Below are 67,929 nucleotides of genomic sequence, written 5' to 3'. Positions count from 1 at the left end.
CTTTCTCTGACTAATTTCACTTAGCTAATTTCACTAATAATACCCTCCAGTTCCATCCACGTAGCTGCAAATGGCAAGATTTCATTCTTTTTGATTGCCAAGTAATACTCCATTGCATATATATATCTATATCTATCTGTCTCTCTCTATATATATATACACCACGTCTCCTTAATCCATTCATCATCCATCGAGGGACATTTGGGCTCTTTCCATCCTTTGGCTGTTGTCGACAGTGCTGCTGTAAACGTGGGGGTGCATGTGTCCCTTTGAAACAGCCCACCTGTATCCTGTGGAGAAATGCCTAGCAGTGCAATTGCTGGGTCGTGGGGTAGTTCTATTTTTAGTTTTTTGAGGAACCTCCATGCTGTTTTCCAGAGTGGCTGCACCAGCTTGCATTCCCAACCCAAATCTATTCTTTTTTTTTTATTATTATTTTTTAATGTTTATTTATTTTTGACAGAGAGAGAGACAGAGCCTGAGCAGGGGAGGGGCAGAGAGAGAGGGAGACACAGAATCGAAAGCAGGCTCCAGGCTCTGAGCCGTCAGCACAGAGCTTGACGCGGGGCTCGAACCCACAGACTGCGGGATCATGACCCGAGCCGAAGTCAGACGCTCAACCGACTGAGCCACCCAGGCGCCCCCCAAATCTATTCTTAAATTACTCTAGAGTGAAGGTAAAATTGGGACTTGTTCTGATAGGTAGGGTCTCGAAAGATGTATGGCCCACACCCGTGTTCTCAAAGAGCCATAAAGTGGGGCGGAGTGCCTGGGTGACTCAGCATTCGACTCTTGAGTTCGGCTCAGGTTATGATCTTGTGGTTTGTGAGTTCGAGCCCTGCTCTGGGCTCTGTGCTGACGGTGCAGAGCCACCTTGGGATTCTCTCTCTCTAACCCTTCCCCCACCTCAAAAAACAAAAAACTATGGAGGGATGTGCTCCAATAGAATGGACCAGAGCCCTCCCACCGCTGGGGAATGTCCGTGCAACGGCCAGTCCCAGATGGAGCAGGAGTGAGACTCCAGGGTGATGGCCTATGAAGAAAAATGGAGACCAGGGTGGAGAGAGGCTGTGAGTCGGGGGTGTGGGAGACCTTAGCCAGGGATTTAAGCAAACTCAAGTGAATGGAGAAAGAGAAAAAAGTAATAGTTAATTCCTGGAGAAGGTTGTGTAAGAACAAAAGTAATCATAACATGACTTCTAAAAATCTTGAAACGTTTTTCTTTTCATAGTCACCCAGCGATGGGAGCGCTGGAGGGCTGGCGAAAGCAAGACGACCAGGTTTAATCAATTTACATAAAACAACCTTATCGGAGCATTAAGTACACAAAGTACATAGGTGCATTAATTGAAGCATTATTTACACGGAATCAAATGAACCCGTTTCAGGTGTACTGTTAGTTGGGTCGACGGTGGTGCATGTGGAACATTCTGGGTCTGCAGAAGGCTCTCCTGTCCCCCTTTGTGGCCCCAGGCCACCACTCGCCTGCTTCCTGTCACTTTCGGTGAGGTTCATCTGTCGTAGGGTTTCGTGTGCATGGGGTCCTGCCGTGTGCACGCTTCGTGGCTGGCGTCTCTCTCAGAATGCGCCTGAGATCCCTCCGGGTGCTTCCAGGACATTCTGCCCTCTGGACGTGCCGCCATCTTCGCACATCCCCCCAGATTCAAGGCGGCCCTGTGGGTTCGAGTCGGGGCCCGAGTCCAGGCAGGAAGACCCGTCTCAGGAGGTCCAGCGCTGGTCCTGACGTGCCGAGCGCGTCCCCAGCTCTGGCCCCGTGTCTGTGGGGTTTGCTCTCTCACTTCATTCAGGACTGTGACCCCTGTCCCCCGGGGCGCTCTTTGTCCCCCTCCTTGCCCTACGCTCAGCGGACATAATACCCCCTGTGTACTTACTGTACCTACTGAACTGTGGGCTTCATGGCCGGGCACATGCCTCATCCGCGTTTGCGGGGTGCCTCGTGTGGGGTCCCCGAGAGCAAGCAAGGTCCGGGGTCTTTTATCTCTGTTGCTATGTACCTGCTCACAGCAGACATGCGAGGTGTGGTGCGTGGGTGACAGGGCTTGGGGGTCACCGCCGTAGGTGTGAATTTCCACCAGGATGTGCCCATCAGCTCCCCGGATGCAAACAGGGTCCCCAGGAAGAGACGGCACAGAGTGACCAGCACTGGCCCAGTGTGTGGCCCCGTGGGGACGTGGAGGCCGCAGAGAGGCCTCTGCTGTTCGGAGGGTTATGTGAGGCCGCACCCCTGCACGTGCCGGTGTGAGCGCTTCTCCCTGGGGTGTGTCCGGAGACGGGTTGGACGCCCCTCCAGCCCAGAGCTGTGGTCGCTGACCTTTGTGTCCTGCGTCTTCTGTCCCACGGCTCAGACTCGCCGGCTTAAGTCGGGGGCAGGCGACAGCTCCCAGGGCACTCGAGCAGCTGGTGGAAACGCCCAGAACAAAGGGAAGACTGTTGGCGGCTGTCGAGGAGTCTGGGCGTGAGGGTCACTGTGCTTGTGGTGAATTGAAGTGGGCCCCTTCTGTCTCAGGAATACACCCCGAGGCGCTGAGGGTTGTTGGGGTGACGTGCCTGGTCTGGCGGCCGGATGATAATTGTGGATTTTCTCCTGAAGTGTAATTTCACCACCTGTCAAGATGGGATTGTTGTATTTCTCTCTTAAACTATTGGGGAATAATAATTAGACCAAGAATGGCTTTACATGTTTCTATGTTAACGATTCTCAGTTTGGAGTCACTGCCGGTAATTGGCTCTTGGGAGCTGAGGAGATTCTAAGAAGGCGCCTCCCGGGCTTGGCTGGGGGGCCTGGTCTCGCTGCTCCGCGTCAGCGGTTGGTCTCGTGGAGCGCAGGCTCTGCGGGCCTCGTTCCGGCTGCTTTGCCGCGGGAAGCTGTTGTGTTACAGCAGCAGGTGCGACTTGCCGAGGCCCCCATCCCGCACTGGTACCCAGCCTGCCGGCACGGGCCCGTCCGCTCTGGGGCCGGGACTGAGACGATGCCAGCCCGCTAAACCCTCACGTCGGTTCAGGTGAGCTTCACGCTGCGCAAGAGGGAACCCGGCCCCAGGTCCCTTCCGTCCCTTCCGTCCCTTCCGTCTGTGTGTGTGCCGAGCAGACCGTGTTCTCGGCTGCGGGGCCACCTCAAATATGACCCAGGTTCTCGCCATGCTTGTGGGCTTGCGGGAAGGGACCGACAGTCAACCAGTAAGTAAATAGGAAAATGCCAGACAGAAATAAAGTGAGGCGCTGTGATGAAGGGGGGTCACTTCTTTAGATGACGCTGAGGGAGGCGCCTTTGCCGAGGTCTAGATGACAGGTCAGAGCCTAGCGTGTGAAGACCAGGGGAAGAACATTCCAGAACACTCCAGACAGAGGGAGCATGTGCAGATGCCGCAGTGTGTGACTTGGCAGGGGTGAGGGGAGAGCGGGCACAGGGGAGGCATGTGGGAAGGAGGGTCAGATCATGGCCTCCTGAGTCACAGTGGAGACTCTGGGTTTTATTTGTGAGCACAGCGGGGCATTGTTGGAAGGTTTTGATCCGGAGTAATGGAATCTGAGCTCCGTGTGTGAGGGGCCGAGTAGTCTGCGGGGCAGCCGCCGCGATGGGTGCCGCTGCTGGGGTCCTGGGGGGGGCGGGCAGAGGGGGTCTGCGAGCTCTGTGTGCTCTGGAGCAATTGCTGGCTTGGCTTGCCGATGGATTTGACTTCCGGAGCTGGGGAGAGAGGGGAGTCTGGCCTGGGCCAGTAGGTGGGTGGTGACACATTTCCTGACATTGACAGGCTGAGCGTCGTCCCGTGTGGCGGTCACCTCCACGTCCGAGCAGAGTCCCCGACGGTGACTCGGGTCGGACACCCGGACGCGGGGTCTGAGGTGTATTTGCTGCATCAGAGGTCGAGTGGGGCGTGTTGTGAGTTTGAGGACAGGGGAGTGGGTGAGGGGTGTCCGTCTGGAGAGAAGGAATAAACGTCTGCTGGGATTGTGGCATTGTGGCCGTTCGGGACGGTGGCCGTTTGCGTTCTCTGGCAGCGGTCCGCTCGTGGGCTTGCCTGGGGCCGGAGACGCCGGCGCGGCTTGGGGGGCGCGGGGCTGCGGTGAGAGGAGGGGCGCCCGGCCTCTCTCTGCACCGGCTGGCCTCCAGCGTGACCCTCTCCCTCCGCGGTCCCGGATCCTGTGACCCTGGTGGAGCCCTCCGGCCGCTGCCCTCCCCACCTCCCCGTGTCTGGATGTCCTTCCTTGGGTCGGCTCAGGGTCCTAGCATGCACGAATGTGGGGGAGCCCCAAAGTCGGATGCCATCGATGCCTTCTGTCTCCAGGTCTGCCCGGAGGGAAACAAACACTGACCAGTACGTTTTCTCTTTGTAGGTTTTGGACAAAGCTTCTGCTCGAGGACTGGCCAGGACCTCCCGGGAGATCCCAGCTGCCCTCTGTGCCCAGGATATGTCTTTGCAGCTCCCGACCTCCCCACCCCAGCAGCCCCCCCCCCCCCAGCTTGTGCCAGTGTAGGAGGAATCCCTTCCAATCCCCTTGGGTGCTTTCTGGGTTGCGGAGACCCATCCAGAGGGGGACGCACGCGGCTGAGGGTCCGGAGGCTGAGGTGTGGAAAGAGCACTTCCACCCCCCACGTCATCCCGCCTCCGAGGGCAGGGCCGGCGTCTGAGGGGGGCAGGGGTGCGGTGGTCGAGCGACGGTCCTGGGGCCTGCGGGACTCCACCGTCTGCTTTCCAGCTTGTACCCAGCTCACTCGTAAGGCTCCTCGTGGCCCCTGTGCGACCGAGACCTGAGGGGCAGCCTTGTACGCGGCTCCCGTGGAGATGAGGTACGCCGAGATGCGGCGCCACCCCCAGGGAAATGTGACCGGACGTCACTTGGCCCCTGGCAGGTGGGGCAGGGGTGGGGGCCGTTTCCAGGAACTCTGCCAGCAGATCCGGGCTCTGAGGCCGTCCCCCGCTCTGTGCGGTGGTGGCCTGTGGCCGGCGTGGTGGGTGTGGGTCCCCGGGCGGGGACGCCAGAGTGTGACCGGAAACGCTGTGGGATGAGTGGTTGGCGGGCTTTTCAAAGCTTGCTGAGCACGTGTGGCTGAGGCGGTGGTTGGCGGAGTGGCGGGAGGTTTGGGGTGCGCCTGAACACGGGGGGCAGTGCCTGGGGGCGAGGACTGTGTCCTGGGTCACGGGGAGTCGCCGTGGCCCTCTGCGTCGCCCGGCCTGGCGTGCCCCCAGCACGGCGCTGTCTTGCTCGGCGTCGGGCGCTTGTCTGTCGTGCGGGGGGGGGGGGGGGGGGCTCCTGCTGGCGGAGACCCCACCCTCCCGCCCTTTACTCCGGCTCTTGCCCCAGAGGCTCCTTCCTTCCTCGCCCTGCTGCCGAGGGGATGCTTCTGGGACCGGGGCTGGCCGGCCACCATCGCCACGTCGGAGGGGAGGGGAGGTGGGGCTGCTGGTGACCCGTATCGTCCCTCGGACCCCCTTCGGCTGGGCTTGCTGGCCGCCCCCTCGGGCTGCGGGGCCTCGCCGGGGAGGGCGTGCTGCCGGTTCTCCCTGCTCGCCCTCGGTCGCGCAGGGCAGATGAGCCGCGCTGGCGGAGGGGTGGCGTCCACACACGCGTGTGTCCCTCGTGCGGCCTGCGGGTCCAGCGCCTGAACATGCAGACGCCGTTCCACGCGCTGGCCCTGCCTGCCTGACTCCGCCGTGCGGCCCAGCGCCACCTCGGGGGCTCGGGGCGGCCCGGGACAGGTGTGAGCCAGGCAGGGTCGGGCGAGCGCCCTGGGGCTCCTTCCTCCTCCCTGGACTCTGGCTTCTCCACTGCCGTGTCCTCTCGAGGTCCCTCTGCTGACACGCTTCGAGGCTGGGGAAGGTGCTCCTGGCCCTGACCTCCAGCCGCCCCGTCGAGGGCCGCCGTGGTGGCTGAACACTGTCCCCTCGCCCGTCCCTCCCTCGGCCAGGTGCTGGGTGCTGGACGGGGCGGGCGCCTGGGCTGTGGTCATGTTCGTCGACCTCGGCCGGTCGGCCACCCTCCCCGTGCGGTCCCTGTGCGGCCTGGACAGTGACAACTTCAGGGCCATCCCCCCTCTGACTCAGCCATTCATGCTGGACAAAGGTGAACTGCCCTCCACCCTCCTGAGATGCAAGGGGCCTCAGCAGGACGGCCGGGGAGGGGGCGGCCGGAGGGCGGCCAGGGGGCAACCAGGGGACATCTGAGGGGTGGCCGGGGGCGACCAGGGGTGAGACCAGGGGGCAGCTGAGGGGAGGCCAGGGGGCAGCTGAGGGGAGCTGGGGGGTGACCAGGAGACCAGGGGGCAGCTGAGGGGGGTTGCGGGGTGACCAGAGGGGTGACCAGGGGGCAGCTGAGGGGGGCCGGGGCCTCTGGGTGCCTTTCGGGGTGTCTTCTGTGATCTCACCCCAATTTCCGGATCTGCCCCTGGCGTATTTGCTGGGTGCCTGAGAGGGACCGCAGGGCCTGCTTGTGGGCACAGGGCCCCCCCGCCCAAACTTTTGCCAGAGCTGCTCGGCTTTTGTCTGGTTCATGTGTGTTGATTTCCCTGGGAAAGGGTTCTGTTCAGAGGAAAAGTAGAATCTGAAAGCTACGGTAGATGAGCACCGGACACGGGGTCTCCTGACGCGTGGTTTCTTTAGGGCCAGACACCTGTCGGGCCTCGGTTTCCACACCCTCGGGATGGAGACGCCTCTTCTCGGCCTTTGTTCTTCTGTCGAGGTCGGGGTCGGGGTCGAGTTAGATGGAAGTGTGAACGGGGGAAGAATGCTGGGGGGGGTGCGGTTCAGGAGGGGAAGCGGCGGTGAAGAAGGCCGGGAAGGAGGATGGAGAGGTGCTCCCCCAAGAGCAGCGGCCAGGGGGCCTCGGACGGCTGCGCCCCCGGGGCGTGGGCTCCACCCAGAGGTCGTCTCGGGTCACTGCATGCACAGGCCCCCTGCTGCCCAGGCTGGGGAGTCACGGGCCCAGGACGGCAGGTGTACGATGTCCCCCTTTAAGGATGAGGAGAATAAGGCTCAGAAAGGTGAAAGGAACTTCCTCACTTTCATAAAAACGAAACAGCACAGCTGGGGACAGACCCAAGGTCCCCTCCGTGAGGCCAGTTTACACACACAGGAGGCCCGGCGTTGGGCGCGGGTGGGCGGGCTCTGAGTGGGGGAAGGGCTCCCAGAGGGTGGGTTTCCGGCAAGCGCCCTCGCTCGCCCGCCCCGCTTGGTGAAGGCTTCCCTGCCTTCCAGCGTCCACCCTGGTGCCAGAACCCCGAGAGCAGAGTTGAACAAACACGGCCTTCTGTCCCCAGGATTTCCCACCGGACGATGTAAAATCCCAGATCCCGGCAATAATTTTAGCGACGATAATAGACCTATTTTTACATGCTCTTTCTTTATGGTCCCCCCCGCCCCCAGCAATCTTCTCCGGGCCCTGTAGCAGGAGCCCCCCCCCCCAATGTCCTCGCAGCCACCGCAGCCTCCCCTTCCTTCTCCGTGACCCGACCTGGTGCCACTAAGGTGCCCTTGTTGTGTTCCGCAGGCATTTTGAGTTCGGACCAGGCGATCCGTCACTGGTGTTTTGAACTTGGAGGTACCTGCCCCGTGTCAGTCTGTGCACCCTCCCGTGCCGCACCGTCACCTGGCATTTCCCCTAAAGAAACAAACTGAACTTCTCCAGGGGTTGGGTGGACGGGCCGGGCGGTCCTTCCTTTCCACGAAGACCGACTCTCTCTCTTCCAGTCGGGCATCCTGATGTTCGGAGAGTTTAAATGACACGGCCACCGTGCGCCCTCCCCGTCCCAGTCTGCCTGCCCCGTCCTCAGACGCGTTGCACTCTCGAGACCTTGGGACGAAGAGGGCCCGGCACCCACAGCTGCTGCCACTCGCACGTGGCCTGGCCCCCAGCTCACCCCTGAGAAGAGTCAGACGTCTCCGTGTGTCCTGTGTCTGGAGGCTCCGTGAGGTTGAAGCCTGAGGCAGCCGGCGGGCCCTCCCCACGCCTCCTCTGTGCACCCAGAGCATGACAGGACGGGCGTTGTTGCCCTGTGGTTCTGAGGAACGGAGGGGCCCGGCGTCGGGTCTTCCCGGCCTTCCCGGGTGGGATTGGGGAGCACTTAAGCGCCGAGCGGTCACCTCGAATAAATGCCGGCACGTTTCGTGAATCTGGGTGTTGATCCTTCTGTGTGGCCACCGTCCCCGGCCCTGCCCTGTGAGACCAGAGCCGCTGTGGTGTGCCTGCCCCCCGCGGCCCCCCGGAACCCCGCCGTCCCGAGCAGCTCGTTTGTCCTGGTGCAGAGAAGAGCCCTGGGCGTTCCATGCTCAGGACGGTACAGCCTCGTTTCTCTTCTGTGCTTTGCAGCTTCAAGAGAGCCCTCGACTCAAGGTCGGGAAGGGGGAGTGGAGTTTGAGCGGAAAGGTGGAGGGCTCCCTTCGAGTTGGTCTCTGCTCACCAGAGCTGGCGCTCCCCCTCATGTCAGGGAACATGGACCCCTCTGTTTCTTTATTTTTATTTTTAAAAGATCTTAAGCAGGTTCCATGCCCAGCGTGGAGCTCGGTGCAGGGCTTGAACTCATGACCCTGAGGTCCAGACCTGAGCTGAGATCAAGAGTTGGACGCTCAACCGACTGAGCCACCTAGGCGCCCCTGCGCTGTTCAAGTAATTTCATTAGTGAGGCGCCTGGGTGGCTCAGTCCGTTAAGCATCTGGCTCTTGATTTCTGCCCAGGTCACAAGGTCACGGTTTGTGGGTTTGAGCCCCGTGTCGATTCTTTTTTGTTGACAGCATGGAGCCTGCTTGGGATTCTCTGTCTGCCCCTTCCCTGCTTGTGCTTACACTCTTTCTCCTAAAATAAACAGACTTAGATAAATAATTGTATTAGTGGGGCCCGTGGCTGGTGGAGCACGTGACTCTTGATCCTAGGGTTGTGACTTCCAGCCCCAGGTTGGGTGCAGACATTGTTTAAATAAATATTTACAAATAAAAAAGCAATTAAATAGTTTTATTAGACCCAAACTAAATAATTTTGTTTCATCCTTTGGTAGGTGAGAAAAATACAAAATTCATTATACAGAGGACAGCTCACAGCACACATTACTAAAAACACAGTCTACACCCCGCTCAGGGCTGGTGTAAGTTCCCCCGCTCTCTGGCGGGTCTCTCCCCGCCCCCCTCCCACCCCGGGGGGCCCCTCTGCGTCTGTCAGCACCCAGATCAGGTGGGCGTGGGCAGTCGGCACAGCCCCGGGCGGAGTGGGCAGCTGTCCAGCCGCGGCGGGACTTCAAATCCGTGCGAGGAAACGGAGACCGGCCGGGTTCCCCACGCGACAGAGCGGGGTGCTGGCAGGCTGCAGGTTCGCAGGTGGCATCCTGGGCCCGGGCTTCCTAACACTAGCGGCTGCGCTAGCCTCGCCTGGCCCGGCACCCAGTCTGCAGGCAGAGGGGTCCGCAGAGGCCGCCGCAGCCCCGAGGCTGAGGGCCCAGAGGCAGGCCTCCCCCCCACCCCACGCCCCGGACCAGCAGTGTCCAGAGCCCGGGTGGGAACCTGGGTACAGAGCGAGCCCCCGAAGCTAACCCTTCCAGCAGGACCCGTTAGGCGAGCGGCTTCAGAGAACCCGGATTCTCCCGGCCAGACGACGTGCTTCCGGGCTGAGCCCAGATGAGGCGGGAGTCCGGAGCGAGAGGGCATCCGCAGTCACTGGGAGCTGGTCGAAGCCACCTTCCCCAGGGAGGGCCTCGTCCCCCACCCCCTCGATTCATGTAGAAGCAATTCTCTGAAGCGGCCTCTAAAATCTATCTTTTTCTTAGAAATTTGGAAACATCTGCGACTAGGGAAAAAAAGTCCTAAGAATCAAGGTCATCGTTGCGGCTGGCTCCGCTGTGGTTTAGCAGCTATGCTAGGCTTCGCGTTTCACGGGGCGGGGGGGGGGGGGCAAGTGCTGGTGGCCGCGGGGAGAGACCTGGGGGCGAGCCCAGTGCTCCAGCCTCTCCCCTAGCCGGCTGGGCCCTGCCCCTCCCCCACTGCCGGGGAGGCACGGGGCGGGGCGGGGGTGGGGGGGGGGGCAGGAGGCGGGAAGAAAAAGAGGAGTCAAGACCAGCATCTTCAAATTAACAAACTGTAATTGTTTTCCCAAAGATACATTTTTTTCATACACATCCATCATACACTGTAACCAAAAAAAGCAGTGTACATGAAATAAGAGAAAATAAATTAAAAATCCATAGCATAGGTAAGGAGGCTCTAGTCTGGAGCACAGCTGAGTTTCCAGCAATATAAGGAGGCTCGAAAGTTTCTTTTATAAGAGTGCCTGCTAGCAGGGGTTCCAGCCAGGTGGTTGGTTGGTCTGTAAGTCAGTCTTGAGTACTTGACAGTTCTGTTTTCCCTTAGCGCCTACAATAGCCGTCTTTGTCCCGCGAGAGGCAGAGCTATGTCACGTCCGGGAAAAGTGAGGGAGGGACCACGGAGGCGGCGTGAGATCCGAACACAGCATTCAAAGGTAATTGGTCCAGTGGCGCCTGGGGAGGAGGAGGGCGGCTCCCCGGGCTTAGCCATCTTCCTTCGGGGGTGTGTACCAGCCTGCAGAGGAAGTGAGGGGACAGTCACCGGGTGGAGGCCCCAGCCGCCCCTCCTGGCCCCAATACCGAGGGAGGGCACCTCCGGGGTCATCGGGACGCAGGTGGTGTCGGGGAGCTGGGAAACTGCCCGCCGGAGGCCACGAAGACGGGGAGAACGAGGCGCCCGACCTGAGATGACCCAGTGAGATGAGCATTCTGGAAGGGTGGTCAGGAGGGCCTGCACCCGTGCGCCGGGCGGGCGGTGCTTCTCCGGGGCAGGGGTGTGGACGCTACCCCCTCGGGCCCTTCTCCGGAGAACGGGGGCGAGGGAGAATGGGGGGAATGGGGGGGAACAGCGGGACGGGGGCAGGCGCCGTGTGACGGGCGGTAAAGGCTTAGAAACCCAAGGAAGGGGTCCTCGCTGTGGCGGGAAGTGTGACCCCCGGGCCCGGGCCTCACCATTCTTCTCGTGGATCTGCACCAGGGACTTGTAGGACTGCTGTGCTCTCGTCAGGCTGTACTGGGACTGGGACAGGACGCCACCGTCAGCACGGCCGGCCGCGGCCCGCCGGCCGCCACCTTCCACAGCTGCCCCCAGAGACCCCGGCTCCCGCCCCAGGACCCTCTGCCTGGGGACCCCGGCCCCACCGCCCTCCCCGCCGGCCAGCCGGAGGCCTCCGGCCCTCGGCCCTCGGCCCTCGGCGCGAGCGGCCGCTTACTTTGTTGGCTCCGAACTGCACCCGCGCCTTGCCCTTCACCAGCGTGGCACTGATCTGCATGATCACAGACTCTATGGAGTAGGCGCTGCTCCAGCCCTGGGGACGGGGGTGCCGGAGCGCGCGGGTCAGGAGGGTGTCCGGAGGGCCCCGACGCCTGACACCGCCCCCCCTCCACCGGCGGGGGCACCTCGGGGCCAGCCCTCGGCTGTCCGTGTGGGTCGCGGGCGCGAGCCCTGCCTGTCACCCGAGCGTCAAGCGTGCGCTGCGGTCAGCGCAGCCCCTCCTGGGCCACCGCGGGACGCAGGCTCACCTGCTTGGTGAGAAGTTCCATGCAGATGGCGCCTCCGCCCAGAACGTACCTGCAGGAGGGAGGTGAGTCGGCGGCTTGCCCGTCAAGAGCTCCGCACCCCTTCCCCACCCCCCGCCCCTGCCGAGCAGCCACTCACCCTCCGGAGAGGACCGGGGACACGACCCTGACAAATGGCGGGTCAAAGGGGAAGTTGTCCTGAGAGGAAAGAGAGAAATCAGAGGGGCCAGTGCCTGCAGGACCGCCCTCTGCGGGGCAGGGAAGGAGCCTGGCTCGGGGGGAGCCGCACAAACAGAAGCCTTACTTTGAAAGAAAAGTTAAGGAGAATGAAGTCGGCTCCTTCTTTCTCTTTGAGGATCTGGAGATCATTGTGCAAAGCGCTGTCCTGGTCGACTCTGAGGCAACAAGCCTGGGCTCAGACCCCTGGTCCCGGCTCCCGCTCTCCCGGCCAACCGCTGGCAGCTCAGGGATGAGCCCCTCCGCACCCCAGAGATGCCCACGCCACCCCCCGCCCCCACCACTGGCTGCCCAGCCCCCACGCACTTGAGGAGTTTGACGTTCCAATCGTACAGACTGTCATTCACGAGTTCAACTGCATAGTTTCCTGGAAGGAGGGAAGACGACAGGTGCGGTTAGGATGGTTGGGGGACGGTCCCCGATGCAGAGCCCCCTCCCGGGCCGACAGAACACAGATCAAAGACTCCAGGTTCACCCCGATGGACAAACACCCAGTCTAAGCCAATGGCTTGAGAAGCTGCATTCTTGGGACTGAAAAGTTCATAAATGTTCACGTATCCCAGGACTTTTCTAAGTTTATTTATTTTGAGAGGGAGAAAGAGTAAGTACCCATACACGAGTCGGAGAAGAGCAGAGAGAGAGAGAGAGAGAGAGAGAGAGAGAGAGAGAGAGAGAGAGGGGGAATCCCAAGCAGGCTCCACACTGTCAGCGCAGAGCCCCACGTGGGGCTCAAACCCACAAACCATGAGGTGGTGACCTGAGCTGAAATCAAGACTCAGACGCCCCCCGGCACCCTGCACTCACCGCCTTTGAAACTCTGTGACCGGTAGATATCCCTGAGCTCCTTCATCAGCCGGTCAGTGGCCTGCACCGAGCCAGACACCGCCCCCTGTGAGGAACAGGACACAAACATCCGCGCTCCTGAGTTGGGGGCGCGTGCGACAGGGTGGTGGCCCGGCAGGCACCCTGGATCAGCCCACCCGCAGAAGGGGCCTGCTCCCGACACGGATGCCCCGCAGCCGCCCCCCCTCCCGGCCAGGACCCTCCATCCCTCGGCCCGGCCTCTCCTGGCCAGGACCCTCCAACCCCTCGGCCCGGCCTCTCCCCGCACCCCCCTCCTGGCCAGGACCCTCCAACCCCTCGGCCCGGCCTCTCCCCGCACCCCCCTCCTGGCCAGGACCCTCCAACCCCTCGGGCTGGCCTATCCCGGCCAGGACCCTCTAACCCCTCGGCCCGGCCTCTCCTGGCCAGGACCCTCTAACCCCTCGTCCCGGCCTCTCCCGGCCAGGACCCTCCAACCCCTTGGCCCGGCCTCTCCCCGCACCCCCCTCCCGGCCAGGACCCTCTAACCCCTCGGCCCGGCCTCTCCTGGCCAGGACCCTCTAACCCCTCGGCCCGGCCTCTCCTGGCCAGGACCCTCCAACCCCTCGGCCCGGCCTCTCCCCGCACCCCCCTCCCGGCCAGGACCCTCCAACCCCTCGGCCCGGCCTCTCCTGGCCAGGACCCTCCAACCCCTTGGCCCGGCCTCTCCCCGCCCCCCGTCCCGGCCAGGACCTTCCAACCCCTCGGGCTGGCCTATCCTGGCCAGGACCCTCTAACCCCTCGGCCCGGCCTCTCCTGGCCAGGACCCTCTAACCCCTCGGCCTGGCCTCTCCCCACCCCCCGTCCCGGCCAGGACCCTCCAACCCCTCGGGCTGGCCTATCCTGGCCAGGACCCTCTAACCCCTCGGCCCGGCCTCTCCTGGCCAGGACCCTCTAACCCCTCGGCCTGGCCTCTCCCCACCCCCCGTCCCGGCCAGGACCCTCCAACCCCTCGGCCTGGCCTCTCCCGGCCAGGACCCTCTAACCCCTCGGCCCGGCCTCTCCTGGCCAGGACCCTCTAACCCCTCGGCCCGGCCTCTCCTGGCCAGGACCCTCCAACTCCTCGGCCCGGCCTCTCCCCGCACCCCCCTCCCGGCCAGGACCCTCCAACCCCTCGGCCCGGCCTCTCCCCGCCCCCCCCTCCCGGCCAGGACCCTCCAACCCCTCGGCCCGGCCTCTCCTGGCCAGGACCCTCCAACCCCTTGGCCCGGCCTCTCCCCGCCCCCCGTCCCGGCCAGGACCCTCCAACCCCTCGGGCTGGCCTATCCCGGCCAGGACCCTCTAACCCCTCGGCCCGGCCTCTCCTGGCCAGGACCCTCTAACCCCTCGGCCCGGCCTCTCCTGGCCAGGACCCTCCAACCCCTCGGCCCGGCCTCTCCCCGCACCCCCCTCCCGGCCAGGACCCTCCAACCCCTCGGCCCGGCCTCTCCCCGCACCCCCCTCCCGGCCAGGACCCTCCAACCCCTCGGCCCGGCCTCTCCCCGGGAGCCACGTACGTTCAGGTAATCTTGCCTCTGGTTCTTTTTGATCTTCTCTAGTATGGCCAAGTTTTCCTTTCCGATGCCGTCGTCTTCGGGTTTCTTGCCCTCAGCCGGCTCCTCCTCTTTCATCTCATAGTGGTCTAGGTCTTCCGTGTCCTGGGGGGGCACGGGACGGGGGGTGGGTGGGGAGGAAAGAACCAACAGTTTATGCAGAAGGGCCACTGCCTTCCCGGTCCCACCTGGCCGGGGTCAAAGGGTACAGGACAACAGTCGGTCCAGCAGGCCGACGGATGGACACAGCCAGCTCCGGGTCCAGAGTGCCCCGGCCCCACGCCCACCAAGAAAATCTCCTGGTCGGTCTCAGGCGGCAGGACCCCGCCAGGACCCAGGAAGGCAAGTGGGGACTCGGCCATCTTGTCACCGAGACCGACCCCGCTCCAGCTGTCCCGGACACTCTCCCTTGATAGCAGCGGCCCCTCTGTAGTCCTGGAATGACGCTGGCCTGACACCGTGGCTCAGAACTCACTTCTCACCGGGTCGCTACGATTCCCAGGAGTAGTGAAGACGGGGGCACAAGTCTCCCGCCCTCCCCGTGGGTGCGGGGCCCGGGTCAGGTCTGCGGAGGCGCCTATGCCAAGGGGAACGAGGCGGAGGAGGTCAAGAAGAGGACTAGGCCCTCCTCCACCCCAACCCGGGTGGGCAGGGAGCTCGCTGTGCGTGGGGCGGCGCAGAGGCCGGTGGCCGAGAGATGTGTGACGGCCCTTCGTGCGTCTAAGGTCCCAGCAGAGCTACTCAGGAGCAGAAGTGTCACCGGAGCGGCGTCCTCACCCTGGCACAATGCGGCTACCGCTAACCTCCTAATTCCGGCGCTAGCCGCGGACATCCACGAACGCCTGTCCCGTGCCGGGTGCCGTAGCGGACCCCACACGCCCCGGCTGACATCCCGCCATCGCTGTGCTGCTGCTCCGCCGTTACTCCCGTTTTGCAGAGGAGCAAGCTAAGGCCTGCTGAGGCTTATCATCACGCCCAAAGCCGCACGACCCTCGGCGGAGCTAAGATGCGAGTCGAGCTCCACGTGGCTCTGAAGCTCGGGTTCTTAACTATTACGTTACTTTCTGTGAAAGCGCCTACGTTTTTGGAGAACGGACCAAAGTTACTCAGTGTTCATCAGAGACCACGTAGGACGTTTTAGACGCGGCGCCGCATTTCACCCTCACGGCGCTCATACGTACCAGGTGTCACAAGCTGCCTCGGAAACGAGGAAACCGCAGCCAGGGGAGTCACTTCCCCAGCTGGGCACAGGATGGGAGCCCAGGCCTGACTCCAAGGGCCCCTAAAGTGACCTCGTGGACTACTTGGCTTAAAGACCTCAGCACTTGGCTGTCCTCGGTGCTTGCGGGGGGCCTGTCTCCCACTACACTGGCCGCTCCTCTAGGCCAGTAAACCTGTCCTCAGTCCTTTCTCTCCCCGGTCTACATTGGAACGCTGTACACAGCGGGTGCTCAGTGCTGCCGACAAAGAGCTTCCCGCCACTGCCGCCCCGGGGCGCAACCCTACCTCAGGCATCTCCTCGTCTTCGTCTTCCGAAGACACGTCCTCCTGGGTGCACTGCGGCCGGGAGGGAAAGACAGCGATCAGAGCCTCAGCACGTGGCCTCTGACCTCCGCCCTGGAGCCCGGGGTCTGGCGGCTGTGTCCCTGCCTCGTGCCGCCGGCCGGTCAGGATGGAGCCACAGCCCAGGGAGTGACCTCACTACCGGCCCGTCCTTCTCCGACCACGTGCACACGTTAAGAGGACAGGGGCCGCACGACCCACCTCCCGCGTCCCCGTCCGAGGAGCCTCTCCTTGACTCGATCGTCTCTAGACTCACACCAGCCGTCGGTTCCCCCAGCAGCCTGGGTCCCCAAAGGCCACCAACTGCTACCGCCAGTGGTAAGAACTCCCCCTCCTCTCGACACGGAGCTCGCTGCCCCCGGGGAAGTTCTGGGGGCACCAGTGCCCATCTAGCTACATCCCCACCTGAAGGACAAGGGCCAAGAGTCGCGACCCGTGCAGGTGTCTGGAGTGGCTGGAAGTGCGGAGGAATTACCGCAGGCACGTCTCCGCGAACAGGTATCCACCGGGCCCAGAGCCCCGACTGCTCACCTGCTCGGCCGGCAGGGGCTGGTCCAGCATCTCCACATCTGGGTGCTGAGGGAGGTTGTACAGCTTACACAGGTCGGAGATGATCTTCTTCAGATGCTGCAGGAGCTGGGAAAGGGGACGGCGGTGACGTCAGACACCTCATCCCCACCCCAGTATGGACCCGTGTGGGGACAAGCTCCTAAACCCCGATCCGGTACCTGGTTCTCTGGATCTCCCGGACCACGTGTGTGGGAGTTTCCTAGACCAAGGCTGGGTTTGGTGCAAGGCTCTCCCTCTGGCTTTAGTAAGCTGCCCCCCTGCCCCCGGAGTCTGCCCCCAGGGATTGGACGTACTGTACCGCCCCCCTCCCGAACACATCTCCTTCCACGAGGCGTCTCCATGATGTGGGCCTCATAAGAGGAGAGGGCAGCCTCGGCCCGGCAGCCTGGCCCCTCACCAGAGTATTCCCTTTCTTTATGTCCACCAGCCTCTCCAAGACAGCGGCCAAGTTTGGGTCATCGGACTCCACTGACCAGATGGGGGGCACAGCAGGGTAGGACTCCTGAGGGAAAAGAGCAGAGAGAGTGGTCAGCACGGGCAGCCCTGGGAAGAGCAGACCTTGCCTGCCTCCCGTCCCCCAAGATCTCTGGTCCCTCTGCTCCTCCGCCCCCAACAAAAGCCCAGCTCAGCAGGTCGGCATCCCACCAGCTTCCCAACAAATCCCAGAGCAGAGCCAGTCCCCGAGAGAACCCTTTCCAAACAGCCTGAACACCCTTTCTCTTCTCAGGAGCGAGCCAGGGGAGCGCCGCCGCGCCACCGGCGGGGAGGGAGGCTTCCCACGCACGGCGCTGCGGGCGGCCTGTCCCACACCCGGCAGTGAGCCCTCCAGCCCTCCGCTCCTCGAGTTCCACGGTGATTTCAGGAAGGGACCCCTTGTCACAATCACGCCGACGGGGAAACAACGAAGGCTGCCGGTCACTGTCGGTTCGGCTGGAGAAGGAAAGCCACACGCTAGGCTGAGTCTCCAGAACCCAACAGAAAAGGAGCGCAGGAAGACGCCTCCGACCCGGTCACTCCCCACAGAACCGCTGACGGGCCAGCTCCCCCGTCTCTCCCTCGAGCAGGCGCGGGCTGCAGGGCCCCACGAGGCAGGCTGGGGGGAGGAAGCCCACGCTGCTGACATTCCCAGGCTTCCTGAGACCAGACTCCCCCCTCTGCCCAAAACTGGGGGCATAGTTCTCGCCAAGTCTGCTTTATGGGGGCCACAAGGAATTGGACTGAGAGCCTCGCAGCCTAGCTTCCTTCTGGGGACAAAGACGGTGCAGGCACTCTGCATGCAACCAGATGGGCAGCTAGAAGAAAAGGGGGCATTCCTGCCTTTCGGGAACAGAATCAACTCAGGGGGGTCCCCCCACCCGCTTCTGCTGGGGTCTTAGCTCTGTCACAGCGCTAATCCTCAAACGCTGGAGGGAAGCAATCATGGAAGATACTCAAGTCTTCACCTGACTCAACCACACCCAGTTCTCCAATCTCAACTTCTTAGTAGGAAAAAGGTGGGGGGAAAAAAAAACAGGAAAAAAGGGGACACATGTGCTTTGGGGGAGCACCGTCCAGCCCAGGCTGAGGCTCACCGCACCTTGACCTGGTTCAATGGAGGAAAAGGGATAGGAAACCAGGCCCCCAAGTACCACCCGATTCACAGGTCAGTGTTTCCCCTGACTACTCCCTCCAGGGTGCAGACAGCCTGCTGGGTAAAGTGCTGGCCCCCCTGCTGCCTAACTACTGTCCCAGCAGGTAAGTGCCAGGCCATGCAGCACTGAGCACTCCCAGTCCTCAGGCGCTGCCCCCCTTCAGGGGAGGTCTGAGGACACATGGGGCAGGAGGCCTGCAGGATGTCTCCTGGCTTAGCCTCGTGTGCAATGGTGTTCACTGGGCACAGAAGGGACTGTAGCCGCTCAGGATCGAGGGCGCCGTCCTCAATCATCACCATCGTTGCTGGGAAAGGCACCCACCCATGGCAAGGGGAGATTTCCGAGGGAACAGGAGAGAGGAGGTCTGCTACCAGTTGGGGCAAAAGGAGAGTTCGAGGTTACATCAGAATAAAAGGGAGACCGAAACAGAGAAGAGTCCGTGACCTGCGAACGGCTCCTTAGTAAAAATTCAGGGAGCAAAGGGGGGCTTCGGGAGAGGTGCCTGGGCAGCCATCCCACAGGTGGCAACGTCCTAAGTCAAAGGCACTGCCGACAAGGAGGTATCACGGAAACGTGGAGTTCCAGGCCAGGTGGGTCCCCGCGGCTGAGCTCAGGGCACAGGCCTGGAACCCAAAAGTGACAGCAGGGGAAGGAAGGGGCCTCCGCAGGTGGCCAGGTAAAGCCGCGCGGGGCCAAATCACGGCCCACGGGATGTGGGCCGGTGGAAAGGGCCAGTCGAGGCGCCATATGTCGGGGTGCGCGGCGGACGCCGGGTGCACAACCTCCAGCGGCGGCGGCGAGTGTGACCCGCTCGGAGCAGGCGCCGGGCCCCGACGGGGGGGGGGGGGGGGAACTCGGCCTGCCCGGTCCTCGGAGAGCAAAGAGCCGTGCGGTGTGGGGCGATCCCGGGTGCCTGACAGGGGGCCGCGCAGGGGCGCGCGGAGGGGTCCTCACCGTGATGTTGCAGTGGATGCGGACGGGATCCCCGGGCACCGACCCCCGCGGGGGCAGATGCGGTCCGGGCGCGGCCCCCGCCCCGGCCCCTCCGGCCCCGGCCAGCAGGAACTCGCAGCTCAGCTCGTCCAGGCAGGCGCTGGCAATGCGGAAGCGCTCGTGGCCGCGGTGGAAGATGGACTCGAGCAGCTTCAGCTCCCGCCTCAGGCAGGGCCCCGGCCCCGGGCCCCCCCCCGGGCCGCCCCCGGCCCCCGGCGCCGCCCCCTGGCCCCCCAGCTGCTGCCCCGGCCCCGGCTGCTGCTGCCCCTGCGGCTGCGGCTGCTGCATCCTCCGCTCCGCTCCGCTCCGGGGCCGGCGGGCCGGGAGCCTCCGGCCTCCGCTCGGGCTCCGCCGCCGCCGCCGCCGCCGCCGCCGCCGCCGCGGTCCGCACTTCCTGATCCCCCCTTCGCCAAGATGGCGCCGCCGCCGCCTCCGGGACGGGGCCCCCCCGCTCGCCGGCCCCCAGCCGCCGGAAGCCGCGCGCCCCTCCCCCTCCGCTCCGGCGGCCCGCCCCGCCCCTCACGTGACCGCGCGACGCCGGCCTCCCTCACGTGACCTCTCTCGCACGCCCCCCCCCCCCCCCCCCCCGGTGCTCGCCTGCTGCCCTGCACACGTGACCCGGGGCTTTGGGCCCGGCTCCGTCGGCGCCTCCGCGCGCGCTGACGCTCGCCGTGCGCGCGCCCGTGCGTCGGCCCGGCAGGCGCTCCCCTGTCACGTGCCCCGGCGCCGCGTGCTTCCCAGGGGGCCCCTCGCGCGGGATTCGCTTCCTGTCCGGGTCCCTGAGCCGCGGCGGCGTGGGGAGAGAGTGAGGGGCTCGCGCCTCCGCGCCCCCGGGGGCTCACGGCGAATGCGGCGGCTCCCGGGGTTTGCAGGCTCGTGCCCGCCCCGCCACCAGCTGGTCGTGTGACCTTGGGTTCGCCAGCGCCCCTGTGAGCCTCAGTTTCCTCGTCCGTACGGTGACCCCGGGCGGGGCAGTGCGTACAGGGCCTGCGCCAAAGGACGGAGGGAGACACCGTGCGGTGCTTGGCCCCTTAAGGCCGCGCGGCCGGTACCTGACCCTTCGCCTCGTGAGTCCCCGCGGGCGGAGACGAGGCTGCGGGGCTGCGTGGGCTTCCCTCGCGGGCCGGGCACCGGGCAGCGCCGGTGTGGCCCGCGGGCCTGAGGCCGGCCGACCACGGCCCTTGGCCCAGCCGTGGTGGGCGCCGCCTGCCGCGGTGGCCCTGGCCCTCGCTAGGTGGCACTGTCGCCAAGGATCAAGCAGCGCGGGGGCGGGGTGGTGGCCCGGGCTGGCTTCCGCCGAGGGCCAACCCCGCGCCTGGGCCCCTGGCCACCTTCCTCCTCCCCCCCACCCCCCACCCCCCACCCCCCACCCCGGACTAGAAAGAGAGTCCTTGGGAGCGGGCTGTGCGCCCCGGTGCTGGGTGCCGGGCGCCTCGTTTCCCGAATCTGTGGCGGTTGACTCTGGGTGTTTAACGGTGATCGGGACGAGTTCTGCCCTTCCTGGGGCCGGTGACTTCCTTTGGGGAGCCTGAAGGGTTAGCTGCACGTTCCCTTTTTGTCTGTGTGTTCAAGCTGGTAGCATAAAAGGCTGGGGTAAGAACTCCCACTTCCTGAGGGTGTCTTGGAGGCATTTCTAGTACCCCCAGCAGCTTTGCGAGTAGGGGAGAGGCGTGGCTGCCCGAGGACACACAGTAAGCAGAGTGCTTGGCCTGTCCCACTCTGCCTTTCTCTGACGCCTTCTCAGGAGATTGTCACACCACTTGACTCCGATCCTTCCCCCAAAATACCCACAGCTGCGGCCATTTGGAAAACCCTGAGTTCCATATTTCACTTTCATTAAAAAAAACTTGAAAACTGTTTATTCTGACAGCAGGGGAGGGGCAAAGACGGAGAGAGAGAGAATCCCAAGCGGGCTCCGTGCCGTCAGCGCTGGATGCAGGGCTCGATCTCATGAACTTGAGGTCATGACCCGGACTGAGATCAAGAGTCAGAAGCTTAACCTGCGGAGCCACCCAGGTGCCCCTTGAGTTCCGTATTTTTAAAAGGGTTTTAATTAGAAGGAAATAAGATGACAAGACAGTCGCACAGTGTTGCACAGACTCCAGTGAGGGAATAAGAGTCGTGGTCAATGAGGTGAGGTCTGTGTGTTCTGTCTCTAGTACTCTGCTCCTCATCTCTGCTCTCGCTGGGGGCGCCCTTGGGGAGAAGTCCTGTCCGGTGTGCTGACGTGGGGAGGGCCCGGGCATTAAGGAATGGAAGGAAGTGATGGCTGCATTGATTTAGTGAACGTTTGGGTGCTGGGGAAACGGGAGTGAATAAAAGGAAACGCCCTGCTCTCGAGCCTACTTTCTGTTGGAGGAAACAGATATGGTAAAGGTGGAATCTGAAGCTAGCTGACTCACTAGATGGAGAGAGGATTGATAAGTATTTACCGGCCACCCACGATGTGTGAGGCACCGGGATGCAGCATTGAATGGGACAGACCCAGCCCTCACCTTTTCCATGCATTCAGCCCGGTGGGAGGTCTGACACTTCCGTGAATGTTACACAGCCAGTCGTGAAATTGCAGTTCTGGTAAGTGCCTCAAAGAACAAGCTTGGAGAGGTGCATCTCTGACAAGTGGCGCACTCGATTCTGAAGGATGGGTAGGATTGTGTAAGGGAGGAGAGGACTGGGCACTGTCCCAGGCAGGAGGGGTGGCCTGTGCAAAGGTTTTGAGGTAGGTCTGTGGCAAGTTGGAGGAGGGGAAGGAAGGCTTTGTCTAGAGCGATACAAGGTAGGCACGGACAATTCTTGGCACGTATTGACAACCACGTTTAGGAACTTGGGCTTTAATTTAAGATCAGGAAGGACCTTAACCAGGCAAGTCCGTTAGCCTCTCTGCTCCGGCTTCTGTTCCTGTAGCACGGAGATCGGAGGTGGTGACGGCTCCTCATGACGCTGTCGGGAGACCTAGTGACCTGACGTGTGAGAAGTGTTTAGGAAGGCGCACGTGGTAAAGAACTTCTAAGGTTTTTGAGGAGTGAAGGATCAACGTACCTTGAGTCTAGTGGGAGGAGAGAGGGTAGGAAACGAGGCCAGGGTCAGAAGCAGGGACTGCATCGTGGAGGCCACCGGAAGTGCATGGGTTTTACTCGGCGCAGCGGGAAACCGTGGAAGACCGTAAGCTAGGAGGGGCACGATCTGACTTAAAATGTTAAAATTTTGATCCCTCTGGCTGCTCTTTGAAAAACGAATTGTAGAGACTTTTGTTTTTCCTCCAAAAGGGCTCGTGTTATCAGCGTGAGCAGACGCACCTGTTTGGTGCAGAACCCACGGCTTCTGCTTTGAGCCCCAGAAGCGTAGCATTCGGTCACAGACTCGACAAATGTGTCTGCCAGGAACTGTAGGGGCACCGGGGGGTGCAGTGAGTCCTGGCACCGAGGGAGGCCCCTTCCATGGCGGCTGTCACGCGTTTGACGATGTTTTGGGGCATGTCTCCGCCCTGAGGAACGCGAGGTATCGGGCAAACCGGAGGCAGATGCAGCAGCCGATGCAGTGTGATGAACACAGTGGTAGGGTTCAAGAAGGGTAAGGGCCTTGAAGGGTGACATTAGTCAGGATCAACTCCCAAGAAGGAGTGTGAAGGGCAAGTTCTTTAGGGGGAATAGGAGACGTTCAGAAAGAACTGGGTCCCAAACTGGAAGGAGGTCGAGGAGAAAGGCAAGGGAGAAGAGGGGAGAGGACGAGGAGGGGGCGTAGGCAACTCTAGAGGTGTTGGCCATTGGAGCTTTGGCCTGGGGCCCCGGGGCAACCCTGAGAGTCTCAAGCCTACTGGAGGCCAGTTTACCATGTATAATTAATCGGCAAACTTAAAAATTTTTGATCCAGCAATGTGACTTGGAAATTGTTAAAGAAATGTGCAAAAATTTGCCTGCAATGGAATATGTGCAGCTGTTAAAAACAGTTGCCACAAGGTATTTGAGAAAGAGTAAACGAAAAAGGAAGGGGACAAGTCTCGATTTACAGTGTGTTCCTTTTTAAAAAAGTGCAAGTGACGTATGTGATTTACTTATGACCCCAACAGACGTGCCTATTTTCGTACAGCAAAAACGTGAACAAGAATGCTCATGCCTGGGGCGCCTGGGTGGCGCAGTCGGCTAAGCGTCCGACTTCAGCCAGGTCACGATCTCGCGGTCCGTGAGTTCCAGCCCCGCGTCGGGCTCTGGGCTGATGGCTCAGAGCCTGGAGCCTGTTTCCGATTCCGTGTCTCCCTCTCTCTCTGCCTCTCCCCCGTTCATGCTCTGTCTTTCTCTGTCCCAAAAATAAATAAACGTTGAAAAAAAAAAAAAAAGAATGCTCATGCCTGCATTTTTTTTTAGTTTATTTGGAGAGTGAGCACGAGTGGGGGAGGGGCAGAGAGAGAGAATCCCAAGCAGGCTGCTCTCCGTCAGCACAGAGCCGATGCGGGGCTCGAACCCACGAACCACAAGATCATGACCTGAGCCAGAATCAAGCATCCGATGCTTCACCGACTGAGCCATCCACGTGGAGCCACCCACCCCAGTGCCGGGCTGATCTCTAATAATACAAAACTGGAAACAACCTGAATTCCGTGACAGTGGAATGACTACGTGGTGGCATAGTCACACGGTGGAGCACAGGGCAGCAACGGGGCTGAAGCAGTGACAACTGCGTTCACAGCATCCGGGATTCTCACAAAAACCAAAACCAAAAAAACGCACAAAAGATTACGATTCCGTTTACGTAAAGTTTAGTAGGCAAAGTCAACGTGTGCCGTTAGAAGTCAAAATAGGGGTTACTTTTCTTTCATTTGTTTGAATTGTGGAAAAACACCTGTAACCTAGAATTTACTGTTCTAGCCGTTTTGCCGTGTGCATTCCAGCAGCATTCAGTACATTCATGGTGTTGTGTGCCCACGATCTCTGTCGAGTTCTAGAACTTTGACAGTCACTCCCCACCCTCCTCCCCCCATGATGTGACTTGTGGAGATCCTGGAGGGAGTAATGACTGGCAGGGGACATAATGGGGGGCTTCTGGATATTGGTAATGTTCTTTTGTTTTACCTGGGTGAGATCGTATGGGTGTGTTTGTGTTGCGAAAATGTAACTGTATACTTATAATTTATATATATTTTGTATCTAATATCTAAAAACATAAATTTAGAGATCTATAATGTCTGTACAGATATCTATTGTATAGATATGTACATATTTGTATAGATATTATATAGTATATACATTTAATATACAGATATGTTAGATATTTATGTGTAAAGTGATAACGATTATTCTTCTAGGAGGTAGGATTATGAATCTCTATTGTACTGTTTTGCTAATTTGTGTTTTCCAGTTGGTCTTCATGAATATGTATAACTGTGGTAACAGTTTTTAAATAAATAGTTTTTACATTTAACATCTCCTAAATAAAGGAAAATGACATCCGTTGTAGTGCCTCCCAAGAGAAAAGCGTTCCTTACCCTCAGAGGCAATGGGAGTGTCTCACCAGAGCCTTGCCTGGTCTGTTTTGCCTCCGGCACGTCTGCCCGTCGCCCTGCGTGGCTTTCTGGACCTGTCCTCTCTCCCTGGATGCCTGGCTGTCTGGTGGACGCGGAAGGAGTGTGCGAGGGAGACGCGAGGGGGAGGGCGCTCTGGCTCTCCTCGGCCACTGGGTGCTTGTGCTCGGGACTCCCTGCCGAGCCGGAGGTACTGCTCCTGTCGGATGGGATGGGCACCAGCACCGGAGAGTGATGCAGAGGAGAGTAACGCAGCCCTGGGCAGGGGTGGCGCACGAGGCTGTGAAGCATTCCGTCTCTTACTTAGAAAATAAAAATGCAGGGCACCTGGGTGGTTCGGTCGGCTGCGTGTCTGCCTCTTGATTTCGGCTCAGATCGTGATCCCAGGGTGGTGGGGTCAAGCCCTGTGTTGGGCTCTGCGCTGATGGCACGGGACCTGCTAGGGATTCTCCTTGCCTCTCCCTCGGCCCTTGTCACTCACTCGTGCGCCCTCTGTCTCTCAAAAACAAAACAGAAACTTGAAGCAAGAGCTGAGGAATCTGAAGAGATGACAGAGGCCAAGATGAGCAGGCTGCCCGGACTGGTCCAAAAGCGCCAGGGAGCAACCGAGGGCTTCGAGCAAGCAGAGGCCCGCCAGTCTGTCACCACAGAGACAGGCAGCCGCTCCAGAGAGTGATGTTCATAAGCGAAGACTCACGGCCTTCCCCAGCCACCTTGTGTCCACCAACAGAGAGATGGCAAGTACTGAGGACGTCTGCACGTACGGCTCCCTGTCCCTCCTGCTGAGGTCTTTGAAGAGCCTTTAGGCAACCTGGCTTACTGGCTTTCTCCTCTTTCAGTGCTGGGTTTTATCTCCACTTCCTGCAGGTGTTCAGACACCGTTACCTTCCTGCTCTGTGCCTCCAGAACACCATGTCCCTGCCCCTGCTGGAGCGGCCACCACACTGGACCTCCTTCATAGCTGGGTCTCAAGATGCACACAACCCTTGAAAAACAGTAGACACCCGGCAAATGTTGATCTAAATTGTTGAAGGTGGGTCTTTTTCCGACCTTTGACCCTTTCACCAAAAGGAGTGACTGCACACGTTTCTTTTCCTTAAGGCTTTTATTCTCCACTCTTTCCTTCTAAGATTTTTTAATTCTTAGCAGATCATTACATGTTTATGTCTGCATGTGTCCACTCCCACGTGCATCAGAGGGCCTGTGGCCATCCACTCTTTTTCTGGTACTTGTCTTATTTTTGCTCCTCAATATCAGGACTGAGGATGTGTCACATAAGTTGCTTTTAGCTGAACTTTCACTTTTTTCAAAAAAAGATTTTTTTAATGTTTATTTTTGAGAGAGCGCGCGCCTGAGCAGGGGAAGGGCAGAGAGAGGGAGACACAGAATCTGACGCAGGCTCCAGGCTGTCGGCACAGAGCCCGATGCAGGGCTCGAACTCACGAGCTGTGATATCATGACCTGAGCTGGAGTCGGACGCTTAACCTACTGAGCCACCCAGGCGCCCCTTAGCGGAACTTTTAAAAAGGGATTTCCCCTACACACTGGAAGGTGTTGGTCCTGCACTAGCCCTTTTCCTATTTGTCAAGCCCTCATGAGAAGCGGGGCGCTGTGCTGGTTCGTGATTCAGCAGCGGAGACCGCCACTGCCTTAGACGGATTCGTTCATTGGATGGACATCCTCTGCAAACATAGAGCAGGGCGCTGGGCTTAGTCCTCGGTCAAATACTCCTTCCTTGAGGAACTGACATTTCTGTCAAGTGTTCAAATAAACAGAAGGTGGTTGATAAAAGGGCCAAGGGAACTCCCTGTTTAAAAGGCCCTGAAGTGTGAAGGATGGGGTGGGGGTGGGGTGGAGAATGTTCACGATCTTCAAGAGCGCACCTGTAGTTGGAGTGGGGGGCTGTATATAGTGGGCTGGATGAGGCTGAAGAAGTAGGCAGAGACGGAGTAAGACGGAGGCTGCATGTGTGGTAAGGCTGCTTTAGCCAGGAAAGTTTTAGTCGTAAGTGACAAAAATCCACCTAAGGAAAAAGGGAAGCCTTTATTGGCTCGGAAACTAAACGTTCCGGGCTCTTCCTACCAAAGATGTCACTGAGTTGTGAACCCTCTCTGTCTCACGGTTGCTCTCCTCCGGCTGGCCTGTGTGATGTGGTCCTCGGATCCCCTTTGTGACACAGAGGCCGAAGACTGGACTGGAGGGGAATGGGCAGGGCTAACTGATAAGGGCCGCTCTTGAAAGTTGCCTTCTCTTCGGGCCAGGTCTAGGCGTCCCCACCTGAGGCCCCCTGGGGGAGGGCAGGAGGTTGGCCTCTGAGGGAGCTTATGGAGGCGGAGAACGGGACAGGTGTGTGTGTGTGTGTGGGGGGGTGTCTGTTTCCACACTCGCTTTTTTAAAACGGCAAGCCCAGAGTCCCCTGTCTCTTTGAGGACCTGAAATGCCTTTGCTCGGCGGCATCCTCGTCCTTCCAGAGAGGCAGGACCGTTTGGATTGGTGAGCGCGAACAAGGAGGGCGGCCACGCCAAGAGCTCCTCCCGAATCCCGCCCCCTCGTTCCGGCGCTGGGTGCCCGGGTGCTGAGCGGCTCCAGAGCTGCTGGGGGCAGAGGGCCGCCCGCTTCCGCCCCGCGCACACGCGGCCTGGGCAGAAGCACGTCCCACCTGGGGACCCCCTTTCTTTCTGGGCTCCGGCGCTTCCGCCTCCGGGGCGGAGACTCCTCCCCTCTCCGTCCCAGTCGCCTTCCCCGGGAGAGCGGCCCGAACAGCCTCCGCCCGCCGACCCCCTCCCGCAGCCCGGCCGCCCCGGCCCGCGCGGCTTCAGCACCGCGGACAGCGCCCCGCCCGCGGCATGGCCCTGCGCTCTGGCCCCGCCGCGCTGCTGCTCGGCTGCGGCCTCCTCGGGCTGCGCGCAGGTGAGGACCGCCTCGGGCTCCCGGGCTCCGGGGTGGGAGGGGGACCCCCCAGAGCTGGGGCCGTCCGCGGGGGGGGGGGGGCGCCTGGGGGACTGAACGGGAGGAGGATGTCCCCAAAGGAGTAAGCGATGCAAGGAAGCGAAAGAGATGCGGGCCACGGTGGTGGGGAGGGCGTGGGCCCAGAGAGGAAGGAGGGAGGGGGTCCCCCCGCGATTTCTGGGGTGTCAGGAGGGCACACGCTGCCGTTGAGGTGCCACCTGACTTCTCGTGAAACGTTTTCACAAGTACTCTAGCTGGATCGGCACCCTCCCTTAGCTCTCCAGCGTTTCCCGTACCCCACGTCGGGCTCCTGAGTCTGGCCACTCCGCAGGGGCAAGGCAGGAAGGGGCGAGAAGTGACTTCTCAACTCTCTTGTGGGGTTGGACAGAAGACTTGGGAGGGAAGTCGCTGGGCCAGGCTGAGGGCTAGGAAGGAGCTCGAGGGGGTGGGGCACATGGGTGCAGAGTTGCAAGAGAGTATGTGGAGGGGCAGGAGGGGCAGGTGTGAAGGGGTTACACAACTAAATGTTTTCCACACCTGCATGCCATGGGAGGTGGGCTCCCGTGCGTGTGGAATTTGGGACTGAACACATGGTCCGACCTACAGCACAGGCAGCCCAGCCCAGCTATCCTCTCCAACCCAGCAGTGCCTTTGAAGGTGGGGGTGGGGTGGGGTCACAGCCAAAGTCACATGGGGAGGCACATAATGTTACTTGTACACACAGATGGGCACTGACTGAGGAGAAAGGTCGTGTGGTGTGATATAAATAGCCGTTCCCTTTCATCACCATCCCAAACTCTCCTCGAACTGCAGGGATCTTTCAGGAGAAGCCATGAAAACATGAAATCTCCAGTCTTTTGAGACCACTGTCTGAGACCTTGCAGGAAGAGCAGGTCTCCACAATCCTTGCGGAATGGGTTCCTAGTCTGGAGACATCTGTGTGGGGCTCCCTGGTCAGTGATCTCAGAGAACGGCTTCCCCATGAGGGGCCCCCACGGGCTGACCTAGGCATTTTGGTGTATCCTTAGGGATGGAGCAGCGGGACGCTGCTGTTTCAGCCTGGCTGGCCCACTTGGCTAGGGAGAGCGGGATGCTAGGTGGGCCCCCCTTGCCCACTTCCTTCCTTCCTGCCCCCCCACTCCCCTGCCCAGGCGTCTGGGGTACTGACACGGAGGAGCGGCTAGTGGAGCACCTCCTAGATCCTTCCCGGTACAACAAGCTCATTCGCCCAGCCACCAATGGCTCTGAGCTGGTGACCGTTCAGCTCATGGTGTCGCTGGCCCAGCTCATTAGTGTGGTGAGTACGGGTCCCAAACTCTCCGCCCAGCCACTGAAATCTGAAGAGCCAAGATTGTGCTCATGTTTGTGCTTATTCCTCTGGAGCTCCCAAGGCTTGGGGAGGTATGGGAAGGACGTGGGTGCTTGTAGTGAGCCTGCCTGCTGGGGGCCCTTCTCAGCAACTTCTCTTCTCTGCAGCATGAGCGGGAACAGATCATGACCACCAATGTCTGGCTGACCCAGGTTAGTGCTCTTCCTGCCCGGCCCACATCCCCGGTCTCCTCTTTCCTCCCACCCGCTCCCCCCCCCCCCACTACTTTTTTTTGTATGTGCTTTTTCCTCTTTTAATCTCCTCAAGAAAGGCGGAACGGTATAGACTTTGGATTCCTAAATAACTGATCTGAATCTTGGTTCTTCCACTCACCAGCTCTGTGACTTTGAACATGTTAAGATCTGCGAGATCCATTTTATTTGTAAAATGTAGATTCTAATATCTTGGCTTAGATGTGCAGATTAAACGAGGACGTATTTTATGAGCCACATTGGCTGGGCAGAGGAGTCCCTGTCAGGAGGGAGTGGCTTTTCAAAGCCTCCTCAAGCCAGATGCCCCATCCTCCCAGTCTCTGTCCTCGACCTTGAGCCCCACCAAGGTCAAGGCCGGCAATGCTCTCTCCCCCTTTCCCAGGAATGGGAAGATTATCGCCTCACCTGGAAGCCTGAGGAGTTCGACAACATGAAGAAGGTTCGGCTCCCTTCCAAGCACATCTGGCTGCCGGATGTGGTCCTATACAACAAGTAGGTGGCCTGGGAGCAACGGGAAGGCGGGTGGAGATGACCAGAGTGCTCTGGGAGGGAAGGGGTCTTGGGGAAAGTGCATCAGCTCATGCTGGGAAGAGAGGGGACCTCTCACTGGCACAGACACAGTCACTACGCAGACAGGCCCAGACCACGGCGGGGTGGTGTGAAGTACCCCGACCACCCCGAGGTGATTTGGGCCGTGGCCAGTCCCCTCCCAGCCAAATAGGAGCCCCTGGCGTTTGGAGCCGCAGCGGGATACGAACAAGGGCTGGCAGCTGCAGCGCCTTCGCTGATCCCGGAATACGCTTCCCTGGAGCACCGTTCAGGATCAAAGAGCCTGGCGGTCCCAGTTTCTCCCCGGGTTCTGTCCCCTTTCCTGCGACAACCCCGCTGACCTTCAAGGTCCCACATCACTAGCGGGTCCCTGCCCCGCTCTCACCTGCCTCTGTCCCCCTCATTGCCTGGGGCTCCTTACTCTCCACCCTCGTGTGGAGCACCCGGTTTGCGCGATGCGCGATAAGTAGCAGACAGCCCCCCTCATCCACCCGCTTCTGCCTCTGAAAGGCCTCACAGGCCTCCCGACCACCAACTCACCCATTCCCCTTCTTGCTCACTCCCTGCCGCACCTCTGTACGCTCCTGGCCCCTCCTGGCCCGTTACCCTCACACCTGGGTTGCCCACCCCGAGTCTCCCTCGCACTCGGCGCTGGGCTGACGGGTAGGGGGCGGGCACGCTGGAGCCGGGGCTCACTGTGCGCGTCCTCTGGCAGCGCCGACGGCATGTACGAGGTGTCCTTCTATTCCAACGCCGTGGTCTCCTACGACGGCAGCATCTTCTGGCTGCCGCCCGCCATCTACAAGAGCGCCTGCAAGATCGAGGTGAAGCACTTCCCCTTCGACCAGCAGAACTGCACCATGAAGTTCCGCTCGTGGACCTACGACCGCACGGAGATCGACTTGGTGCTCAAGAGTGACGTGGCCAGCCTGGACGACTTCACGCCCAGTGGCGAGTGGGACATCGTGGCGCTGCCGGGCCGGCGCAACGAGAACCCGGACGACTCCACGTACGTGGACATCACGTACGACTTCATCATCCGGCGCAAGCCCCTCTTCTACACCATCAACCTCATCGTCCCCTGCGTGCTCATCACCTCGCTGGCCATCCTCGTCTTCTACCTGCCGTCCGACTGCGGCGAGAAGATGACGCTGTGCATCTCCGTGCTGCTGGCGCTCACCGTCTTCCTGCTGCTCATCTCCAAGATCGTGCCGCCCACCTCGCTGGACGTGCCGCTGGTGGGCAAGTACCTCATGTTCACCATGGTGCTGGTCACCTTCTCCATCGTCACCAGCGTGTGCGTGCTCAACGTGCACCACCGCTCGCCCACCACGCACACCATGGCGCCCTGGGTCAAGGTCGTGTTCCTGGAGAAGCTGCCCGCGCTGCTCTTCATGCAGCAGCCGCGCCACCGCTGCGCCCGCCAGCGCCTGCGCCTGCGGCGGCGCCAGCGCGAGCGCGAGGCGGGCGCCCTCCTCTTCCGAGAAGCCCCCGGGGAGCCGGCGGGCCCGGCGCAAGGCTGCGGGCTCCGCGCGGCGGTGGACGGCGTGCGCTTCATCGCGGACCACGTGCGCAGCGAGGACGACGACCAGAGCGTGAGTGGCGCCGCCGCGCGAGGCTGCCGGGAGTGCGGGGGGCGTGGCCTTCTCCGTGGGCTTCCGGGAGGCGGTGCCGAGGCTGCCGGGAGTGCGGGGGGCGTGGCCTTCTCCGTGGGCTTCCGGGAGGCGGACCGGGCCGGGGTGGGGGTGGGGGTGCGGGTGGGGGGCGCGCGCGACCCCGGACGCGTTGGGGGCCTTTACGGCTTGGCGGCCGGCCGGTGGCCCCCGCTCGCCCCCCAAGCCCCAGTTGGTGATGTGACCGTCGTAGTTCTGGGCACAAAGGGCACGAGTCGCCCGTGCGCCCCACGGCGCGGTGGGGGGGGGGGGCGCGGCAGAACTGAGGACGGCCGGGGCGGGGGTGGGGGGAGGGGAGAAGAGGTTCCGCGGGAGGACAGTCCCAAGTCCCGGACCCCTATGTGCGCCTTTGGGCCCCGGGGTGGCCGGACCCGGAGAAATCGTTTTGGAGGAGGGGCCGGTGGAGGCGAGGGCTTCCCGGAGCACCCTGCGCTTTGCGCACACCCGGCTCTTTGCTCCGTGAGCCGCGAGACCGCGCAGGGGGAGAGTTCTGCGGGCGCCTTCCCCCGCCCGCTTTGGGCGGTCAGGCTTCCGGTACCCGGGCCGCGTCCAGGCTGTGGCTCCGCAGTGGTTGCCATGGTGACGGGCCAGGTTTCCGCCGGGATGCAGCCGTTCCGGTTTGGGGGGGGGGTGAAGAGGGGCGCCTCCAGCACTACCGTGAGGGGCTGGGCCGGGGAGGGGGGGTGGTGCGGCTTCAGAGCCTGGCGTTTCTGTGCCCCGTTCTGGGAGCCGGGGCTTGGCCAGGGAGCGGGGTGCGTTCCTGATGGGCGCAGGGAGGGCCCGGGCCCGGGGACCTGCGGCGGGAGCCTCAGCTGCCGAGGCCACGTGGGAGATGCAGGCGGGGCGTGCGGGGCGCAGCCACCCGTCCCCCCGCCCTTGCCGCAGTCCGTTCTGTGCCGCGCGCGCACTGCGCTGGGTGCCCGGGGCGCAGTGGCCTACTTGGACGCCTCAGACTCTCCTCGTCCAAGCCCCAGTGCTCCGTCTATACCGGACCTCCAGCCTTCCCACCTTTCAGTAAATGGCATCCCGTCCACCCGGTGGTTCAGACCAGAAACTGCAGTGCCCCTTGACCCCTCTCTTTCTCTCTTAAACCTCCCTCCCCTCCCCCGCCCCCCCTCCCCCCTGCATCCAAACCGGCACACATCCTGTCCCGTGAGCACAGACTCCAAAATCCTTCTCGGGGTCTGTACTCTATTGCCCTGGCTGGAGGCCTGGCCCAGGGCAGGATCTCCTAGGTGTCTCCCTAAGTCAGCTGCTCCATCCAGATACACAATATCTCTTTATGTGGTACCTTGTCTCCCTGGCTCGGATCCTTGGGTCATCTGGCTGACTAGCCTAAGCAAGCCAAGCTCTGTGCTACCTCAGGACCTTTGCACACCTCTCTCCGCCTGGAATGCCCTTTCTTTTTACTGGGACGTCTGTAGCTCATGCTGCTTTTGCTCTCAGGGTCGTGAATCCAAGCTCCAGGTTGGGTGTGGAGCCTACTTAATAAGAAAGTCTTTTAAAAAGTCTATTACTATTATTAATCTTTGTTCTCCTGTTTGAGAGTAAGTTGCAGACACTGTGACCCTTTATCCCAAGTACTTCAGGGTGTCTGTCCTGAGACCAGGGATACCGTCTCGCACAACCAGGTTCAGTGATCAAATTCCGGACATTTAGAATTAATATAATATCTTCATCTGATATGAAGCCCATATTAAAAATTTCCCAATTTTCTCAGTAATGGTCTCTGTAGCACTTTCCCACCCCAGGCCAGGAGCTCAAGTTGCATTTCGTTGTCCTGTTTCTTTTTCTTCGATCTGCAGCAGTTTCTCAGCTTTGTTTTTCATGGCATCAACATTCGGGAGGATACGGGCGGAAGGTCCCGGCTTGGGTTTGTCTGATTGTTTCTTTCTTCGCTGCGTTCCTGCCACAGCCACGTCCTTCCCACTTGTCACGTGACCTTAAATGTCATTTCCTCAAAGAGGCCGTCCCAGATCACACCTGAGCTTGTGTGTCTGTCCTTCGTTTCCCATGAGGGCCGGCCGGTGCGTGGCCATCCCGTCCCGCCGGTCTGCTCCCTCAGCCACAGCCTGTGTTTGTCTCGATCTCAGTCATACCCCAGGGCTTGGTGCCAGGTGCACAGTAGGCACAGGTGTGACAGGTGAGCCAGTGCTCAAGCTGCCTCCTTCCCAGGCCCCCGGGGGAGCGGGTGCAAAGGCCCCGACGCAGACCGGGTGGAGCGGCTCTGAGGGGAGCCCGGCCCTTCACGCAGGCCCCGTGGCAGCGGTCGGACCCAGGGGTTATTCTCTTTCTGACCGATTTGGTCCCAGCTGGGGACCAGTCCTCACCCTCGGGCCCGCGTGCCGGAGGTGGTGCTGCGGGATGGGGCTCCCCCGGCGGCCGCGAAGAGCGAGGCCCGCAGAGGCAGCATTCGCTGGCACTCTGTTGCAGACGCTGGGGTTACACGACGGAACAGATAGGGTCCTTGCGGTTTAGGACCTCCCCGCTGGCTGGGGTGGGGGTGGGGGCAGACATGCAAATCCAAGTGGGGACACAGTGCAGGAAAAATACCGTGGAGGAGATGTGCACACGGTGTCCAGGGGGACGGCGTTCACTCTGAGCAGGAGTAACAGGGAAGAGCACTTCGTACAAGAGGCAACGTCCGATTTGGGCTTTAAAGGATGTGTAGGAGTTCGCCAGGCAGAGAAGGGAAGACCAGGATTCTAGACAGAAAGGAGGCTCGAGGCACAGAGCCTTGAGAGCACGACTTGGGCTTTGGTGAGTGTGGCTTGCGAGGCGGCGGGCGACGGTGCCCTCTGGATGTCACCGGCACCCTGGGGAGCGTGGACGGGCCTCTAGAGGCTTCTGAGCAGGGCAGCTTTGGAAAAGTCAGTCTGGGGTCATGGAGGGAGAGGGGTGTGTGTGCGTGCAGTGAGACTGCTCATGCCTGTTCCCTCTCGCCCCGCGGCCCCCTGCCCCTCCGTCCAGGTGAGCGAGGACTGGAAGTACGTCGCCATGGTGATCGACCGTCTCTTCCTGTGGATCTTCGTCTTCGTCTGTGTTTCCGGCACCATCGGCATGTTCCTGCAGCCTCTCTTCCAGAACTTCTCCGCTGCCGCCTTCCTGCACGCGGACCGCTCGGCGCCCAGCTCCAAGTGACGCCCTCCCCGGCCCGCGCTCCTTCGGCCCCTTCGCCCGTGCCCTCTGTTGCCAGTAGTTGGGGCGGAGGGGGGACAAGTGAGCGGGGGGCGGGGAGGGGGGGAGGCTGCCGCGGATCCATCCTTTCCCGCCCCCCGGGCCCCTCCCCAGCACCTGTGGCGGCACACGGCGGCCGGCCTGTCCCCTTGCACCGGCCAGGCAGGCTGGTGGGGCAGAAGGCTGACGAGGGAGAATGGGGATGTGGGCCCTCCACGCCGAGGGAGGGGTGGCAGGGGAGGGGCCGGCTCGGGGCAGGGTGGCAGGGTGGGGCCGACTCCGGCGACCTGATGGAGGGAGGGGCCCGATGGGTGGACAGCACCTGGGCTGGGGCGTCTGCCCGGAGGGGGGGGCTCACCTGTCGCTGTGGTCGGATTCCTGGGGGGGGGGCCTCCAGCCCAGCCCCACAGCCCTCCGCTCCTAAGGGGCCCCGGAGCCCCAGCTCCCTCTGCACCCCTTCCTTGCTCAGGCCAGGGTGTGGGGGGCAAGGCTGGGTGTCGGGGGAGCCTCTGAGTTCTGAGGGTGCGCAGTGCGAGCTCGCCGGCTGCTTCTGGCCCCCTGAACTGACCGGGCGTTTGGAGTCAGGAAACCAAAGCTGTCGGCTTTAAGCTGACCCGGCCTCTGTGCCCTCCACAGAGGGCGCCGGGCAGGAAGCGGTGGCGCCGCCCCAGCCCTCCCCCGCCGGCCAGACCCGAGCTGGGGTGAGGCGCGCCGCGTTGCCGCCTCCGGCTCCTCACGGGGCACGGTCTTTGCCTCTGTCCCTGGGCTCCCGGAGGCCGTGTCCGCTCCCTGCTCCCAGCGACCAGCTGGGGACCCCCTGGCCTCTCAGCCCAGTCAGCAGGCCTCCGATGGGCCTCCTGCCCCCATCCCTGCCACGTGAGTGGCTCCGATTTGCGGTCCCAGCCCGTCCTCGGTGCCACGGAGGGGTTGGTCCGCCCGGTGTAGCCAAAGGGCCGGCCGGCACGCCGTGCTGTCCTCCGCAGCCCAGCCGGCCTCCCGCTTCGGCAGGCACGGCAGAGGCGGGGGCAGTGCCAACGGGTGGGGGCGCACACGGCACAGGCCACGGGGCCAGACGGGCTCAGTGTGGATTCTAGTCCTGGCCCACCACCTGCTCGCTCAGCCACGGGAACGAGTCTGTTCGCCCTGCTGGGCCTCGGAACCCTCATCTCCACCTTGGGGGCGGGACTGCCTCTTGGTGGGGGGGGGGTGAGGGCCAGAGGAGGAGGGGAGGGTCTCCAAGAAGCCCAGTCCGTCCCTGGCACGAAGCAGAGGCTTCGCGAACGTGCAGTCGGGGGGCAGGCAGAGCTGGGGCGCTGGGCTCACCTGACTGTCCTGAAAGCCTCCCTCGCAGACCCTCCCTTACCCCGTGTCTCTTCCTTGAGCAAAGCAAGTCCCCTGAAGCAGGGCGGGCACTGGGGAGCTGGGGACTGGAGAACATTCCGGGGCACGCTCGGTGGGTCTGACGGCCGTGCCTCTCTCTGGAGTGCTTTCTGCAAAGCGTCGTCCTGTTCCTGGGCTGTGCTCCAGCCCCGACCCTGGCCTCCCTCCCGGGTCAGCTCCTCCCAACACGGGTGCGAGCTCGTAGCCCCTGGGCCGATCTAGGCTTGTCCTGGCCGCGGGTGTCCGGCCAGTAGTTGGGCCAGGTGGGCCTCGGCATGCGTCCCCGCCTGCCAGAATGGGCTCATCTCTCCCGAGGGGGGTGTCTTGGCCCCGTGGCCCCCCCCTCCCCCCCCGTTCTAGAGCAGCAAGTTGAAACTTGCTTGCATTATGCCTGGACCCACGGCAAACTCAGAGTCCTGGGAAAGTCCAGGAACCAGAACACCAACTGGAAAGAACCCTCCCCCTGGAGGGTGGGGTGCCCGCCAGAGGCCTTCCCTCCTGGCTCTCCCCGCCCCTCGTCAAGGCCTGGGCCACGCGGAGGGCCCTGTCAGCTGCCGCTGCGCCTGGCCTTGCGTTGAGTGGCTGTTGTCCAAGTAAGTCACCAAAAACGCTAGAGGGGTCTGAGTTGGCAGCTTGCCCAGCGTTTCGTGGGCATCTGACACATGCGGAAACCAAGGCCCGGAGACCGAAAGCGCTTTGCCGTGACCTTGCTCATTCTCGTCTGTGAAACAGGGAGGGCTGGAGCGCGGAAAGACAGACGGCTGCGTACGACGGGGTCACCGGCTGGGCCCTTGGGGCGGTGCCATTTTCGGGGCCCCTGCCGCCGGGGGAAGGGGAGGGCAGCAGGGTCCGAGCCCTCGGTGCTGGGAACTGGGGACAGGCACAGCCCCTCCTCTTCCCTTGTGCCGTCAGGGGCGGGGCCCCGGGGCCGTCTCTGGAGAACCAGGCGCCCAGTCCCGGATCGGAAGAGGGCGGTGCTGACGCTGGACCGAAGCCCCAGCCAGATGGGCTTGGGAGGGGCGCCGAGGCAGTGACTGGCCCGTCTCTCCCAGGGACGGCGGGGCCACAGGCCGTGTGCCAACCACACTGTCCGACTCTGCTTTTGACGGCCAGCGCTGCGGCAGGAGGCGAGCAGTCTATCGGCGGCCGCCTGATGGGCCTTCTCCGCGGACGAGGGCTGTGCAGGGAGGGCAGAGGCAGGACCTGGGGGCTCGACTCCCGCCTCCTCCAGCCCCAGGCCCTTGTTTCTGGACGGCCTGCAGGCAGGGGGCTCCCGCCGACACAGAAGCCGCCTCAGAGAGGCGGAGGGACGGTGGGAGGCGGCTGGGGGAAGGCTAGGGCGTCGGTGAACCCAGTCCCTGGCCGGAGCGGACTCCGGCTCTCAGCCGGCTGCTCCCCCGTGTGTGGGCTGCCGTCACCTGCCCATCACCTGCCCGGGCCGGAGCGTGAAGCGGCACCTTCGGTGTGTGGCCCAGCGGCCCGGCTGGCTGTCACGCGGCTCCTAAGGGACTGTCGGCCTAGGTGTGGCTACGACTCCCGCCCACCCACCCCCCCTGCGCCCCCTGCCCCCGCACTGGCCTTGGTCTCCCTCGTCTGTGCTCATGGAGTATTTGCACCGGTCCTAGCCAACTCCGGGCCAGACGCGCTAGGAACTTCACATTCTCGTAAAGAAAGAGGTTTCCAAAGCTGTCTTGTCTGTCTCGTATTTGGGGGCTGGGGTTGGCAAATTCAGGGACCCGGGACCTGCTGGAGAAACGACTCGTGAGGCATGACAGATGGTTCGAGACTGGAGAGCAGCCGTAACTCCAGTACTGCTCTGTGCCCTACGCGGACACCCATCGGACGGAAAGGAAGCGGCCAAGCGGCTGGGCCCCGAGTCACAGAGCCCAGAACTAGCTCCTGGGTGGGGGGGAGGGAGCTCTGGGGGGAGGGCCCCTTTCAAAGAAGGGGCCGGAGGCAGGCTGGCCGGGTCTCACAGGTCTCCTCACAGCTGCGGCCTGCGTGAACCCCCTTTGCCGTGGGCCCAACCCAGAAGTGGCGTTAAACTGTGAGCCTCCGGCACCTGAAACGAGCCGAGGACACCCGTGGGTCCCCGTGGGCGGCCCTGCTTCCCAGCCCACTTGGAGTGGGGGGTGGGGGCCATCTCGTTCCCTCTGCACACGTGCCCGGCACCTGCACTAGGTGTGAAGGACACCCTGCCCTCCGCGTGGGACCAGGAGCCGCCTGACAGGCTCCTGGTCGGTTCCGGGTGGGGCAGATGTTCCCCTTCGAGGTCTTTGGAAACCCGTCCAGCTGACTCAGCTCGGGGTCTCACGGACCACGAGTGACAGCCATGCAGAACTGTGGTCCCTAATGTGCTCCTGGACACGTCACTGGCCCTCCCGGCCTCAACTGTCCCATCTGCATAGTGGACGGGGAAGGAGGCTTGGCTGGGACTCCGCCTCCCCGTCAGGCACTTGGGCTGGATCTGGTAGAGACCGGGGACTAAATTACCACGTGGACAGGGGGGAGTCCTCTTGGAAACTCAAGTGGAAGGAACAGTCCGGTGCCTCCCACACGTAAAGCAGGGGAAGCCACAGCGGGTCTCCTGGAACTTTGCTCCAAGTATGCGCTTCCCTGCGGGCCCTGGGGGCCAGGCCGAGCAGCAGCTGGGGGCGGGTGCCCTGTGGGGGCGGGGCGGTCATCTCCAAAGGTGTCCCTGCTCTGGGCCGGGGGGCATCCCGTCCGTTGGTGGGCTTGTGAGGAAGGGCGTGTGGGGGCGGGCCCCAGCCCCGAACCCCAGGACCACAGCTCCGTCTGTCCCCAGTCCCCCCGCCCCCAAGACCACAGGCCCCTCTGTCCCCGGTCCCTCCGACTCTCCCCCCCCCCCAGGACCACAGCTCCGTCTGTCCCCAGTCCCCCCACCCCCAAGACCACAGGCCCCTCTGTCCCCAGTCCCTCCCCCCCCCCCCAAGACCACAGGCCCCTCTGTCCCCAGTCCCTCCGACTCTCCCCCCCGCCAGGACCACAGCTCCGTCTGTCCCCAGTCCCCCCACCCCCAAGACCACAGGCCCCTCTGTCCCCAGTCCCTCCCCCCCCCCCCCCCAAGACCACAGCCCCTCTGTCCCCAGTCCCTCCCCAGGACCACAGCTCCTTCCGTCCCCAGGTCCCCCCACCAGGAAGCCACGGCCGCACGCTTTCTAACAATTCAGTCTCCTTTTTTATTTCTGAGGAATGTATAACGTGAGTCACTGTTACCGAGGGACACGGAAGAGCAGGACCGCAGCCACGGCCACACCAAGCCTGAGCTTGGGCTCTTCCCACCCAGCGCCCGGGGTCACACCAGGACCCAAGCCCACAGAGCCTCTCCACGTGAGTACAGGAAATAGCTTCAGCGGCGACACGTTTCACAAGCGATAACCGGAGGGGGCACGACAGCCATGGTCCGGACGAACCAACTACAAAGATCATTTAAAAAAAAAGGAAGAGGGCGTCCTGGTTACTAAAAACAAACACCGGACAAGAAAGTAGAGCAGGGCAGGAGGGAGCTCTGCCCCGTCCAGCCCTGCGGGGGCGGGCGGGGGTGCAGGGGCGCGGTGGAGGGGGGCGGGCACGTCCCCGCACGGCAGCGTCTCCGGCAGAAACCTCTTCCTACAGCAGAAACCGAAGGCGACAAGTTTGCGACGGCTCCTCTGGCCTCGGGGCGGGGGGCTGGGGTTCTGAGGGCCGCGGGCTGCCAGTTAAAGAGGAGGCAGCCGGGTCCGAGCTGGGGTCCTAAGACCCAAGGTGGAGCGGGGCCCGCAGGTTCTGAGGCGCCTCCGCCCGGGGACGGGCACCGGTTCCCTACCGGTTCCTTGGGACGCTCGGCTGTTCCACAAACACATCTTCAGTATGCTTTAAAAACTTGGGTTTTTTTTTTATTTTGGTCAGTTTTTGGTCAAAAGCACAGAGGAAACAGTAGCCACAAGAACAGAAGTGTGAAGGGGGGGGCGTATCTACCGCTGAAGAGGTGGGGGCAGACGGGGCCGCCTCGGCAGTAGTGTGGGGGTGCGGGGGGCGGGGGACAGGCTCCTCGGGGCGCTGGCGTGGAGCATTCTCGGACACACACGGCCACCACCCGGAGGCGGGCTCGGGTCTGGAGGGGCAGGGCCCGGGCACAGGTCTGGAGCGCGTCCGGCTGACTCGGGCCCGGAGCTGGACTCCGGGGAGACGGAAGGCTGGGACCACGGGAGTCAACGCTGGCTGGAGGTGCGGACGGGGTCCCGCCTCACGGGGCTTTAGGACGAGCTGCTGTTTCATCTACAACTGCTGTCGAGTGTCAGCCTCTAAAGGTTCCCTGACGGGCAAGGAGACCTCAGGCCTGTGACCGGCCCTCCTGAAGCTACCTCGCAGACAAAAGCACTTGGATAAATGGAAAATTAAGTCTGACTTTTAAATCTGTGCAATTACAGGTTATCTGTAGCAGTTAAGAATCAACATTTATGACATTTTTAAAAACTCTTAATTTACCCACGACTTCGTCAAGTTTCACTGGCGTCACGGTCACGAGAAACACGCGGGCGGTACAGTGATCTGACCCAACGCGACATTGTGCCCTTGTTCTAAGTCCTGATTATCTGAGCGGGGAGGACCTGTTTCGGAGGACTTCTCCCACCAGCGGGTTGGGGTCTGTGGCCCTGCTGTCCCCTGCTGGCAGGACAAATCCCTAGGAATGCTTCAGGAGGACAGCTGCGGCCTGGCGGTCTGGCGAGGCGGGTCTGTGCCCCCTGGGTCGTCGGCGTCGCCCCACGGGGCCCTCTGCTATCGCCGGGGGACCCCCCAGGCTGCGCCAGCCCTCCCGGCCACCCCGCCCCCTGTGCCGGCTAAAGTGCAAGGCCCGAAGGTCGCCGACCCCACGGCCCCGGGACTGACGGACTCCTAGATGTCTCGCCCGCTTAAGTTCGCCTCTCACCCTCTGGGAGGAAAAGGAGAAACTCCGTGATCAGAAGGAGGGGATCGCAAAAGGGCCGCGGGGAGGGGGTGGGAGGGGCGGACAGAGTCCGCCGCTGAAGCCCCCAGCCCTGCCAGGACTCAGCTGGCGGGGCCCCGGCCAAGACGGCAAGAGGTCGATGGCAAACACAGGGAGGGGCAGCGGGAGCCAAGTGGGGCCGGGCGGGCCGTGGGCGAGGACCCTCGTGCTTGCGTGGCGGGAAGAGAAGGCGCGCCTCCCCCCGCCCCCGCAGGCAGGGCAGGGGTGGGCACCCCCCCAGAGGCCGGGCACGCGGGAACCCAGTTCCCGGTGTCCCCAGCATGCCCCCACCCCCACCCCCACCCCCACCGGACAGCACAGCCCGCCTCGCGCCCACCCTGCGGCGCCCGGCCCGCTACACGGGGCAGAGGTAAAAGTTCTTCTCCTCCTGGGGCTTGCTGACCCAGTTCCCGTAACCCATGTCCCTCAGACCCTTCTTGAAGTAGTTCTTGGCCACCTCGTAGTCGCGGGCCGCCTTCTTGGCCTCCCCGTAGGAGAGTCTGAGCAGGTCCCTGCGGTACCGGAAGGAGCACAGCTTCTTAAACAGGAGGAAGATGTTCTTTTTGGAGACCCGGGACAGCTCGTTCCGCGGCCTGGAGGAACAAGAGAGCTCAGCGCTGCCCGGGGACAGAGGGGGAGGGGAGCCCGGCGGGGGAGGGACGGGGGGCAGCCGCCGAGCAGCCGCTAAGCTCTGGGGAACGCAGACGGGGCGGCCCCGCGGCTCCTCACCCGTCCACGGTGCCTCTGGTCCCATCCAGGATCTCCAGGTCGTAGCCGTCAGCCAGGCACCAGTTGACGCTGGTCTCCTTCGTCTTCCCGGATTGCCTCTTGGAGTCGTACACGCTGACGCGGCCAACCTGGGATAGATCCCGGGAGCGACGGGAAAGATGGAGACTTCCAGGAGAAGGTCCTGTGGCAGGGGCTGGGGACTCCCAAGACACGGGGGGGGGGGGCCTCGGGATCCCTCCCCGTATCTAGGGTGCCCTGCTCGACTCAAACGGGCTGCAGACAAAAGCAAGCCCTCAGCATCCAAGGGGACAGAGGGACTAGCCCCCGGGACATCCCCTGCCCACAGCGGACACAGGGGTGCCACGGGCAGGCTCGCGAGGACGGGAGAAAACATCAAGGGGAAGTGGATGGGGCCACACACCTTGGGGTGGTTGACGATAAAGGGGGGGCGCAGTCCGTCCTCGAAGGCACTCCCGTCCCTGGTCACACGGCAGCAGATGGCCCGAGTCAGATGCCCTTGGCTGAACAGGTAACCTGGGTGCAAAGAGGAAACCATGCCCGTCTGTGCAGGGAGCGTGAAGAAGGTCCCGGTGGGGCCGTGAGGACGGAGGTGGCGCCCCGCACCCGCAGGCACTTTGGGCTCCGGGCGACGCTGCGGCTGGAGCCTGCTTTCCGTGAGCCACTGCGAGACCTGCCCGGTGAGCGCCTGCGCTGAGCCTGCCCCCCGCAGCCGGGTGGCCACCGGACACGGCACAGCGCAGATGCCGCGTCAGCACCCAGCCACGACGCGTGCGGCCCGACGGGACCCTTACCCAGGGTGACAGACTTGAGGTACACAGGCTGCAGGAAGTGCGTCAGCAGCGCCCCCTGCAGGCCCAGCACGTTCCAGCGCAGGATCTTGTCACTGCAGGACATGGTTCGGAGTCGCTCCCCCAGCCGAATGCCGTCCCACGTAGGCACGATGTCGCTGGATTCCACTGGGATGGTGCCTTCCCCTGTGGGGGGACCTGGGTCAGAGCCACGGGGGCCCCTGGGCCAGGCCGCTCCTGCCGTGGGGCTTCCACGCCTCACGCTTGGGCCAAGGCACTGGTGGGCTCATTCTGGCCGCACCAACACCGTGCTCGGTGCTGGGAACGACGGCCAGCGAACCCGTCGACCTCTGTGCCCCTGGAACGCGTGCGCGGGTGAGGGGGCAGGAGGGGCAGACAGACAGCAGCGGGTGAGGGGCAGAAGGGGACACACGGACAGCAAGCGAGCAAACGCTCCACACACACAAACTCTGAACGGCGACAGGGCCCGGAGGCTGGGAGGGTGGCGCGGCCGCCCGGGACGGACTTGCAGGCAAAGCAAGAGACGTGGAGAAGCCACGGCTGAATGACGGTTTCAGACACAGAGAACGGCACAAGCAAAGGCCCTGAGGCAGCAAGAGGTTTGGTCGTCCAGGGTGCCGACGAAGAGCCAGTGGGCCCGAGCCCTCGGCGGGTGCGCAGGTTTGGCTTTTATGTGCGGTGCACTGGGAAGCCGCCACGGGGCGCTGCTGCTGTGTTTACACCCAACGTGGGGCTCGAACTCGTGACCCCGAGATTATGAGTCACGTGCTCTTCCGACTGAGTCCGCCAGGCGCCCCTCGCTTTCGCTGTAACAGCTTTGCTGAGATAGAACTCACCCACATAAAGCACACGGCTCTGTGGTTTTTTACTGCGTTCGCAGAGGCGTGCGACCCTCACCCCAGTCAGAACTGTCACGGCCCTCGGGAGAAACCCGGCGGGCCGGCCCCTCCCACCCCAGGCCCCAGGCGACGCTGGTCCACCCTCTGTCTCCACAGAGTCGCCCCCTTTGTACTCTGGACGCGTCGTATAAACGGAGCCACGGGGCACGTGACCCTTCCACTTCGCGTGTCCTCAGGGTCCAGCGAGGTGCCGGCACCGCCCCCTGTCGCGGCACCACGTGGACAGAGCCACTTTGTTCACCAGCGGGCAGACCCTGGGGCGGCTCCCACCTTCTGGGGACACGGCCAGGGGCCAGCTGCTGGGTCCCGGGTCCCGGGCAGGGAGGCGACCCGGCCTGAGGGCGTGGGGGCAGCCGTGAGGGGACAGCCCAGGGCGCGTGCGCTTCCTTTCCCGTCCCTCCTGTTTTCCCCGCCCTCCCCGTGGCGGCGAGATCACCTCCCGGGAACCTGTGTTTCTGGCCAGGCTGTCCCCTGAGCTCCGGGTGGGCCCTCGGGCTCCCACATGACCCCCAGACTCAGAGCGGAGCCCCGCCCCCCCTGCGGTCCACGCCTGTCCCCGGGCCCCCCGCGCGGCAAAGCAGCCCTCGAGCTCTGGCAACAGACGCCGAGAACGTGGCAGCCGTGCCTTGTCCCGGCGGTGGGCCCGGGCTCGGCAGTCTTCCTGTCCCCACAGGGGGACAGGTGCCACTCACCGTTCTCCACCTTGGTGCGCAGCTTGCCCTGTTTGGGGTTCTCGAAGACGGGGTAGTGGCGGGACTCGGTGCTCTCCACGGCACGGTCGCTGCAGGACTTGTCGAAGAGGGCGCCGTCCCCACACGGGGCCGTGCTGCGGGGAGGGGGCGGCCGTCAGGGCCTGTGCCGTGGCCCCGTCCAGAGCCCAGGGGCTCGGGAAGCGCGGGACGTGGAGGCGGCGAGGGGCTTCCCCTGCAGCCCCCGGGAGGGGGCGGCCGGGCACGTGGGCCACGCTGCGTCCACACGCCCCCAAGCGCAGGCCTCACCTCCGGGCCAGGACGCCCCCGGGAACCGACCGTGGAGCCTGGCGGGGCTTTGGGCGGGGACCGCGCGCGCCCGGCGTCCAGGTGGATACGGGGACCACACACCTGATGTACAGGTGGAAGGACACGGTCTTCTTGATCTGGAGCTTCTCGCCTCCCTTCGCGGGCTCGAAGATGCTGTCCTTCGCGGTCTGCGGGTTGTACTTCATCAGCTCGCTGTAGAGGAACCTGCGGGGACGGTGCCGTGAGGACGGCCGCCCTGGTGCAAAGGGCGGGGGCCCGAGTCGCGGAGGGACGGACGGAGGCTCACCTGATGAAGCCTCGCCGGGAGATGATCTCCGCGTGGCAGTCGTTGACCGTCTCCCCCTTCAGGCTGAGAGAGTCGCCCTTCACGCAGCGGTTCCCTGCAAGCAGGGGCGGGGGGGGGGGCGGGGAGGGTGACCTCTCCGCAGGGCACGGCCAGCCTCCCGCGCTCGTCCCCCCGTCCGCGTGGACCGCAGCCACTAAGAACCGCACGGCAGTCCGCTCCCGCCGCCGGGGGGCCCCACCGACCTGTCCCCAGGCTGACCACGACCCCCAGGTCGTCCGAGGCCTTCTTCATGATGACGGCGGCCAGGATCTTACGGCCGAGCAGGGAGGGCTGGAAGCTGTTGGTGAGGGCGTTGAAACAGCGGTGGCTGAGCATGGCTATCTGGTCGTGGAAGGTGCTGCCCGTCAGGGGGAGCTGTGGGCACAAGGCTGCGTCAGGCCCGCGGCGCGCCCGCCCCCCCGCCCGCCCGTGCTGTCCCCGCTGCGCGTGCTACTGAGGCGCGGAGTGAAGCCCAGGAGTGCGTCACAGGACAGCAAGGTAAGACCCCAAGAGAAGATGGCAGCAAGAGTAGACGTCTTAACTGTCTTTGGCTGTGCTTCTGGGGACCTCGAGAGGAGGAGCATAGTTCTTCTGAGAGTGGCCCCTGTCACTGGGGTTACCTCTGTGAAACCCATGCGCTCGGCCTTCTCGTCCTCCCCAATCAGGACGCGGAGCGCCGCATCGGCCGCCTCCTGCTTGCCTTGCTTCTTGCTGTGGGCGCACACGGCCGGGAACCAGCGACCCCCGACTTTGGCCTGGTACACGAACCTTCGGGACGAGAAGCAGGATAAAGACACGCGCCCGGCCGCGACCGCGTCGCCGCGAGGGGCCCGCGTGAGGCGCGGGGCACCGGGGACTCACAACGTCACGTCCACCAGATCCAGAGGTCGCCCGGACTGTTACTTACTGGTTTTGTCTACGCCGACTCTTCTTCGGTGTAGACGCGTTTATAAGGGAGACTTCGTATACACGGAAAACCGGGCTCGCTTGTCACGAACCCAAAGTGGCCCCAGAACTGGATGACAACATCGTGTCATCAAATCTGAGGGGATGCGGCTGCCCGCGAGGGCTCTGGGCCCGCATCACAAAGTTCAGCAGGTCGGGGACGGGGCGTAAGGAAACACGGCAGGGGTACTTCTGTCCAGAACTTAGGCAGAAACGGCAGCGGCGCTCTCCCTCGAGGTTTAAGACTCTACTTCGGAGCACCTGATTCCGTTTCCTGATTTCCCGGTCGGCCCGAGAGGACCCGGAGCTTGGCGTGGCCGGACGTGGAGACGTGCCTTGGGCAAGGGGCTCGGCTCTCACGAGGGGGCCCTGGGAGGGGCCCGCCTGGGCACGTGAGCCGGTCGGCCGGCCGTCCAGGCAGGGGCGGGAGAGCGTGACGGGGCGTCTCCCGCCAGGGTGTCAAGAATCCTAGCTTCAGCCCCGTCCTAAACTGCTCAGGCGGGAAACAGAGCCGGTCCCCTTACGCTCAGTCACGCCGAGCGGCCTGTCCGGTGCAGGGGACGCCCTGACTCCTTCCTCCACACCCGGGGCGTGCGGGCCGGGGGGGGGGGGGGGGCGGGGGGGGGAGCAGGAGGAGGACAGGGACATGGCGTGACAGATGCCAGAAAGCTGCGGGGGCCAAACCGGGCCTCTGAGAGACTCCGCAGAATCTCACGCCTGTTCCGCGTGCTTGAAAAGCATGAATTCTTACGCACGAAGACAGAGACGCGTGCAGGACCTCAGACAGCTGCAGCCCACAGCCATCAAGTGAGCATCGCGGTAAAGCGAGTCAGAATACATTTTCTGGTTTCCCAGTGCGCGTGGAAGCACGTTGGCGCCGTACTGCAGTCTCTTAGCGTGCCAGCGCTGGGTCTAAAAACCCCACGCGTACCGTAACTAAAACATAACTTTATTCCGAAAGAACGCTAACCATCACCTGAGCTGCCAGCGACTGGCGATCACGGGTCACAGATCACCAAACGTAGTGACGCAACGGCTTAGATACCGGGACCATCACCACAACGTGGCGCAGAGACAGGAAGTGAGCGGAACAGCTGGAGACACGGCGCCGACAGACGCGCCCGACGCAGGTTCCCGCAGACCTGCCGTGTGCAGCACCCGGTCCGTGGGAGCGCCAACGGGGTGTGCCTGTCCCGTCAGGGCCTGTATGTTGGGACACGGGGACCTGTCGCTTGAAAGCTACACGCAGAAGCCACCGGCCACGGTCCGAGCGCTCCGTAAGCACGGGTCTGGGGGGAGGGGGGCGGCGGGCAGGGGGGACGCGTGCAGCCGGGGGGCCCGCCGGGAGGCTGGTGAGACGCAGGGCCGAGGGCGGGAGGTGGCGAGCGGCACAGGGAGGGCGCAGTGCAATGCGGGTAGGGGGGTGGCCGTCACAGGGCCGCGGCTAGTGCCAAACGCAGCGAGCTCCCCTCCCAGCGCCGACCTGGGCCGAGTTCGCTCCCTCCCGAAGCGCCGTCCTCCTCTTAGGCAGCCTGAGGCCACCGCGCGGGCGCCTCTCCCTACTGAGTCGGGCCGCCGAGCAGACCCTCAACCCATCACACAACCTGAGCTCTTGGTGACACGCACGAGATAGGAGACCTCACACTTGTCCCTATCAAGGATCCCTGATTCGTATCTGGCGCCCGTGCACACAAATACAAATGTGGCCCCTCAACGTTCCTGAATGAACGAACAAAGATGGGAGAGCAGGAGGCCACCGACTGGTTTCGGCGCTGGAGGCGGGAGGAGGTTTGCGCCCAACCATATGCACAACACACGGGCCGAGGGACGGTCTGCTTGAAGGACGTGCAGGGGAGGGAAGCTGGCCTGCCCCTAGGGCTGTGGCTGTGGAGCAGAGGGCGGGCAGTGGGGTCACCGACTGACACGGGAAGGACCAGGGGAAACGGCCACGGGGCGACACCCGAGAGCTCTCCTCTGGGCAGGTGGGACCAGAGGGTCAGGCGGAAGCGACAGGAGACGGGACACGGCGGTCCAGAGCTCTGGGAAGGTCTGTGTTTGGCGGGCACATTCGGTGGTTTCCAAGGAGGCCAGGGAGGAGGCAAAACAGAGGGCACAACGTGTCACCCCGACAGCAGGGCAGGTACTGCGGCCCCAGCCCCTCGCCCCTCCCCAAGTGCGTGGGCGCTGCTGTGGCCGGGGGTCTGCGGCGCGCTCCGTGTGGGTCACGGCAATTTCTGAAATTCTGCGTGAGTCACTCAAAGTCCTGGGGGGGTTCTGTGCAAGGAGAAGACGAGAGGCCAGAACGCAGGCACGAAGAACGAGGCTGAAGCCGGGGAGGGCGGCTGGGCACAAAGGGCAGGCGGAGGCCAGGAGCGCAACGGCCTCTCCCCGTTCCTCCCGCCCTGTTCTTACCTAGTCAAGTAAAAAAGGATGGACTAGGGCAAGAGCTACAAGGAGTTCACGTAAGAGGAAACACAAGTAACACGTAGATATGAAGACATCGACAACGTTACTTATTATTAAAAGAAAACTTAAAGTAAGATGCCATTTTTGTGAGCTCTTCTCCTTTAAGGACCTTTTAAAATTGAATAGTTGGGTACCCCACAAAAATTCAAACAGTTAAGAATATATCATGAAAGTCGGGGGCGCCTGGGTGGCTCCGTCGACTGGGCGTCCGACTTCAGCTCAGGTCGTGATCTCACAGCTTGTGAGTTCGAGCCCCATGTCAGGCTCTGTGCTGTGACAGCCCGGAGCCCGGAGCCTGCTTTGGATTCTGTGTCCCCCCCTCTCTCTGCCCCTCCCCTGCGCGAGCTCTGTCTCTCTCTGTCTCTGTGTCTCTCTCTCTCGGAAATAAGACATTAAAAAATTAAAGAAAGAAAAGAACATACAGCGAAAGTCAGGTATCTCTCATTCCGCAGAAGCAAACGCCGCCAGTATCTCATCCCGCGAGAAGGGACCCTAGGTGGCCGTCCGCAAGCTCGCGCTCACATCCCTCCCTCCTGCACCCCGGACGGCCCACCCGCACGGGCGGACTCTGGCTCAGGGCTGCGAGGTGCTCCGTGGTGCGGGTACACCTCAGTTTCCTTCACCGGCCTGCGGAGGACACGGGCACAGACCGCCTGTCCCCGTCCCTCGCGGGTGTGGACTCCCAGGGGCGGCCCCGTCTCGCCGTAACTACCGCACGCTGAGACGCGCCACGGACGCCACGGGGTCGCCAACCGTGTGTATGTGTATTTACAGAGGGAGTCGAGCACCTTCTGTTGGTACTTCCTAATGCTCTTCTGGGGACAGTTCACCGTCTTTGGTTTCCTATTAGACTGGAAAAGAATCCCTCATTTTTTAAATTTTTTTTACATTGATTTATTTTTGAGAAACAGAGTGAGACCAAGCGTGAGCGGGGGAGGGGCAGAGAGAGGAGGAGGCACAGAATCTGAAGCCGGTTCCAGGCTCTGAGCAAGCGGTCGGCGCAGAGCCTGACGCGGGGGCTCGAACTCACAAAGCGTGAGATCACGACCTGAGCCGAAGTCGGGGCGCTCAACCGACTGAGCCGCCCAGGCGCCCCAAGAATCCCTCATTTTTAAAGAAATTGGCCTGAGTGTTTTTCCCTCAGGTGATCCTTTTAAGAAACACCACTTGTCCTGATAGCCCGTCTCCATCTTTTCCCTCTGGGACTTCATCTGCTGTGTCTTGTTGGAGAGGCTTTGCCAGTCCAAGATGCTCGAACAGAAATCCACACTTTCATCTAGTGCTTTTGGGATTTTACCTATTTCTCTGTAAATACACATTATACGTGTATACGTATTATGGACGTTTTAAGATTTTATCTTTAAGCCCTCTCTACACCCAACGTGGGGCCCCAACTCACAACCCCAAGATCAAGAGTCACATGCTCCAGCGACTGATCTGGCCGGGTGCCCCGATTTCCTATTTCAGTCCCGGACACGGCGATTCGATGTGACCGAGGACACGGACACCGGGGGTGAGACGTGGTGGGCAGCCTTCTCCCTGCCGCCCAGTCACTCCCGTCCCCCCGACCTGCAGCCCTGTGTCCACCACAGAGCCCGTCTGCGTCCACCTGCCGTGCGACCCGCCTTCCCCGCTCACAGGCCAATGCGCTACCGGGCACGGGGGGTTCCTCCCGCTCTCCATCTCCTAGCTCTTCCCCCACGTGGGTTTTTCATATAAAACGGGAATCACGTTTTCCAGGTGGAAAATCGATTCTACCAGTGTTCTATTGGGATCGCGTTAAATGTAAGTAATCTGGGGGCAGCTGCTCTCATCACGTGGGATTTTCTACCTAATCAGAGTCTCGGAGCCCGTGTGTTTCCCGCTCAGAACGCGCCAAGGTCTTTTATGCGTTTAGCGCCTGCTGCAGACAGGCTTTCTTCCACTACGACTTCGAACGGCCTGTTGCTGCAGAGAAGCTCTTGATGTTTCCAGGTGATTTTCCGCTGTCCTGCTCTCCTGAATTCCCGTTTCTGTCCCGAATACTTCAGCGATGCGATCACATCACCTGCGAACCCTCACCTCCTACCTCCCTCTCTTCATCTTCTCCGTCTTAACGGATGGCATTAGCTTGTGATGCCGGAGCACCACGGAGTAATGAGGACGCGACGCCCACGTGGCCCCTGACTTTACCGGGAGCAGCTCCAGGTTCGACGTGAAGGAGGCTGCGGGCTGCTGACTTCACACTTACTCTGTCACGCTAAGGAAGCACTCGACAGTTTGTGCTTTATCAACAGCTTGGCTTTTTAGATGGAACGGACGCTGGATTTTAACTAAATGCCCTTTTGGAATCTCTGGAGATGACCTGTGGGTCTTCTCCTTCCATCTACTGGTAACGGTAACGATAACAATAAATATCTTAACACAGGCTGATCTTTGTGCCGCATTGAGTTCACTGCTCGCGTTTTACAACAGCAAAGAGAAGCATTTTGATACACATGTTTCCAAAGTCCGTGTCAAGCCACTCCCCCGCTAGGACAGACCCACACGAGTGCCTGTTCCCATTAACCAAAAGAAATCCCAAGAGGACTTTTGCTTTTATGCAGAAAAGCAGAGCGGCGTTCCGCGTGGCAGGGGCAGCGTGCCCGCGCCCCCGCCCTCGCGGCTCAGATCCAGCCTCGGTAGCTCCAAAGTGGGTCTGAGCGCCCGTGCTTTATCTGGATGTATTCTGTGCATCTGTTAGCAAGATGCGTCCTAAGGAATCAGAAATGCCTGAGAGAGGGGACTTTTTGGGGTCTGGGAACGCTAAAAAAAATCTGCATTTACTTAAATGAATGGCAAATGCTTTTTGCCTTACGCCACTTGGCTCTGGAAAGACTTCTCAGGAACGGTTTACTCCCGGGGAAGCCCGTGATTCTGTACTGGTCACGGCGAAGAGGGAAGGGCTGTTCTGTACTTACTGCTGCCAGAGCATAAGCATCGTCTCCTTGGAGGAAAACACAGCGATACGTATCAAAATTTCGAGCGCACGGAAGTTATTCACTGCAGCGCTCTCTATAGCGGCAAAGTTTGGAGACAGTCTGCCTACTGGTGCCCAGGGGGCTGGCGAGACGGGGGGCGAGCCCGAGCCCTGGGCACTGCAGGGACGCCTCTGGACACAGAACGGGACGGGAGACGGAAAACTCCACGGTTACACTGTCGTGTGGAAGCAGCAGGCTAGACGCCAAAGCGCGTCTGCGCTTCTGCGTGACACAAGGGACACGCGGCAGCTCGGCTCGCGTCGTCACGCAGATGCTCTGGAAGGACGCGTGGTATAAAGTGATGACACGCCGGGGTGGGGTGTGTTGGGGAGGCGGGCGCGGGGCCAAGGGGAGCAGTCAGGACGAGGCTGTTGGGTCTCATTGTGAGTAGTCTATCACCTACACGGAAACCCAAACCCTTCGAAACCATGTGTGACTTCTAGCCCAGAAACCCCCTCCTGAAAACGGACGGCACAGACACACAGCACCAAGACTGCCTCTAGGAGCAAGAGCGAGTCCGACCCCGTCGTCACTGAAGTCGGTGAGCTCAGTGACACAAAGTGAGGGCTTCAACATCGACAGCCACGTTCTCTTTCTTAAGCCAGGTGCTAGGTGTCCCCTACCAGGTGTCCCCCAGGTGGGGGGGTGTCCATTTTCGGAAAAGACCTTTTATATCTCTTGCCCGATAAAACAACTGTGAAACCATAAGCATCTATTCAAGGAAGCTGTGGGTGGCGCCAGTCGATGGAGCACGCGGCTCTTGATCTCAGGGTCGTGAGTTCGAGCCCCACACTGGGCTCAGAGATTATGTTAAAAAAAAAAAAGATTGGGGCGCCTGGGTGGCTCAGTCAGTTAAGCGTCCGACTTCAGCCTAGGTCACGATCTCACGATTCATGAGTTTGAGCCCCGCGCTGGGCTCTGTGCTGACAGCTCGGAGCCTGGAGACTGCTTCCAGATTCTGTGTCTCCCTCTTTCTCTCTCTGCCCCTCCCCTGCTCATACCCCGTCTCTGTCTCTCAAAAATAAATAAATGTTTAAAAAAAAAAAAGATTTAGGGGCTCCTGGGTGGCTCAACCAGTTAAGCACCTGATCTTTGGTTCTGGATCAGGTCATGATCTCATGGTTTGTGGAACTGAGCCCTGCATGGGGCTCCAAGGATTCTCTGTCCCTCTCTCTCTGCCCCTCTCCCGACAAATAAATAAATTTTTAAAAGATGTAGAAAAAATACAGAAATATGTAGCTGTGGAAAAGAGTCTGATAGATGTGTGTACCTGAGCTATATATGACCTCTAAGACACGCTGGTAAGTTAAGGAGCCAGCGTAGAACAGAAGATATAACTTACGCCTATTTTTGTTCAAAAAGCAGAATGAGGGGCACCTGGGGGGCTCAGCTCGTTAAGCGTCCAACTCTTGCTCTCGGCTCTGGTCGTGATCTCACGGTTCTGAGATCGAGCCCCGTGTAGGGTTCTGCATTGAGCCTGGAGCCTGCTTGGGATTCTTCCCCTCTCTCTGCACCTCCCCCTGACCTCTCTCTCTCTCTCCTCACCCTCTCTCAAAATAAGTAAATAAACTTACCAAAAAAAAAAGCAAAATGGAAAGAAGACGCACTAGTACAAGCATGGAAGTTTCTAGAAGTATTGTGGAAACTGGTAACGAGTCAGAAGGAAACCAGCAGAGAAAGGAGCCTTTCCCCCGCATACTCCTTCAACCGCCGGAATGATTTTTTGCACGTTCCTTTAAAACTTGAAACCAGGGGCGCCTGGCTGGCTCGGTCGGTTAAGGGTCCAACTTCGGTTCAGGTCATGATCCCGTGGTTTATGGGTTCGAGCCCTGCACTGGGTTCTGTGCTGACAGCTCGGAGCCTGGAGCCTGTTTCATATCCCGTGTCCCCCTCTCTCTCTGACCCTCCCCGGCTCACACTCTGTCTCTCTCTCTCTCTCAAAAATAAATAGACGTTAAAAAAAAATTAAAACTTGAAATCAGTTAAAAGCAAGAGGAGCCTGCTCACGCGAACCCTCTGGGCGGCCCCCGAGCGTCTTGCAGGTGGCCACGCAGACAGGACGGGACCCCCCCCCCCCCGACCACCACCCCGGCCACTGCAGCCTGCACGGCCCTCCTCCCCGAGGCCACGGCGGGGCCGGCACACTCACTTGGGCTCGTGCGGGGGGCCGGACTGGTCGACCAGCTTGAACTCGGCCGCGAAGCCGTGGGAGCGGGCGTACTCCAGCAGGCCGCCCACGGGGTTGGTGTTCAGGTATCTGACGAGCTCGCCCACCCTCCTGACCTTGCTGGGCATCCCGGACTCCAGGTTCTCAAACGATTCCACGCTGGCGCCTCCGGGCTGAAGGAGAAGCGGCCACGCAAAGAGGAGCCATAAGCGCCGGTGGAAAGCTGAGGGGCGACCCCGAGCCCCTGGGCGGCGACGGCGGCCCACCTGTGTGTCGGAAGGCGCCGAGCTGGTGGCCTCCCCGTGCAGGGCCTTCATGGCCTCCTCTGCGGCCATCTGCTTCGCCGCCTTCTTGCTGGGGGCACTCGCGGTGGGGAAGGTGTGGGCTCCCATAGCAACGCAGTACTGGAACCTGGCGGGAGGGGTGGAAACGGCGCTGACGGGACGCGGCCCGGCCCCCGCCGCGGCGACCTCTCGGGGGCCGGCGAGCCCTCACACACGTCGCCTGTGTGCCTCGGCCCCCGCGGCCCCGCCCCCCGCCCCCTCGACCTGGCTGACCCCCGTGCCACGCGTGGGCCTCAAGCCAGGTGCACCTCCTCCAGGGACCCTCCTCTCGAGCGTGTCGTGCGGGGCCGCAGGCACGCGGGTGGCACCTCTCGGAGATGCACCGCCAGTACCCTCCGAGCCGAGGGTCTCCCTACCGCCCGGTCCCCGCTTCGCCCCGAGTCCCCCCATCCCAGACTGTCTGCTCCACAGCTGCAACCCTGCCCTCGAGGGCCCCGTCTGGCACAGCGAGGACAGGTGCGCCCGCTCAGTGAGACAGTCTGCCGTCCCTCAGGAGGCCAGCAGGGGGCTCCCTCTGGAGGAAGCCTCGGCAGAGACACAGGACACCGCGATGTACTTGGGGTCGTGGGCAGGGCCTTCTCTGGACAGGAGGCGGAATTCACAGGAGCTCCCCAGCTTGTGCACGCACTCTAGCAAGGTCGTGACGGGGTTCTTCCCGGAGAAGAAGGGCGCTGCCGACGTGGCGCTGGGCTGGGACTCCGTGGTCTGGAGAGACCGAGACAAGAAAACACCTGAGAAACCACTGGCTTGTCCATCGTGGTGCAGGGAACGGGTCGGCCACAGGGTGGGGGGCTGACCTCCAAAGGAAGGGGGTTCGGGGGTTCTGGGCCTGCGCCACAGGGAAGGGGGAGTTCTTTAAACGTCCCGGGTCTCAGGGGCGCCTGGGTGGCTCAGTAGGGTAACCGTCTGACTTTGGCTCAGGTCATGATCTCACGGTTCGTGAGTTCGGGCCCCGCGTTGGGCTCTGTGCTGACAGCTCAGGGCCTGGAACCTGCTTCGGATTCTGTGTCTCCCTCCCCTCAGCTCCTCCCCTGCTCACACCCGGTCTCTCTCTCAAAAATAAATAAAGATTAAATGTTCCGGGTCTCATTTCTTATCTGCCAAGAACGGGGCTTGGCCTCGGTCGTCTTTAAGGTCCCTTTCCAGTCTGGAGGTCTGTAACTCCAGGTAGGCCGGGGATGTGGGCAGGCAGGGGGGCTGGGCCTGAGGGGAGGAGGCACGGGGAGGTGTGGTGGGGGCAGGAGAGGGCACGGACCCATTATTTGCGTTGAGGCGGCGTGCAGAGGCGGGTTAAGATGTGGGTATGCTGGTGATGTGGGGACAGGACGCCTACCTTCTCCGACCCCTTCTCTACGGAGCAGTCGTAGGGCTCTTCTGCCCGCCCGCTGTCCCGGGCTTTAGCCTCCTCGAGCAGGATGGTCATGGCTTTGAGGGCTGCGTCCTGCTTGGCCACCTTCTTGCTGCCAGCTTCTGCCGGGGGAAACTCTCGGCCACCAATGATGACTTGGAATTTAAATCTTGATGGAAAGTGAGACGTGTGAGTGCTGGCCCGGCCGTCCCTGCCGCCCTCTCCACAGGGCCCAGGACCCTGAAGCCTCTGCCCCACCAAGGGGGAAGGGCCCTGCCTTGCGGAAACAAAGCGGCCAGGGCCTGCGTCCCCAGAGCTCGTTAGGGTGAGCACTTGGGGGACGCCTGCGGCCTGCTGACACTAAGTTAAGACAGAGCCCGTGCAAACGATGACGAGCCACAGCCACCGCCACCGCCACGTCTGTGGTCGGCTGGCCGCCTCTGGGGGGCTCCTCGCTGCCCAGCCTCACGCGCCCTGACACCCACGGGGTCAGGTACCTGCCACTTCTGGGGCCTGCCTCTGTCCCCAGCCTCCCTCAGAGACACAGAGCTCTCTGCCTTTGAGTCCCTCTACAGCTCTGTGTGTGAAGCTGGAGAAGAAACGACTCCCCCTTGTTATGCAGAAAACCAAAAAGCCTTTGTTCTAGGCCTCAGGACTTCGCTTGGACCTCCTGCATTCAAGTTTTCAAATTTGTTCCGCTCTTTGCTCAACCTGGGATTTCATTTAGGAAAGTAGGTCAAGTTTCTGGTTCCCCGGGTCTTCTGATGTACCCGATGCTGTCTTACAGCTGGAGTTACAGGCAGGCTGGCCACAGAACCCGCTGCCCCCCAGTGTGGGGGGAGGGGAGAGCCTGCCAGCCACCGGCTGTGGGTCCTGGCCTCGCAGCTTTATTAGGACATGCCCCCCACCCCACCCCCCCGCCCGCCAACACCCACCCTGCAAGGGACAGGGTCAGCCGCGGCTGGGAAGGCAGCCCGTGGCGAACGCAGAGGTTAGTGGAACCCTCTCCCACCCCAGCTCTCCACCAGGCCCTTCGGCAGCTCCTCTGGGCCCACCCGCCTCCCTCGGTCTGTCCAGGGGCCTGCAGGGACCTTTGGGGCCGGGCCCAGCCGGCTGCCTGAGTGAGGAAGTTTCTGAGTTCACAGCTCAGGAGCCACAGCCAGGGCTCGCCCACCCACGTGTGCAGAGGCGGTGGGTGAGATTAGAACCGCCACCTTCAATGGGCAGGTAGCCGTGAACTCGGAAGCCGTCCTCTCCCGGCAGGAGCGGAGCGGGGTGGGGGGGGTTGGGGGCCGGGACCTGAAGCTACTGCCTGCACGGGCAGCCTGGCCCGGCTCACCCGTCCCGTGCCTCTCTGGAAAGGGGGGGGAAGGCGCACGGAAGGGGCGGGGAGTCGTGCCTCTCTGGAAAGGGGGGGGGGGAAGGCGCACGGAAGGGGCGGGGAGTCGTGCCTCTCTGGAAAGGGGGGGGGAAGGCGCACGGAAGGGGCGGGGAGTCGTGCCTCTCTGGAAAGGGGGGGGGGAAGGCGCACGGAAGGGGCGGGGAGTCGTGCCTCTCTGGAAAGGGGGGGGGAAGGCGCACGGAAGGGGCGGGGAGTCGTGCCTCTCTGGAAAGGGGGGGGGAAGGCGCACGGAAGGGGCGGGGAGTCGTGCCTCTCTGGAAAGGGGGGGGGAAGGCGCACGGAAGGGGCGGGGAGTCGTGCCTCTCTGGAAAGGGGGGGGAAGGCGCACGGAAGGGGCGGGGAGTCGTCTCCATCACGTGTGGCCCGCGGGGACGCGGGCGCCACGCCGAGGCACGAGGGCGGCCCTGTCCCAAGAAGCTGCGTCCCAGCCAGAGGCCCCGCCCGCCCCTCGCTCGGCCGGGACTCTGGCCGGCTCCCGGCTCTACGTCTGCAGGAGGGGCCGACGCGGGCGGCGCAGCCAAGAGGCAGAGACACGGAGGGGGCGCGGGGGCGGGGCGGCGCCCCGGGCGGGCTCTTACCGGGGCTCGTGGGGCGGCCCGCTCTGCTCCAGCAGGTGGAACTCGCAGGGCTGGGCGGCGAACTGGGCGTACTCCAGCAGCCCGCTGACGGGGTTCTTCAGCTGGCACTCCGCCAGCTTCTTGTAGGGCGAGCACCGCGGCCAGCCGTGACCGTAGAAGGAGGGCATCTCCATGATGGCTCGAAACTCACCTGGGGCCGCGTGGATGCTGTTCAGGTCATCGGGGATGTCGTCCGTGGCCCACTGGCCGTTCTCAAAGTCCACGTACCCTGTCTTCGAGGGGCCGTTGTCCTGGGCGGGCGGCTTTGGCTTCGCCGGCTCCGGCGCGGCCTCCCGCCTGCCCTCCTCCGGCTTTGCGGCAGGTTCCCCGCCATTCTCCGCGTCTCCTGTGGCCGCCGCGTCGTCCGCGGCCTGGGGCCCGGCCGCGTCGCGGGGCGGGAGCGCCACGTCTCCCTTGGCCTCGGGGACGGCGGCCGGACCGGCCTCGGGCGCGCCGTCCGGGTCTCTCTTTATCTGCATCCGCTCGCGCTTCCTGTCAGTCAGGTACCACACCGGGGGGTGGTCCCCTGCCGGCACACGTCCCCCTGCCGTTCCAAGTCGATCAGCACGGCACTGACGTCTCGGGCCTTGCTGAGGCCGATGTTTTTGGCCAAGTTCAGGGCAGAGGCGTTGCACACGTTGAACAGGTAGCTGCAGATCTTCTCTTTGATCTCAGCCATGTCCGAAGGCTCAGGAGCGGCTTCCGACTCAGACTCGGAGCTCCGGTCTTCAGGGTCCAAACCCGGGTCCGAGTTCCCAGCGCCCTGGCGAGCACGGTCTGCGTCGGCTACTTGGCTACGCGGGTTCCAGGCCTGATCCGCGGGGGCGATTCTCCACAAGGGGGGCGTTCCCGCCTCCTGATGGAGCTTACCCTTCTTTGCCAGGGAATATAAGACTCGATTGACTTCCTTCTTTGGGACTCCGAGCTTCCCAGCCAGATCATGTGCTGTGGCCGCCTTCCCTTCCCCCAGCTCCCGCAAAAGCTCTAAGACCGTCCGTTCCTGGCCCTGGCTGATACCTAGGTCCTGGAAACGTGAGGAAAGCCTGTCGACGCCTCTCCTCGGCAAAGCCCTGCCGCGTGGGGCAGGACACCAGGACCCTCTCTGGAGCACCTGACTTCTGGGAGGCACGCCCCTGGGGATACCCCAGGTCTCCAGTCCCCTGCTTCTGGCGGGTGGTCCTGGAAACCGCGGCCAGAGTGCAGGGGCGAACGGTGGCAGCGGAGGGGTCTGCTTTCCAGTGAGGGCACGGCAGGGAGCCGCCCCCTGAGAAACTCTATTTGCTGGAGCTGGAAACTATTCGGGTAAGATCTTGGCCCTGGCTGCTGGTGTCTAAGCTTGCTGGGCTCACGGCCTTGAACTGGGTGGGAGTGGTGCCTGTGGAGGGCGAACCCCTGCAGAAGAAGACGGAGAAGAAAGCGCATTAGGAGGGCAGTGGTGAGCCCGCCCCCCAGGTCGGTACTGCCTGGGGCGCTGCACCTGACTCTGGAGGGGCGGGGTGAGGGACGAGTGGGCATGTGACCCAGCAAGGGTGCCCCCCCCCCCCCCAGCACTGCCTGGGGACCGCCAGAGAGAAGCATGAGGGAGCACGCGAGGGCTCTCATGCCGCAGCCGAGCCTCTCCAGCAACCTAGCACCCTCCTTCCCCTTTGGCAGGATTATGGGGAGCCGAGAGGGAATCCTTTCACCTTCTAAAATCATTACCCTTCTGAGATTGAAACAAACACACAAACAAATGTTACTTCGTTTTAAAAACAAAAGCAGAACAATAACCTCAAAAGGCCCAGGGAGTCAAGGGACCAGGAAGCAGCCTCGGCAGGGCCCCAGCGTCTCTCCGCGGGGTCCCGTTTGGACCGGGGAAGAGAGCGAAACGCGCACGGGGACTGAGGAGCCGGACGCCCTCACGGGCGCCCAGGATCCGGTTTTGGGGGGCTGGACGGTTTCCTTGGGAAAAAAAGGCCACTCCGTCCTCACACTTCAGCGTGGTGCCCAGGTACGGAAGAGACGCCGGGCACTTTGACCCAAAGCCTCCGAGGCTGGACGGGTACAGCTGGCAGAATCCTGTTCCCCGGCACGGCGGCCCCGGGCTCCCTCAGGCTGCCGCACCTTTACCAGAACACCGGCACCCGCGAGCCCGTCCCGCCCCGGCACGGACCAGGCTCACCCCCTGCCCCGCCCCGGCTCCCCGGAGGACAGCGGTGGCCAGAGGTGCTCAGGGACCCGGGGGTCAACATATACCCACAATGCTCCTCACGCTCGTCCCCTTGTCTGAACTTCCCGGAGGCTCCAGGGACCTGCTGGCAGCTGTGCCTTCGGTGACCCTCACCCTCTGCCCCCCGCGTCTCTGGTCACAACGAGGGGACTCTGGCACTTGGCTGGCCACGCTCCGGCACCCTCACGTGGGCTCCTCAACAGCTGCCACACGAGGGGCCCGTCCACTCCTCACTCACTCCCCCGTTACTCTAGCCGAGGCTGCCACACCTCAGACCTGCACCTCGCCCCAGGGTCAGGAATCAGGAAGCCTTCCGAACGGGACCAGACGGGTCTTCGACCGAGTGGCCAAGGCAACCACACACAACACGGAGAACAAAAACACGCGGTCTGAGGGCTGCAGTTTGCAGATTCCTGCCCCTGCCCGAGGGCGACCCCCACCCCCCGGTCTGTACACCTCCCACCGTGCTCCCGTGGGGCTCCCGTGGGTCCACGGCTCCTGAGGCTTCCTGCCCTCCACTCGGGGCCTCGGGGCTGGTCCCTCTTCTGCCCGAGGCCCCTGCCCCTCCTCCTGCTCCAAGGCTTCCACGGACACGCAGAACCCCTGCTCCTGAACTTGGGTTAGGTGTCCCCTGCGGTTGGCTTTGGTGGCCGTGCACTGGCAGCTCTTCACCATCGGTCCTCCTGCCGCCTCCCGGGGAGGACGGCACCAAAGGGCTCCTGCCACCTGTCCGTCCGCGTCCCTTTCTCCCACCCTTACGTATAACCAGTCCCAAGATTTTGTCCAAGGGCCGCTCTGCCTTCCCCTTGATCTCCTCCACGCCACCCCCCCGCTTCAGAAACAGTGTTCAAATCTAGTCTCCGCAGCCACCGCCTGGTGCTGAAGCTCAGACGACCCGCCCGCTCACGTTCCGCCACAACCTCAGACGCCACACACTCTGGACCAAACTAACCTCCTCCCCCCGCCCCCCCAGCCCCTCTGCCATTCTTGCCCCTGTGGACTGTGGACAGCCGTGTTCTCCCTGTGGTTATGAAAGGTAGAAACCCGAGCCAGCCCCGGCCGCCTGCCTTCCTCCCTCGTCCCCATCTGCTGGCTGGTTGCAGAGTGCTATCCCCCCCGCCCCCACCCCGCTTCTCACAAAGGTGGCTTTTTCCAGCACCAGCCTATTACCTCTCGCCCGCCCGGGCTGCCACAAAGCCTGCACTCGATCCCCTGTCCCGCGCTCTCTGCCGCCCCCATCACAACTGTGACCCAGTCCCTGGACAGCTCCTTAATGCCACCTTCCCTGGAGACCTCGGACTCCCAGCCCTCTGGAGTTTCCTCTGCTTGAACCCCTCCCTCTCAGCTTTACCTTTTAGCATACTACCGCTTTTCTTGTTAATGGCACAGACTGGTAGGTGCTCTAGAAATTACTCAAGCCTCCGCTCCCAATATTCCGCAGGTAGTACCGATGGGGGAGGGGCACAGCCCACTTCACAGGGAGCTCTGGAGGGAGGAGGACCTCGTCCGTTATCTCTGCACTCCTAGCGCCAAGACAGCTCCAGCCACAAAGCCGATCCTGAGCCAACACTTGTTGAAAAGACGACCCCAGGAGCGCGAGCCCATCTCTGCACCCCCCCCTCCCCCCCGCACCATAGTGCTGCGCCCAAGCGAACGAGGGCACAGAGGGAGCTGCGCCCTCACAGGGCTGTTATGGGGACTTTAGGGATTTTCCTGTTAGCTGCCGCAGTGACGCGGGTAAAAGAATTTTTTTTTTGCAGAGCGGCTGAAGTCAGTTTCTAGCTAGCTGCTTTCTAGATTTAAACTGCTACTACTTGGCAACACTTGCAAAATATCTGAATGTCCCCCTACAGATGAGGGGCTGAGCTAGTGAGGTAGTGAGGCTATGGGACGGCAGGGCTTTGTGGTTTTTTTTTTTAAACAGCGTGTTGTAATCTACCTGTATTCACCTGGAAAAATTTAGGAATGACACAAAGTTAAGTTACATTACAAAAAGGCAACTTGAAGAACATTATGTTCTATCTCATTTTGGAAACAGAAAACCCCCCAAGGATATACGCATGCGCATATATACGAGTGCACAGAGTGAACACGGAGAAAAGGGAAAGTATACTGTGTTTGTTCATAAAACTTATTTTGAGGAAATCTACAGGGAGGTTATTTTGTCTTTATGCCCCCTTAAGTCTCCTGAAAGCCAAGCCCAGCCAAAGCATGGCTTGGGGACAGCCCTTTGGAGCCACTGAATGGGAACGAGAGCAGGACCGCGGCAGCCAGCCGACGGGGACCCTTCCAATGTCTCAACATCTCCCAGCCGGTCCGCGCTCACCGGCCTGTAAATTCGCCCTCTTGTAGTTGCAGGAATCTCGGCTCAAGAGCTGAGCCCCCACCTTTACCACACGGGCTCCACCGGGCAATAGACTGCTCTGGGCGAAGGAATGCTTTCCTTTCAGACCGGGAATCCCTAGCCCTTTGGCAGAGGGGAACGAAAAGCACGCGTCTTTGAAAAACGGAGGCATAATTTACCCAAAGCGCAGACTCTGGCGTATATCCTATGCGTTCTGATCGCACAGAGTCCGAGCACGCGCGGCCCTATACTGTGGCCACAACCACGACCCGAGCGCCGCCTGTCCCCACACCCCGCCCCCACAGCCGCTCCCCGGCCCATCTGTTTCCTGTCCCCCCAGCGCAGGGCGTCCCCAAGTGTCATGTAAACGGACTCGTGGCCTGTAGTCCTCTGAGGCTCGCTTCCGCTTAGCAAAGTGAGCCTGAGGTTCGCGCGTTGTACCAGGGCTGTACCAGGCTCCGTCCTCTTGCTGTTGCCTAGCGGTACAGCACTGTCCCGATCCCCCGGGGCGCTGGGCCAACCACCTGTTGAGGGACGTTTGGGTTTTCCAGTCTGGGGCAGCGATGAATAAAGCTGCTGTGTACAAACTTTCTCCCACAGGTGTAAGGGCTGGTTTTCATTCCCCAGGAGCCTCAGGGAAGTGGAAAGCGTGCAGAGAGGGTACGCCTATCAGTGAGGCACACTGCCCAAGAGGCGCCAGCGCTGGGCGGCTTCAGAAAGGCAGGGGGCCGCCTGGACCGGCGCTCAGGCCGGGCGCCCTTGCCCGCTGCTCGGCTCTGCACAATCGAGGGGCACGACGCAGACGCCCAGAATGCGGCGCGCGCACGCCCACCCACGCTCACACCCGCACGCACACGCCCACCCACACGCACACACGCAAACGGGCGGGCCCGAGGCCCGTTCGGGCGCCACCGGCTCACCTGCCTGGGGTCCATGGCGCCCCCGACGCATGACCTGGAGCGGCGCTGGCGACCCTCCCCCTCCAGGCGCTCCCCTCCCCAGCTGGGCCGGCCCCCCCCCTCCTCCGGGCAGACGCACTCGCCCCCCGGGAGAGCGCGGTAGGCAGCCTGGGCGCGCGGCCGGCCTGGCTGCGGCGAAGTGGCCCGGCTCAATTTCACTTTCGTTTCCTCCGAAGGACCGCCTCTTTGGGAAGTTTAGCGGGAGGAGGGGTTTGAGCGGAGCCAACAGACGCCGATCTAACCGATCTAACCCTCGGCTTGCAGGACCACTGGAGTCACTCCTTCAGGAAGGCGGCTACGCCGCCCGCACATGCCCTGCCCCGCCCGGGACCCCCGGGGCACAACTCCCGCCCCCCCCCCCCCAGCCCAGTTCTGTGGAAACAGCCCGAGGCTAGGCCTCTGCCTCGGCCGCAGTCCCCCCCCCCCCCCCCCCCCCCCCCCCCCCCCCCCGCCACTTACCCTCCCAGCAGGTTGTGAGCGACTTAAACCCACCACCGCGGGGGCACCATTTAGGGTCTAATGGTGACGCCATCCCAGCACGCCTTCACAGCTCTGCCACGTAGGCGGGCTTGACTCCCAAATTACGTGCAAACTGAGGCCTGAGGCGGGCTGCTGATAAACCCAGGCCTCACTCTGCACCCCCACTGTGCGCTCACTGCAGTTATGACTCCCCCAAAGATAACTTCTGTTGTCTGCTGGGGGAAATTCAACTGATCTCACGTAGGCTTGTCCAAGAGGTCAATCCTATGGTCAGCAGTCCACATTCCTCCCCAGTGAGAAACTGATTTCCTGTTTCATCGCCATTTCGTCCCCACGGCCTGTGAGGCCAGGATGCCCGGCTGGTGCCCTTTCCCTCCGGTCTCCCTGGAGCACCCAACCTCCAACTCCCCATGGGCAGTGGGCTGGGCTCCCCCTCCTGTGCGTCTGTGCGTGTCCTCGGAGGCTTAGAATGTACCTGTGGCGCTGCTTCTGACCAAAGGCTCTCAGGGGCTGCCTCAAATATCCTCTCCCCAGGAAGCCTCACCCAGCTCTGGGTTGGGGAGTGGGTGCCTCTGCAGCCCCTCATTTTGTGCTTCTCCGTTACTCCGCGCTTACCCTACAGAGCACTTTCTCTGTGCTCTGAAAATGCCTGGGTCCTTGAACGCAGCTTCCCACGTGCCTCCCACGCGCCTCCCGCGTGCCGGGGAAGGGCAGGTGCCCTTAGCCAACAGTCTGCTGGGGAGGACCAGCACTCCCGACAAGGATCACAGTGCCGTGCCTCCTGAAATTCCGCACTTAGTGACTGACCCATAATCCACTGCGTGGAAAGAATAATCGATGGGTAGAATGTAGCACAGGAACTCGATGAAGCTGGAAAGATCAACAAACCTGTGAAACCGCGCTCGATGTCCTCACATTGGGGAAACGCACGGGAAGGCCACAGACTTACTGCCCACCCCCAGACGGGCGCTCGACCACGTGGGCAGCAGCTCCCACTCCCTACCGGAAACCAGTTCACGATTCGCGGGACAGGCGGGAATATAGGCGCCCAAGTGCGCAGTCCCACTTCTACACCTGGACGCACGTACACAGAGTGGCCTTACTGCGAACAGACAACCCGGAAACGGCCCAAACGTCCAGGAAAGGTACAGCGGATAGATGGCGGCACATACTGGCGACGGAACGTTCCACGGCGTCAAACACCACAGAGCTGGAACCACACGCGGCACAGTGGGTCATCATCTAAACGGGACACTGAGCAAAGACACACTACCTGTCCACTTACATCACGTCCCAAACCAGGCAAAACTACAGCGGGCACCTCACAGAAGCCAGGACGGGGTCACCTTCAGGGAGGAAGAAGGGTGTTCCGACTGGGAAGCAACGTTCTGGGTGCTGGCGACGCGGCTGCTGGGCCGCAGCTCATGAAGTCACATACTTGGGCTTTATGTACATTTCTGCGTGGATGTGCTACACTTCACAATGGTAAAGGTTAAAAACGAGAAACTCTCCGTACCTGACCCCAGCCCGTCTCCCTATGTTCTATTTTCCATTTGAGTAAAATGCGTTAGGTCTTACCTCCGTTTTCCTGCCTTCGGGCTAAACAATCCCATGGCCTTTGACCCTTCTACCAGAATGTTCCGGAAAAGCCTCAGTCACAGCTACAGGGAAGGTGCCTCTTCCGTCCCTTTAACCTCACATGGGAGGCGGTGCTCAAGCAGAAGGCTTCACTCCCCAACAGAGCGTCAGCTCTCTCCCGGAAACAGTGCCAACTGCTCGTCACCGTCCCAGCAGCTCCCTTACTCGCAAGCATCTCGCGGCCCCGGGTGCTTGGCTCCCACAGGGCAGTGACGCTGCCGGCCATCTGTGCGCTGTGCTATGGTGGAGACTCCACACATTGGATGAAACACTTTCTAAAAACTAACCAAAAGTAACATGTCACTTGCAGAACGTTGCAGAAAATACCAAAGAGCAAACAGTCCAAATGCTCCCCCCCACCCCCACTGGTCTACCCTTAATTCACCAGGGCCTCCCCTCCCCGTGTTTCCTCTGTGCACAGTGGCACCGTGAGCACACAGGTGCCCCCCGCCCCCCCGGGGCCAGGTGTCCGGCTGAGAAATGACTCCAGATGCAAGTCGTCCTGACTACGTACCATCCAGGGTTACCAGCTACGACCAGCCACCGGCGGAGAGCTCCCCGCTAAGACGAGGTACAGAGCCCCTCACTCCTCGCTCGGTGTTCTCGAAGTTGGCCTTCCGCGTCATGGCTGCAGAGCACTGGCTGCACCTGCCTTCAGGGGCCTGGATCCCCCCAAGCCCCGGGGAGGATCCGTTGTCACCCGGGCTGCAGAGTGGCTTTTAGTTTCCAATCTCTGCTATCTTTGCTTTTTAATTATGAATGGTGGTCTGGCTTTGTAACGATTAATTTGGCTTGTTGTGTATAACCTGGCTGCTGCAGGGTGTATATTTACAAGTCCTCCTAGTCCCTGATGTCCTACAGGCAGACAGGGCTGTGCACAGGGGCTACATCGAATCCTCTCTCCCTTCTGTAAGGCAGATGTCTGCAAACTCCTTCCGTATTTGCTGGAATAGTTCCGCGGCAAGAGGCACGTACTGCGTGTGAATGCAAGCTACTTAACTTGCAACACGCTATCAAAAAAAGTAACAAATTACTAAGCTATTTTTAACTATTAGGACATCTTTTCAGAACAGGATATGCACATAAATAAACTCCCTTTCTTACCTTAACTCCTAGGAAACACATAATAAGCCCATTAAGCCCACGTTTATTGCCCTTTTTGGTTGCTGTTTCCCTTTCGGTCCTTTATCACTGGGTTTTTTATTGCACCACACCGACCTAACTTTCAACACCCTCAGGGCCTTCCCACGTCGACCCCACCAGCTTTCTGCAGACAGACCGGTGACCTGCCTGCCCTGCCGACCAGTGCCCCTCAGCCGCGTTCACCCTAACGCCTGTTCTGATGTTAATCACTAGACTGGCTTTTGAAATCGCAGCAGAGCAAAAGGGCTGCCTCAGGAGCCCCAGGAGACCGTGAGGTCTCCCTCAGCAGCAGGCAGGCGCCTGGACCCAAAGTCAGCCAGCAGAGGAGCGAAAAGTGGTATTTATCAACTATCTATAGGCACCAGGCATTGTGATAGCAAGCATTATCGTATGTCAAAGATATAATATTAGGAAGAATAGCAAAACCATACTAATAGTAATGGCTAACAGGCTGTGCTACCTAGTTCACATGAAAGTTTATTTACTTAATGTTTATTTCATTTTTGAGAGAGAGCGCGAGCAGGGGAGGGGCAGAGAGAGAGGGAGACACAGAATCCGAAGCAGGCTCCAGGCTCCGAGCCATCAGCACAGAGCCCGACGTGGGGCTTGAACTCACAGACCACAAGATCATGACCTGAGCCGAAGTCGGACGCTTAACCGACTGAGCCACCCAGGCACCCCAAATGTCCTTTTTTAAAAAAGAATTTTTAAATATTTATTTTTGAGAGAGCGAGCGAGCACAGGCGCGCGCAAGTGGGGGAGGGGCAGAGACAGAGGGAGACACAGAATCCGAATCCGGCTCCAGGCTCCGAGCCGTCAGCACAGAGCCCGACGCGGGGCTCAAACCCACGAACTGTGACATCACGACCGGAGCTGAAGTGAACCCTTAACCAACCGAGACACCGGGCGCCCCTCACGTGAAAGTTTAACCCGTGCGTGTGCATTTCGTCTTCTAAAACCCCGCACGAGGGCCCTCTCGAGGGCCCTCTCGCGACCCGATGCGCCAAGCCCCGCCCCCGAAACTGCCTCTCCTACGGCGGCCGGCCTGGCACACGGCGCACGGCTCACTTCCGGTGTGGCGCCGGCCCGCGGAGAGCGTCGGCGACCGGCCCACATTTGGGCTCCTCTGAGCCAGGGTCCAAAGGGGGGCCCTCCCACTCACCCTCGCCTTCTCGTCCTCCCTAGGGCCCGGCCCGTGGGTGGACGGGCTCAGCCCCAGCTCCTGGCAAGGGTCATGTCCCTATCTCCAAGGCTCGTAGGAGGCAGAGGGGACAAGCGCGGTCCTGTGCTGGGCGGGCTCGAAGGCGGCCTCTGCCCCTCAGTCCGCGCTGTGTCCCGGGTGAGCGGGCGGGTTTCGCCAACAGCCGGTTGCTGCGCAGCCACGTGCCAAGGGGCGGCTTCCCGGCACGACCCATTTACTACCGAACCGACATGCTGATGTCGTTTTTCTCTCCGCGCTCTAGTCTGCACTGAGCAGCTTGTAATTCTGTCTTCGTAACAGTCTTGGAAGGAGTGTACTCGGCCCGCGTCTCGGTTGCCGTAGAGCTGGAGACTGGCGACGGCCGAAGGGGCCGAGGTGGAGGGGCTCTTGGCACACTTCCGGTGGACGGACTTTCTGTGAACGAAAGCGGAGCCATCTCCAGGCATCTGCAGTGTTCTTTCCAGAGGGAACGAGTAGCACGTATCTTTAAAAGCCTTCCTTCGGCACCGACGAGTTCACAGACGTTCCCGACTACACACACCAGCTCTGTGTACAGAAGGTGTGTGAAGACAGAGGCGAGGTTTGAAGAAGGTGGCCTCGAAGACAGGAGTGACGTGGCCACAGGCCAAGCGATGCAGGCGGCCACCCGACACTGGAATGGGATGCTCACCTAGAGCCCCTGGAGGGAGCAGGGCTCTGCGACACCCCGATGTTGGCCCAGTGATGCGGATTTCAGATTTCTGGCCTCCGGACCTTTGAGAACGATTTTCTCTTGTTTTGAGTCACCAAATTCATGGCAATCTGTACTACAGCTCTAGGGAGCTGACACGCCATCCTGATGGCCGGGGCAAACAGGGAGCTCCGAGTGCGAAAGTAGCACAGACCTTGCTCGGTGCAGGGGTTCCTGCCATCTGAGGCTATCAGAGGAAAAAGCTGAAACAGACCGGCTGCCAGAGACGACATGTGCACAGCCACAATTTCCATGTTTTACTGAAACCAAACAGTACGCCTTTCCCATTACTGTCTGGCAGAATTAGAACCTTTTGTTTTATTTGAAAAAATATTACAGACACTGTCCAGCACAAATCAACAGCCGATATCATGTTTAAAATGGGCATTTTCCCA

The 67,929-nt window shown here is 61.8% G+C and overlaps 3 protein-coding genes across 3 annotated transcripts; 1 reads left to right on the top strand and 2 right to left on the bottom strand.

The window, feature by feature from the left end:
- Window positions 1-10,063: 10,063 nt before the first annotated feature.
- On the bottom strand, window positions 10,064-19,232 carry UBE2Q1 (ubiquitin conjugating enzyme E2 Q1). Its single transcript, XM_043569318.1, has 13 exons — window positions 18,891-19,232; window positions 16,703-16,807; window positions 16,267-16,371; window positions 15,679-15,729; window positions 14,137-14,277; window positions 12,584-12,668; window positions 12,086-12,146; window positions 11,847-11,937; window positions 11,682-11,740; window positions 11,546-11,594; window positions 11,236-11,331; window positions 10,976-11,042; window positions 10,064-10,538 (listed from the first exon to the last, which is right to left on the bottom strand). The coding sequence occupies exons 1-13, from the start codon at window positions 19,215-19,217 to the stop codon at window positions 10,507-10,509; spliced, it is 1,269 nt and encodes a 422-aa protein (XP_043425253.1). The 5' UTR covers window positions 19,218-19,232; the 3' UTR covers window positions 10,064-10,506.
- A 7,777-nt stretch (window positions 19,233-27,009) lies between these two features.
- CHRNB2 (cholinergic receptor nicotinic beta 2 subunit) lies at window positions 27,010-34,646 on the top strand. The gene is made up of 6 exons (XM_043568430.1): window positions 27,010-27,354; window positions 28,545-28,690; window positions 28,870-28,914; window positions 29,357-29,466; window positions 30,239-31,118; window positions 34,167-34,646. The coding sequence occupies exons 1-6, from the start codon at window positions 27,291-27,293 to the stop codon at window positions 34,335-34,337; spliced, it is 1,416 nt and encodes a 471-aa protein (XP_043424365.1). The 5' UTR covers window positions 27,010-27,290; the 3' UTR covers window positions 34,338-34,646.
- A 4,287-nt stretch (window positions 34,647-38,933) lies between these two features.
- Window positions 38,934-62,416, bottom strand: ADAR (adenosine deaminase RNA specific). The gene is given in 17 exon segments (XM_043568429.1): window positions 38,934-41,333; window positions 41,470-41,597; window positions 41,891-42,003; window positions 42,282-42,464; window positions 43,891-44,024; window positions 44,299-44,421; window positions 44,504-44,597; window positions 44,746-44,917; window positions 45,163-45,310; window positions 53,102-53,292; window positions 53,386-53,530; window positions 54,020-54,168; window positions 54,797-54,980; window positions 56,792-57,350; window positions 57,353-58,072; window positions 58,075-58,222; window positions 62,304-62,416. Coding segments are annotated over 17 exon segments (3,444 nt in total). The 5' UTR covers window positions 62,319-62,416; the 3' UTR covers window positions 38,934-41,095.
- Between the last annotated feature and the right edge of the window lie 5,513 nt (window positions 62,417-67,929).

Source organism: Prionailurus bengalensis, chromosome E4 (genome assembly GCF_016509475.1).
Source record: "Prionailurus bengalensis isolate Pbe53 chromosome E4, Fcat_Pben_1.1_paternal_pri, whole genome shotgun sequence".
Taxonomy (NCBI): Eukaryota; Metazoa; Chordata; class Mammalia; order Carnivora; family Felidae; genus Prionailurus; species Prionailurus bengalensis.
This window is presented reverse-complemented; position numbering and strand designations above follow the sequence as displayed.

Bases quoted from the DNA above. Each gene is read 5' to 3' on its own strand.
- CHRNB2 (XM_043568430.1), top strand. From the start codon at position 27,291: ATGGCCCTGCGCTCTGGCCCCGCCGCGCTGCTGCTCGGCTGCGGCCTC. The intron at 27,355-28,544 runs GTGAGGACCGCC...TCCCCTGCCCAG, and splicing joins CCTCCTCGGGCTGCGCGCAG to GCGTCTGGGGTACTGACACG. The intron at 28,915-29,356 runs GTTAGTGCTCTT...CCCCTTTCCCAG, and splicing joins CCAATGTCTGGCTGACCCAG to GAATGGGAAGATTATCGCCT.
- UBE2Q1 (XM_043569318.1), bottom strand. From the start codon at position 19,217: ATGCAGCAGCCGCAGCCGCAGGGGCAGCAGCAGCCGGGGCCGGGGCAG. The intron at 14,278-15,678 runs GTAGGGTTGCGC...GTGCCCCCCCAG, and splicing joins AAGACGAGGAGATGCCTGAG to GACACGGAAGACCTAGACCA. The intron at 11,595-11,681 runs GTGAGTGGCTGC...TCCCTCCTGCAG, and splicing joins TCCCCGGTCCTCTCCGGAGG to GTACGTTCTGGGCGGAGGCG.